This window comes from Stegostoma tigrinum, chromosome 15 (genome assembly GCF_030684315.1).
Source record: "Stegostoma tigrinum isolate sSteTig4 chromosome 15, sSteTig4.hap1, whole genome shotgun sequence".
In the NCBI taxonomy this organism is placed as follows: Eukaryota; Metazoa; Chordata; class Chondrichthyes; order Orectolobiformes; family Stegostomatidae; genus Stegostoma; species Stegostoma tigrinum.
Window position 1 is genome coordinate 44,555,236 of NC_081368.1, and position 72,089 is coordinate 44,627,324.

At 41.3% G+C, this 72,089-nt stretch overlaps 1 long non-coding RNA gene across 1 annotated transcript; it reads right to left on the reverse strand.

Annotated features, from left to right (window-relative positions):
- Positions 1-1,506: 1,506 nt before the first annotated feature.
- LOC132210562 (uncharacterized) lies at positions 1,507-46,501 on the reverse strand. Its single transcript, XR_009446696.1, has 3 exons — positions 46,197-46,501; positions 23,629-23,794; positions 1,507-2,121 (listed from the first exon to the last, which is right to left on the reverse strand). It is a non-coding gene; the product is annotated as an uncharacterized LOC132210562 (long non-coding RNA).
- Between the last annotated feature and the right edge of the window lie 25,588 nt (positions 46,502-72,089).

Genomic DNA, 72,089 nt, shown 5'->3' on the forward strand with positions numbered 1-72,089 from the left:
GTAGCCTTGTTTGCCTTGATCTGTCTAAGCAAATGATCAACCTGTAATGGCCTAAAAACGAAACTTTTCACTGTACTTAGGTACATTTAAGTACAACAAATTAAATCAAATAAAATCAGATCAAAAGAAAGAGAAACCAGTTCTCAGAACAGTCAGACCACGAAGGAAAATAATCAAGTAGGTACACCACAGCATAGTAGCAGTGTAAAATGGTTCGGTTGACCGGTTGTTCAAATTTTTGAGGCACTTTCACTTTGCAGGGTAAGCACAGGTGGACCATGCGGCCAACCAGCTATGCCCAAAATTGACATCCTAAATTGATCTACAGCTGGAGAAATTGGGCCCAACAGAAAATTGACCAAACTCAATTAAACAGCTACCATTCTAGTATCCAATGGAATTTAAGAGTAGGCGGTGGCTTGATAGATATATTTAAACAAAAGCTAGTTAAATGCAAGTGGGAGAAAAAAAATATACAGGAAATGCATGGTAGGTAGAATGAGAATATGGAGCATAAACATTGGAGTAGGTCCATTGAGACAATTGTCTTATTTCTGTGCTGTAAATTTCTACACTATTTCATGCATACTTTTGGAAAAATGAGGAAATTGGCAAGTTGAACTATTTCTATATCGCACAGCATTGCCAGATGCCAGGCTGGTACCACAGGATGCCAGGGCAGGGGAATTTTACATTTAAGAGATTATTATAAATTTCTGAAGTTAATGGCTAAATCTTCCACTTCATTTTAATGAGGGGAGGGGGTGAGGAGTTGGTGGATCATGGGTGGGAGGGTAATTAAAGTGTCCACAAATAAATATACCATTTGAGCAGCTGAGACTACGTCAGATAATTTGCCTTTAATCTGGCGACCTGGAATCAAATACAGCTAGAATTAGATGAACATTTTTTTCCTCTGTCTCTCTCAGATCATATACAAAGGAGCGCAGTTGCTGGAACATGATCCTTTATAACCTGGAATTAAATTTAGCCTATCAGCATGCCTTTGTGTTATAATTGCTTTGGACAAAGTTGTATCCTTGTTATCAAGCTTTTTTTTGGCCACTTGTGAACTGTCATCTCTTGTAGCCTAAACAGAAGGGGATGATAGTTTCCCCTCTTTTGTTCTGACCTTTGACAGTGGTTAACAGACATACGTGAATGGAAACTGGTAACCTGATCTGTACAACCTGTGATTCACTGGTCCACACACATTCATCACTCTTAAAACAAAATAAAATCCTGAAACTCTGGACTGTTGTCAATTCTGTCCAGCACAGAGGAATAATTGCTGGAATGTGAAAAGCCCCTAGAATATGCTGCGAGAATACCTAACAATTGATGAAGGAAAGTTAAAAAGAAAGAAAAAAAATTCAGGATATATGCAATCAGGCACCGAGGCTTTCATTCGTTTTCGTAAATAATTATATTCTTACTTTATTTTCACAGGATTTGGGAGCCTCCCATTCAATGACAATATATTAGCAGCACAACCCCTTAATATAATAAAGTGAAGCATTTTATTTTAACAATTATTTCTAAGCTTTTTTTTTACAATAATTAGGATTAATTAGCACACAATTTTTATAAGAATAGACAGAACAGCTTATACCACAAGCTACAGAAATGTACTGCTCCAGAGAGCTAAGCATAAATTTATAATTTAGTAACAAAAATTAAAGTATTTACAGAATATCTTATGAAGAATTAGAATCTTCCTTGGCCCTACAGAACAATTTGTTTTCCCAAATTTAATACATAGCTATCAGCACAACTTTTTTTGCATGTTTATTTTTCATTAAACACCCTGAGATAGATGTGCTCTCCCAAAGGAGACAGCTGTGTTGTGTTAAGATAAAAATTGCTGTGGACAGGCCCCCAAATCACATGCTGCACTGTGCAGGGAGAGTCTGACAAGGTCACAGGTCAGCTAAGCAAACAAGGTCCTGTTCCTTTTCACTTCTGGGATACATCTGTCTTCATTGTAGACATTAAAGACGCTTGCAAATGGAGACATTGCTATGGTGAGGCTTGGGTGCTCTGTTTCTCGGGGCAGTCTGGGTGATCTTGAGGTTTCAAAGGTAGATATGAACTTGGAAGGAAAGAGAATTTCAGAGATACCTGAAAAACAAAATCACAAGACAAATTTGCATGAATTAAGTTATAGGGGGTGGTTTCAAAGTTTATATTCAATTTCATTCTTTGGGTCTGGGTTTGCTGTGTCTCACTGCATTTCCTGCTTGGCAAGATGGTCAGAGTTTCTTTCAACATGTTTTCCAAACATCTGACCTCTACCACCTACAAAAGGATTAAAAAGCAGCTGATGTGTGGGAACCATTCACTATTCTTTGGCTGATGAAAGCAAAATCCAGGAACTCCGTCCCCAACACTTTGGGTGTAGACACACCAGATGAACTGCTGTAGTTCATGAAGAGGGCTCACTACCATATTCCCAAAAGACACTTAGGAGATGGTTAAAGTCTCACCTTGCTAGCAAACGAACTCCAATTTTAAAAAAAATGTTGTCCCCAGGCGTCTGGCAATGCTGCGCAATAGAGAAATAGTTCAGCTTGCCAAGTTCCTCATTTTTCCTAAAGGATGCATGAAATAGTGTAGAACTTTACAGCGCAGAAATAAGACAATTGACTCAAATCGACCTACTCCAATGTTTATGCTCCACATTCTCATTTGGATACATCCAACCTACCATGCATTTCCTGTATGTTTTCCTCCCACTTGCATTCAACTAGCTTTCGTTTAAATATACCTATGTATTTGCTTCAACTAGAAAACTTCCACAATCGAACTATTCTGTAAGTAAAGTTTATCCACCACAACTTGAAAACCAGGAACATAAGCTTGCATGCAGCCTGTTGCCTAGCTTCCAAGCTGCTCCTCTCCTCCCACGTCCGCCCATCTTTGAAATCTGCTGCTCTTTTATTTTAGCTAGTTGACTCTCCGGACTGGTTTCCCCTATCTCCCTGCATGCAAACATCTGACCCTGGCTGAGATAGAGAATGCATTCGTTATTTAACTATGCCACATAGCCTGAAATCAGCTTTTGAGTGGCACTGTCCTTTCAATTAGCAATGTTTGGAGTCTTGGATCTGCCTAAGGGTAATTATTATTATAATAATACTTCCCATTGACTCTATTCAATAAGACTGCAAAAACCTTTTCTTTAAGGCTAAGTAGGTATAACAGTCAGTGGTCCTTATTTCCATTTATATGGGGTTGATGCATTTTAACAGAAAAAAGGTCAAACAAGACAGAAAGCATCAAGGCTCGAGATACAATTACATTTTCTTATTTAAAAAGAAATAGTGGTGAACATTTTCAGTACTGGGATTGAATTTTATCTTCATTGCTTAGCAGTGAATCTTCCTTATTTTTTAAAAACAGATGCCACCTTGATCTTTAAACCCACCCTTACAATATATAAAAAAAGTAAGTGATCTGCCAAATTACCATCCCATTATGGAAGATGAAGATCTACCATGAAGTGCCCACCATATTGAGGCACAAAATTGAAGTAAAAGCATGGAGATGCTATTAAAAATGCAGATTCTGGTGGCGTGACTTTTTATTGTAAATATTTCCAAACATTGATTTTAGATCTGATTTTTCAATGCAGAGATAAACACAGTTGATTAGCCTGTATGAATTTCATGGCTACTCGATGAAAGACACTCCAAAAATTCCAAAGTAATGACATACCAGAAATTTTGAAAGCTGTGGAGCATTTTCTGAAAACCAAGGGTTAACGTGAATATAACAAAATAGCAAGCAGCATAGGACTGACTCAAAGTATGTCACCAGTTCCTCCGCAAACCAAGATCAATTTTTGCTCTGGCAAAGCAAGCAGTCAAGTGCTTGACTCTAATCCAAAATGGTCTTGAGTTGAAGATAGGGTTGCCGGTGTTAACTTTGATTGATTCAACCACTCACATTTCACCATTTCCAAACCTGCTTGAGGGAAAACACTCTTGTTTAGCAAGGTGCTCAATCATGATATCAAAGTCAGCAAAAATTAAATTAGTCTGGCACACACCACCTGTATCAGCTTTCCCACCTACTAATCAAAGAACAGCATTCAGTTTGGTCATGGGAACAAGTTATTGTCTCAGCTGAGAGGAGAGATCATGCCAAGAGAAAAATAGAAGACAAAAAAATATATAGAACGAAGAAGAGGGAGGAAAAAAAGAGAAATAATATTTGGCCTTCAATCAGGATGACGAAATAGAAATGCAAATTTATCCTCAAAACATTGTTATCTTATTAGAATAGTCTACAGCTGGCTGCTGTGATGTAGTCTTCTAGTCTGTCTGGCATATAATACCGATTATTAAAACAATGTGCAACCAAGTCTATAGTTCAATGTATTCATAAATCTGTATTTATTCACAAATTCAAATACATTCATTCTTCTCACTTTCTCCCTCAAATGTTTAAATTTAATTTTAATGGCATTTAATTTATGCTTTGAAGTTGATAATTAAATAAGAAAAACTATATTCAGAATTTGTTCCTTAGGGCAGCGGAGTAGATACTGAGAAGTCACAATGCATTAGAAGGCTTGGTCCTGTAACCTCCCTCCAATGTCTCCCAGTACAACACTGCACCATAATCTAATAGGAGATTCTTTTTCTTTAAATTAACCACCTGTTTTAAAATCAACCTACTCAGATGTTATTACACATCTCCAGAGTGGGTAGGACATGAACCCAGGCCCCTTGGTCAAGATGTAGGGACAGTAGCACTGCACAAGAGTCCATCCCTAAGAGATTATCAGGAGGAAGTGTCATTGCTTTCACCTGGGCTGGATTTATAAAAGATAATAGAATAATAATCTGAAACATGCACTTTCCAGGTATGCATATATAATTTCATTAATTACAAACACAGGTGTTTTTCCCCACCAAAGCAGTCAGTCAGTCAGTCATTTAGTTGCAGGTGATAGATTTTTCCTTATTTGGAAAATTACAAACTCATGATGGTTCCCATTCCTGTAAACAGAAAATAATTTCTTCATTTCTGACTGAATTTGTACCTATGCACTTTAAGTGGAAAGGCAGTGTTCCATCTTCGGTCCGCCTCCCCCTCTCTCCCTATTTATTCCAGTTCCCTTTCCCCATCCCCCTCTCTGATGAAGGGTCTAGGCCCGAAACGTCAGCTTTTGTGCTCCTGAGATGCTGCTTGGCCTGCTGTGTTCATCCAGCCTCACATTTTGTTGTCTTGGAATTCTCCAGCGTCTGCAGTTCCCGTTATCTCTGATATTATCAGTGTTTATAATGTAGCTTGTCATTGGCTTTCCAGTTTTCATGCTTTGGCCAATATAAATTTTTAACTCTGAAAATTGAAGTGTATTTAATCAGTCTGGGCCAACTAACAACAAGTTCCCAAATTGCAATTTTTTGAACAGTTCAAATACTCAGGGTTCATTTAAGGAATTTAGCTAGATTTTTTTTGTAAAAAAGGGCCAGCCCATTTGGTATGGACGCCAAATTGGCAGCTGGCAGCTGCTGAGCTTCAATTTGGCCAGTTTGTTTTGTCTTAGACATGTTGTTGTGATAGCTGGTATTGTTACCCTGTAGTTTGGGCACTTTCCAAAGCCATGTGGGAAGACAGCACTTGTGCACGGAGAGTAAAACCAGCAGCGCTAGCAACAGCTCCAACTCAAACAACAGCAAGCTATTAAAGTTCAAACTCCTGTTTGCTAATCAGATAGATTCTAGGTATTCTAAGTAGGGAACATAGAGAGACACGCAGGGCTAAAGTTAACAGGCAATTTAATCGAAGGAAGGAAGGAAAATTAAACAAACTATAGCTGATCGTAAAACAGGGCAAAATTAACATTTGTAGGTAACAAATAAGCGGGGGGGGGGGGGGGGGTGTGGTTGAGGGTTAAACGTTGAGTAAAAATTTGGTCCGAGCTATACACATGCTAACATTGTTTCAATACAAAAGAAAAGTGATAAAACTGCTTGCCTCTAAAGGGTTGAGTGTTTTTTTGTTTGCAAGTTAATGGTAGCACGTTGGGATCTATTTATGACATTAAAACAGCTGTTATTACAACAGTGCATACAATTTAAACAAATTAACAGAAAATTGTCTGGTGTTTTGAAATTATGATATTGATCAGGTTTCAGTGCACTGTAAAACTAATGTGTTCTATCAATAAGTTTTGTTATCTTAGGTATTGAAATATTTGTGAATGGAACTTTGAGATTTCCTGCAAGCATGTGTTTAGAGAAACAGCCTACCAACACTGAACAAAATAGTGTCAATTAGTCAAAGCTAGATTCCCAGTCACTCTGTCACGTAGGGCCATGTTGGTGGTATCACGTGACTGACAGTGCTATGGATTGCTTGACATGCACTTGAGAGCAAGAAAAATAAACATAAATAAAACTATGAATATTGAATATCTTCTTGTAACAATATATTTAATGCTATTAAAAATTTAGCAAGGATTGTTAAAGTTTCATGACCAGCCTTCAGCAAAATTCACTATTTCTCCTTTATAATTTGGTTTTCTGACTTGTTACATTTCGGGCCTATTTTCCCGACAAATGTTGCTGTGTAACACTGATTTTCTCCCCTTTTCTTGAAAGTACTCTTAATAGGTAAATGGCTTCTTTAGGTGCTGTTAGCCCTCCACTCCGTACTTAAATGCATATTATTTACAGATGTTTTCTAATCAACCTGTTCAGGGATGTTACTACACACATCTGTAGCAGGTGGAACTTGAAACTAGACCTCTTAGTGCTCCTATCCCCAGACTACCACATGCCACAAGAGCATCCTTTACACAGAGAGGGAGAGGAGGGAGAGGAGGGAGAGGAGGGAGAGGAGGGAGAGGAGGGAGAGGAGGGAGAGGAGGGAGAGGAGGGAGAGGAGGGAGAGGAGGGAGAGGAGGGAGAGGAGGGAGAGGAGGGAGAGGAGGGAGAGGAGGGAGAGGAGGGAGAGGAGGGAGAGTTACCTAATATTGATAAGTATTATCATTGAGACTTCAGCTCAAATCTCAAATCTGCTCCCTTTCCAGCAATTAGAAAAACAATTAGAAAAATGAGAAAGATAGGTATTTTCTTTCTCTCCTTCCTTAGCCTAGGAGGTGCTGAAGCTAATTGCAATGACCCATTTGTTTCCTCAACTGGGAATCGCTCAATCAGCAGTATGTAACACCTTTTGGGATTGACTATCAGGGTAGCTGAAAGAATTAAATAAAATCGGATGTTACAAAGACAAATTTAGTCTATAAAGTCATATTAATGACTAGAACCCCATTAGGGCTCCAACAGGTGTCTGTGTCCAAGAACAACGTAAGATGAAAGTGCTTTATATTTTCGCTTACACACGTTTGTGTTAATGCAGGGCACTTTGGGCTTTTCAGAATGCCTTTATAGAAAGCAGAGAATGATGGACAGCACAGCTGAACGTGAATCATTCTGTTAACAAGTTGCCAGTGTTGGAGACGTGTTGTTTGAAACATATCCCTGCTAGCCAGAGATCTGGAAACATTTATTTTCCATAAAGTGGAATGCATGTCATTTTGATTTGAGTTCAATGCACATTATCCCCTGAAGAACTAGAGTCTTGGCATACAAGTGAAAGTCACTTTAGTTCAATTTCCTTCATATTTTATAATTAAATCATATAAAAATGATCAAACTTTACTGTGTTCAATGGATTCGTGAGGAACAGTTTTCACAGCAGCTAAGCAAGCTGGATAAGGGCCAAAACTACAGTTAGATCAACTGCTTACTTGCAGACCTAATAATAGGCAATTACCTGTCACACGATGGAGTGTTAGAAGAGCTCCCTCTGCATGAATTTGTTATGGGTTTAGGTATAATAGTTCTTTTGATAAGTCTATGTTTCCAAATGACTGCATTTGAAAAACAACAGCATTTCACTTGGACTGCACCCAATATCAGAATACTCTGACATTCAGGTTCTACTGTTATTTGGAGTGGTCTGTCATTTTGAAGTTCATCTATGTGCACAAGCTGCTGTCATCAGTCTCAATCCTGCCAGTCAATCCCACCAGTTCTGTCAGCAAACTCACATTAAAAAAGTGCACATCTCCAATGCATTTCTCTACTTGTTCTTTACATTTTATCTATTGAACATTCTTGAATTCCATTCTCAGAAGGTATAAGTTGATGAAATATTAGGAGGGAAGTTGAAAGATAATTAATGCCACATAGGACTAGTCAGTAGTATAGAGCAAAACCAGAAATATTAAAGCCTGGTTAGTTTTGTTCTAGTCTTCTTTCCCCTTTTCAAAAGAAAAACCCAAAACACTATATAATGCAAATATAAAATCAGAATTATCAAAATTTTCAGGCAATTCCAACATTCAAGGGTTTTTAACATGACTCTCAAGTATTTACATTTTAACGTTAGAGAGCAAGGCTGTTTCAAAATGAGATGACTGCCTAGAGGCTGGTATCCTGTCGCCAATTCACCCTTCATTTACATGTGCATGGTATCTGACCAGTCAGCTCAGAGCCAATCCCTAAAATCTGGAAACTCTGAATCTAACATTTATATCTGTTGTGAGCCAGAGCTCCCTGATTAGTCCAGGCTAACAACTTCAATCAAGGGTTTCCAGTCAATGAGAGCCACCTCACCCTGGCTCCAATCACTACAAAAGAAAGAAAGAGGGAGTTGATTGGCAGGAACTAGTGACTTGACAGTTCACATTCCACACTCAAGGAAAACAGATTAAATAGTCACTTTATTCCATTGCAGCTCATGGGGTTTGAATAGCTAGTGTGTTTTTCCTACAACACCCATTACAGATTCTTGATGATCACCCCTGAAAATTTAAAAGTAGATAGACCAATGAAAGGAGTTTCAAGTGTGAAATAGATGGAGAAGACAGGACCTCACAGTGAAGTGGAGAAATCGGAGTTCTGAGGAAAGGTCACCAGATCTGAAACGTTAACTGTTTTGTCCTCCACAGATGCTGTCAGACCTGCTGAGCTTTTCAAGCAACTTTGTTTTTGTTCTGGATTTACAGCATCCACAGTTCTTTTGGTTCTTACCCTATACAAAAAACCCTGGAGGCATTGGACAGTAGCAAAGAAAAGCGTTAAACCGTGATAATACCAGGACACAACCTTATAATGATGACCTTGCAGTGCAGCTAAAAAGGATTTCTATAGTTCAATAATTGCACATCCTTGGGCACAGCTCTTTTCCTCTAGTGGAGGCAGGGATGTTCAGGTATATGCTGCAGAAGAACTCAGTGTCCTGTGTTTGAGGAGTTCAGGTGAGATTTGCCCAAGAGAAGTCCATTGACCTGTTTTCAGAACGGATGATAGCTAGGAAAATGTCGGGTTATATGCAGAAGTTAGGGTAGTCAATAACTTTGCTAAGCTCTCCACCATGGGTTCAAAAGCCAGCTCTTTCATAAAAGGAGGGCTTAAAATGGTGTCTAATACTTCCTCAGTGACTTTATTCTAGACAGAATACTCTCTAGATGGGCAGAGAGATGGATGGAACACTGATTATTGCAGTAAGTGAAGACCTTCTTTGCCTTTTTTATTTTTAAAACAATTATTTTCTCTCCTAATGGATGAAGGGCATCTTTGATCCTTTCCTATACGCCCCCATGAGAATCACAATGGTTATGGTGCAGAAGCAGACCATTTGGTCCATCATGCGTGCACTGGTTCTATTATCCTGTGCCAATCTTCAATGCCCTCTAATGCTTCAATCAAGTATTGTGCATTTCATATTGGTGGAAGCCTAGATACTATTGTAGAATTGTAGTGTTTGGTGCATTACTTAACAGTCTTTTGGACTTCATGCAGCTCTTTGTGCTCACAATATCCTCTCACTTGGATTTCTCTTGGAATTAGTGAGAGCAAGCTGCCTAGTTGCAATGACAGATTCCATCACAATGATCAGAGATAATGGGAACTGCAGGTGCTGGAAAATCCGAGATAAGTGTGAAGCTGGATGAACACAGCAGGTCAAGCAGCATCTTAGGAGCACAAAAGCTGATGTTTCAGGCCTAGACCCTTCATCAGAAAGGGTCTAGGCCTGAAACATCAGCTTTTGTGCTCCCAAGATGCTGCTTGGCCTGCTGTGTTCTTCCATCACAATGAGGTTTGCTTTGAACTACTCAGCACATTATACTTCTCCTTTCTATGCAGAAATGGGAGGTATTGTGGGCAGTATATTCCGTTTTGTTTTTGCTTTGGGTATAGCATTGGAAATTAGTGCACTCATGAGATTAACTGTCCCTGTCTGAGTTGAGAGATGGATTGAGAACACATGCTGAGCCATTCCCTGGAGGTTTATGGCTGAGAGCACAGGAGCACCTATAAGCAAATCCTTGCTTTCTGCTGAACTCTTCATTTGTCAGATGAAGATGTAACAATTGTAGTCTGCTTTTAGTGAGCCAGGTCCCTCACCGGGAAGCCATAACAATATTTGGCCTGTCAAGTTTCATGTCAATCATGACTATTTTGCACAAAAGAAAATTGACTAGCTGAAAGTGGTCTGTCAATCCTATTCACATGGTGCTGACATCTTGCCAAAAGAATTCTATACAAGCATACAAATGAAGTAGGAGCACAAGTAGACTATTTGGCCTTTCAAGCCAGCTCTGCCATTCAATAAAGGTCATGACTGATCAGTTTTGAATTCCACATTCCCATCTAAAGAGTCACACAGAGTCATACAGCATGGAAACAGACTAGTCCCACTAGTTTGCACCAACTAGACACCCCAATCTGACCTAGACCCATTTGCCAGCATTTGGCCCATAAGCCTCCAAACCCTTCCTGTTTATGTACCTACCCAGGTACCTTTTAAAATCCTGTAAATTGTACCTACCTCCAATTCCTTTGACAGTTTGCTCCATATGTACCACCTTCTGCTTGAGATAAAAATAGTTACCCCTCAGGTCCCTTTTAAAATCTTTACCCCCTCACTGTAAACCTATGACCTCTTGTTTTGGACTTGCCTACCCTAGGAAGAGACTTTGGCTATTTATCCTATTCATGCCCCTTATGATTTAAGCCTCCATGAAGGTCAACACTCAGTCTCTGACACGCCAGAGAAAAAAGCCCAGCCTATTCAGTTTCTCCATATAACTCAAACCCTCCAGTCCCAGCAACGTCCTTGTAGGTCTTTTCTGCACCCTCTCAAGTTTAATAACTAATTGATTTCCTGGTCTAAACAAGACTGTATCAACTGGTGTATAAAATTATTCAATCATCCTACCTCTACTGCCTTTTGAGATAGACTGGTTCAAAGATACACCATCCGTTAGAGGAAAAAACTCCACTCATTGGTCCGGAAAAAGATGCCCCTTAACCTTAAAAAGGAGAAATTTTCCTTTTCACAGATACTTGAAGGTCATTCAGAATCTTTATACAATTCAAATCGTTCCTCCATCTTCCAAACTCTGGTGCTAGAAGCCCAGCTTGTTCAACCTTTCCTCTTAAGACAATCCTCTCATTTCAGGCATCAATATAGTAAACCTCCTCTAAGCTGCCTCCAATGGACTTTCAGAAAGCCTTTGATAAAGCCCCACATAGGAGATTGGTGAACAAAATTAGGGCGCATGGTATTAGGGGCAAAATACTGGAGTTGGATTGAAAATTGGCTGGCTGACAGGAAGCAAAAAGAGTAGAGATAAACAGGTCCCTTTCAGAATGGCAGGCAGTGACCAGTGGGGTACCACAAGGTTCGGTGTTGGGACCGCCGCTATATACAATATATATTAATGATATAGACGAAGGCATTAAAAGTAATATTAGCAAATTTGCTGATGACAAAGTTGGTTGGCAGTGTGAAATGTGAGGAGGATGTTATGAGAATACAGGATGACTTGGACGGGCTAGGTGAGTGAACAAATGCATGGCAGATGCAGTTTAATGTGGATAAATGTGTGGTTATACACTTTGGTGGCAAGAACAGGAAGACAGATTACTATCTCAATGGAGTCGTTAGGTAAAAGGGCAAGTACAACGAGATCTAGGTGTTCTTGTACGTCAGTCAATGAAAGCAAGCATGCAGGTACAGCAGGCAGCGAAGAAAGCTAATAGCATGCTGGCCTTCATAACAAGAGGAATTGAATACAGGAGCAAAGAGGTCCTTCTGCAGCTGGTGAGACCGCACCTGGAGTATTGTGTGCAGTTTTGGTCTCCAGATTTGAGGAAGGACATTCTTGCTATTGAGGGAGTGCAACGTAGGTTCACAGGGTCAATTTCTGGAATGGCGGGACTATCATATGTTGAAAGATTGGAGCGACTGGGCTTGTATACACTGGAGATTAGAAGGATGAGAGGCGATCTGATTGAGGCATATAAGATTAAGGGATTGGACACACTGGAGGCAGGAAGCATGTTTCCGCTGATGGGCGAGTCCAGAACCAGAGGACACAGTTTAAAAATAAGGGATAGGCCATTTAGAACAGAGTTGAGGAAAAACCTACTTCACCCAGAGAGTGGTGGATACATTGAATGCTCTGCCCCAGAAGGCAGTAGAGGCCAACTCTCTGGATACTTCCAAGAAAGAGATAGAGCTCTTACAGATAGCGGAATCAAGGGTTATGGGGATAAGGCAGGAACAGGATACTGATTGTGGATGATCAGCCATGATCATAATGAATGGTGATGCTGGCTCGAAGGGCCAAATGGCCTGCTCCAGCACCTATTGTCTGTAATTTTTAAAGAAGGATGTAAGTTATGTAACCAGAATGGCGCACACAGTATTTGAAATGTGGTCTTACCACTGAATTACTGAGGCAGAACACTCTTTGCTTTAAAAATGTTCAATTCCTCCCATGATAAAAAAGGTTATCATCCGTTACCCTTCTGGATTGTGCTATATCTGCAGAGTAATGCTTCGTGACTCATGCACGAGAACACCAAAATCCATCTCAAAATTCTACAATCACGCTAAGTAACATGCTGCTTTTTCACTCTTCCTATCAAAGTAGACCACTGCATTTTCTGATATTATACTCCATTTCCCATTCTTTTTGTCCACTCAAATCAATCCATCTGTCTGCAACATTGTGTTATCTTCATCATGTACTTGCCTAGCTATCTTTTTTCTGAAAATTTAGCTACCATGTATTTGATCACTCAAGTTATTGATGAAAATGGTAAGAGGTTTAGGCCCCACCACCGACGCCTGCAGCTCTCCACTGATCACATCTGCCAAAGATCCATTTATGTATATTGTTTTTTGCCAGTCAATTTACTATTCATGCCAATACATTACCCACTACAGCAGGAGCTTTTATTTGCCATAATAACTTTGATGTGACAGCTTATCAAATGCTTTCTGCAAATCCAAGTATCACAAAACTGCAAACTCCCCTTTATCTGTAGTACGCAATGTTCCTTACTTTAACGCGGACTAATCAATTTGCTTACTTTGTATCTGAATTCATCACGCATTCAGATATACAGCCTCTAGATTTATCTTTTTGCTACCTTTCCAATATCTACTGTTGACTGTTAGTGTACTCCTATGCTTCCCCCTTCCCAGGTCCTCAATTCCCATATTATTATTTTCCTCTCTCACCTCGTTTATGCCCTTTGATATTACATCTTTCCACATTTGGAAAATGGCCTGACAATTTAGTTTAAGAGCCCTCTCCACTTCCCTATTTATGCAGTTTACAAGAACACTAGCCTCAACATGGTTTAGGTGCAGGTCACCCCAGTGGTACAGCCCCATTTTCCCCTAATACTGGTGACAGTGACCATGAGCAACACTTCCTACATCAGTCTTCGATCCACATTTTCAGGTTTCTAATTTTTGTGCGCCTTATGCCAATTTGGACATGGCTCATTTAATGATCCAGAGATTATTCTCTTTCATGTTTGGCTTCTTAATTGTGGGTCTGGTTTAACGTTCTCTTTAAACAGAACCTTTGGTTCCTGTATGGACCATGATCATTGGATCCTCCCTTTCCTACTGCAAGTTCCTTTCCATCCCTGAACAAATGTCTGCTCAGAGCCTAGGTTTGGGACAACACAGCTGTTTAGACTCTTAAGTTTTGCCGAGAATGGTGCAGTTTCACCTCATTAATGGTATCAGCAGCTACTACTAAACTACAATCCTTGTCACATTCCACCACTTGAATGCTTCACAGTACACGAAGCCAATGATCAGTTTACACATCCACCCTACAGCTTCTACACTTACTCAAACAAAACAAGAGGATCTCAAACCCAAATCGGGCAATTGCAGAGCTAACACTATTGCCCACTAGGTCCCTCTACCTGCATCGTGCACAGTCACACCCTCCTATACTTGCCCAACCAAACCAAAATGATGTGACATACAAAACAAACCAGGTCGTGCTTCCTTCTCTTTAATACATTGCAGTGTCTGTAGTTTAGCCTCCTTCTTGTGACCTCTGAACTGATGCTGCTTAAACTTCAAACACTTGCCACAGACATGCCTGTCCTGATCACAATGGTATCCGTGAGTTCCCACAAGCTGCAGCTTTGGCAGCTTCACATCACCTGAAGTACTAATATTTAATTATTGACTCACTGCTTTTTCCTCATTTTATTCACCTTACTACCAATTTGTGTACCATGTTAAATTTTAAGAGGAAAGACCCTGACCACTTATCAGTAACTTCTAAAACAACTAGTTCCTTTGTCCATAGTGGAGCATGAACCAGTTCCAAATCAGCTCCAATGAATGTAGCTCTATTAGTCTGTCTTCCAGAGAGTATTTTTCTCCCCTGCTCCTCTCAGTCATCCTCACCGTCTGTCTTCACTCGCCCACTTCTCTGGAATCTTTTAAATTTGCTTTGTTTTGTTTCACTGGTGCAGTTGATTCCATTCATTTGCTGAGCAGCTACTCTGAGCACACAGTGAAGCACCTTACTTGGAGGCCACTCAATTTGCAGTTGGGCAATGGGACATGACAATTCCGCTGATACTCCGAGTCAGCCCATGGCACCTGTTCTCTACACCAGTTGACTTGGGTTTAAATCATTGGTAACTGCAGTCTTCTGTTTAGTATTGATGCTCTGTAAATGAGATTGGACCATCCTGACCAGACTGCAAGCCCAGAAACCATTTAAGCAGGCTTAAAAAGTAGAGACAAGGTCACACAAAATCAAGTTAACCGTGAATGGTGGAGCAGGCTTGACGGCCTGCATAGCCTATTCCTGCATCATAAACATGATTTTTATGAAGCCTTTTTGGGAAAGGGGAGGGAAAACTTCTGCTTCTACTGGCTCCCTGGAAGTGCTGGAAAAGCCACTTATTTTGTGAAGCTAACAGCTTTTGCTTCTTTCATTACCCAGGCCCTGCCCCCCAGGAATGAATGTAGGACAATGGAAGCATATACAACAGGTTGGAGTCACATATCACATTTGTCAGTTTAACCACCCCTGTTAACCCCAAATTCACCTTTCAGAGGGTGTTTATATATAGCCAAATGGCTTTTTTGCAATGGGAGACAATTAAAACGAAACTAGAGTGTCAATCAAACATTTCAGTCCCTAAAATGAATCCAAAGCATCTGAAAAAGAATACATTACCCAAAACATTATATTTGATCATATCTGTTCAGAAGAAAGTAACTACTATATGCTATGAAGGACACTGGCTGTCAGATGTAGATTAAAACATTTTTGTTCCAAAGCCAGTATGTTGCCAAGTAAACTAATAAATGCAAATTGATGTTGAAACTTGTAATGGAGCTAGATGAATCAAAAAAATTCCAAACATCTAAAACTACTGACAATAGACAATACAGAAATAAAACATTATCTAAAACAAGCATCCATTAGAGATCATATTCTCAGAATCGGTGTAAATTTCCTTTTGGATATCCACCAATTGTCATATTGGGAGGGTTGGTAAGTGGCCAAGCCGAAAGTTCAGGGCAAAGCCAATCCTGTAAAGAGTGTGAAATAACCTTTACTTTCTAGTCTCTCCAGTAAATGGTGTCAACCTTGCTTTTAAACAGCCTTAGGTTGTTGAGGGGCTTCAAATATTTGGCGATGTAGGGAAGGATAAAATCAATTCTGGAACCTAGGAAGAAATATATTTTAAACAATTGATCTTTTCCATAGTGTTCCCATTTGACCCACTATTTTGGGCAGTCTCAAGTAAATTAATTAAAATTCAATGTACCATTCAGAGTCTTTGGAAATGTGCATAGTAATTAAAAAAAAAGAGGTCCATGTATTTATGTAGCATTCTTGTAACACTGAAGCATTTGGAAGCACTTCATACTATGTACTAACTTGCAGTGAATGAATTGGACTGAAGTTTCCATGCTGTACATTTCTATGGCTAATGGATTGTGCATTTGCGTCTCATAGCAGTAGGGACAAAAAAGGTAAACTGTTAAATTTACCATACCATGGTAAATTTATGAAATCAGCAAAAAAAAAAAGTGGATCATGTGAAAATTTAAACAAGACATGTTTCTTAGTCTACCTGTTGTAAATATGCCACTAAACTAGTTACTTAATGCCAGAGTTGATTGAATTTAGATCAAATATCTATACAGATTAATCTGAGCCAATTAGCATTATACATTTGTGTATTTGCAAGCTTAAATATTGCATATTATTGGCACAGATTATCAGAGTTAGTGGAATTTGTTGAGGCATTAGGCTGGAGAGTTGAGAGAGACCTCTGCTGCCTCTCCCAGGAAAAACACAGAACCACAATCCTGTTGTGTATGGAGGGAGAGAGAAATGGTGACTCTGGGCTAAGTCATAGCCAGCAATTCTGGCTGGATATCTTGAGCATCAAGGAGGCAGCCAGGAACGCTGAAGAAAGTACACCCACCCCTCCCCAATCCTTTCAGCCACAGAACTGTGCAGGACCCAAGACTAGGTATGTCAATCGGGGAATGGGGGTTAGTGGTGAGTTAAAATTTTCAGTGGGGAGCAGGACAGGGAGAGACTCAAGTCAGCACCACCCTGCCCAATGTTCACTCACTTGATCAGGCATGAATCATTAAGGGAGATCCAGTACCAACCGCACCCCCACTCCCCCAACCCCCGTAATGCTGCACACCCAAAATGCCTGCCTAAGACCCCTAAGAGGTTTTTAACTTGCCACTTAAAAATCTCAATTAATCATGGCTTCGGGAGTTTGACTGAGTTTTCCTGTTCAGATGGTGATAGGTGGGTTTGGAAATGCCACCTGCCCCTAATTTTTGGCTCTTCCCAAACTCCAAGACCTCCCGCTTTAGGGGTACAGCATTGTGCTTGATGTATTGGGTCTGCAACAGTTTCAAGATAATGTAAATCAGAAACAGTTACCAAAACATTATATTGAACACCTGGATTAGTTTGGATTCATCACTTATCCTAAAGTTACCTGGTGTTTAAAATTTGCCAAGTTAAAAACTGACACAATAGGAATTAGGTTAGTCTCATCTTAAAGATTTTGAGGCTAAAATATAAAATGTAAAGCCTGTTAACTAGGAAAAAAAAATTCAAATCCAAGTATAAAAAGTAAAAAAGAAATACAAAACAAAAATCACACAATTAGAGCTTCATACTAAATTCTGAATTCTCCTTTGCAGTAGTATTTACCTTAAGCAACGCGATCTGCAAATTGCACAATGGAATAGACTTTCATCTCAAGTATAAAACCATCATAAAACTCTGGGACTCTTATACAGTTACAAACACTGCTGAATGACAGGAATCTCTTCACACAAAGTTTCACCATTTCTTCACACGGCAATGTGCTTTTTTAGATGGGTCCGTGGAGGGGAAAAGAACCAATAAAAGAACAATTAGATACCATACAGGAACAGGGAGGCAGACGTGTGTGTGCAGGTAACCCAAAATTCTCTGGATCAGTGCGTAGCTTTTGAACAGGATTCGCATTTGTACATGCTGATTTTACATATGGTTAGTGAGAGAGAAAAAACATCTAGGATAACTTGTACATGAAGCTTACATCCTTTCTCCCAAAGGGTTGAGTTTTACTCTTTCCCAGGGGCTGGTTGGCAGGCAAGCAAGCGTAAGGCCATGGGCCCCAACTCCTAGAACCCCACCTCTCAGCCACAACTGACGCGTGCCAGAGAGTTTTCAGGCAGCCCAACCTCCTGATCAATTCAGGTCCATATGTGATAAAAAAAAGTCGTTTATTATGATCCCAGACCAGATTGCCAAATTTAAGTTAGATCTGCCCAGGGACCAGCAACTCTTTTAAAAGAAGTTGGCAGAAGTGTGAGGTCCAAGTACTTACCAAGAGAATAAAGCCACAAGATTCCAAGCTTCTGAACAAGCAACAAACCTTACCATACAAAAGGTAAAGCAGTAATAACTGCTATGTACACCATATTTCCAACATCCAGAATTAATTGGAGGTAAAGATAGGTAACAGACGATCTGTCGTTCAACAAACTGCGTGACATATCAAATAGCCAATGCAGACAAAATTGATCCTTCAGATTGTTCAGCAATGGCTCAGATGTTGGTGATACCTGGGTCAAATCTTACAAGAGATTGCAATTTCTTCTCTTTCAAAAGGCCTTATTTTGGAACTCCCTCAAAAGCAGATCCATCATGGAGCCCTTCAATGGCAGCTCTCATTCTGGAGTTCACCCTCTAGAGAGCTGCACTCCCCTGGGATTCTGGAAATTACACTCCAGCATCTACTCTGGCACAAATTTCAGCTTTTCACCGAGTGCCTCTGCATTTCGCCAAGGATCTAATTTGGCTCTGGCTTGCAAAGTACATGCTGTTTGTGTACTTCCTTCACCCTTACAGGCAGCTAGTCACAGAGAGATAGTAGGAACTGCCGATGCTGGAGAATCTGTGATAACAGTGTGAAGCTGGTTGAACACAGTGGGCCAAGCAGCATCAGAGGAGCAGGAAAGCTAGGCGTTTCAGGTCATTAAGCCGAAACATCAAGCTTTCATAGAACATAACAGCACAGTACAGGCCCTTCGGCCCTCAATGTTGTGCTGACCTGTCATACCAATCTGAAGCCCATCTAACCTACACTATTCCATGTACATCCATATGCTTGTCCAACGATGGCTTAAATGTACTTAAAGTTGGAAAAGTTCCTGCTCCTCTGATGCTGCTTGGCCCACTGTGTTCATCCAGCTTCACACCATGTTATCTATAATGAACTAGTAATGGCAGATTGTTTCCTGAGCCTCCATTGTTCCAAAGGATTCTCCTAAACTCTAACCCCAACACTTGTCTCCTCAGATTTACCCCGACTCCTCATGCATGGAACTGCAGCTGTACCTTTTTGGGTAGAAGTTTCCTTTCCCTACATCCAAGTACCTGCTAGACTAGGAGCCCAAAGTCATCAAACTTCTCCTCAGCCGACATTCAATTACCTTAAAAAAAATTTGACCTAAGGGAAAAAAAAAGTGATAAAAAAAAAAGGCTCAGCAGGTATGACAACATCTGTGAAAACAGAAACAAAGTTAAATGCGGGAATCTGATGACACTGCTTTGGAGTTAATGTAACTAATATTTGGACCAGTCAAAACATAGCAAATCTTTGGAACTGTTTCCTGAAAGCTATACTTGTTCATAACTACTGGTTTGCAAAGTTATCACTAATCAAGCGGCAAGAAGGCAGTAAAGACAAGCTCTGGAAACAGTCAATAGGCAGTTCCAAGGTGAAATGACCAGGAGGTAGAAAAAGGTGATTTTCAGGCACTAAGTTTTTCCTCAACATATTTAAAAAGAAGAAAAACAAAACAATATTTTTCAAAGTTACAAATACAAAAAAAAACAGATACACTTCATTCAGACCACTGAGCATTTTTTGGTATTTGTTACAGACAAAACAGTGTTGCATTTATTTTAAATTGATGTTGTAATGTTTAATCCTCTCATGTTATTCTTTTGAATTTTTTGGCACTCCAGGATACTACAGGTAGTAAGTGCTATAAACTATGTTACATATGGAAAAAAACAATATTACATATCAAAATTGCTTATTCTGGATTACTTCAGCTTGTTTTTACTTTTGATTATGGTTTTTTTTCCTGGAACAATATGTTGCTCTTATCCTCAGCTTATATATTTTACTGTTTTGCATTATCATTTTATTCCCTCCTTATAAAATTCTACTTACATGTCTTTCAAAAGAGACAGGTTTGCTATTGCCACTTCCCCAACTAAAAAGATAGATGTGATCTCTGTCTTGAACGCATTACTATTTTCAGCAGATTGGCTAACAACTATAAAATCTGTTTAGTGGAGTAAGAGAATTTGAATGATGGGTCCTTTCATTCCAAGAGTTAGTATCTTGTGTTACTGGTGCTCCCCACGATATGTCATTTGTGAAAATGAAAATAGAATATAATGCAACAAAAGTAATTAGATGTTCAGTGACAAAAGAAATTTTTGGATAGAGTCATGAGTTATTATAGGTTAAATTTATATTTCATACAAATAAAGCATTACTCCATCTTTTTAGTCTTTGAGGTCACTGAGCATGAAGGGAAGTTTAATTATTTGACGTGGTTTTAAATTTTTAATATTCTAAAATTAAATTTGAAATACATTTCAAAGAAAGAGAGATCCCCATGGTTTCTAGATTAATTCTGAAGACATTGATATGTGGGGGGAGAAGATTAGGAAGTGATATATTTGGTTATCACTACAGAATGAGTGATTCACCATATCCATCTTCTTTGGATTGGAAAGCCAAGTTCACTAATCAGTCAGTCAATACACAGCACTGGTTTAAAGAAAAAAGTATTAAAGTTTAGGATGACCAGTTTAGGCATATGTTCTACATAGAGAAAACAAAAAAAAAACTTAAATTTTTGCTTTTCACTGATGTCTTAAAAAAAGGTCCTATCTACCTCTGCTTGACAGTCTGCTCGCATTAATAACAGTGATAACAGCTGTAATACATTACATTAATGGATTGAATCTGGCAGTAACACTCCCTTGCATAAGAAAATGAATTGGAATGAACATTTAAAAACCTACTTAAGGAACTTCAAAAATTTTCCCAAGTCTTTTAAACAACAACAAGCTGCAGGAATGAGTCTTATTCCTGCATGCCAACGTGTTAGATTTCATACCCTTATAACACAAATCTCAGAAGACTTGGGTTTGCAAATAAAGTGAACAGGTTAGACATAGGCAGTAGTCAATTTGAAGTCATGGCATCACTCAGCTATGCAGGCAAGTCTCAAAAGACCAAACTCCTCTAGTGACTTTATGGAAAACGCATTGCTAAAAGGTGCCACATAGCAATGGCTTCAAGGATTCAATCCTCAAATCTATTGAGCTAATTGAGGAAGCATCCAGACTTTCTGGATTCAAAGGTAAAATGACCCATTCAAGTCCTTACTTCCAATCACTTAGTGCAAAGTTTGAATGTGTACATATCATGTAGAAAGGTGAATAATCTATCATGTCCCATAGTCACACATGAATGACTACTGGTTCAATAGATCATTACTAGCACAAAATATGACCATATCCCAGTAGAAATCAATGGCTACAGCAGAAGAGGGAAAGAGATTAGAGATTCCCAAAAGCCAGCTGCACTCGGATTGAATTAGACCTGGCACAAGAAAAGGAATGGGTTACCACAGCTCCCTGGGCATGATCTGATGATTGGCAAAGTTGGCCCAATCTGTATCTCAATTGCCTTTTCATCATATCCTTTAATTCCTTTATCTAATAAAAACCTGAACATCACACGATGGGGCACTTCAGCCCACAATATTGTGCCAAACATGATGTCAAATTAAACTAAATTACTTCTGCCTGCCTTTGGTCTATATTCCTCCGTTCCTTACATATTTATGTGTGTATCTAGAAGTCCCTTAAACACCCCGATCGTATCTGCCTCCATCACCACCACTGGCAGAAAATTCCAGACTCCTACCACTCAAAGAAAAAAAAAGTTGCTCCTCACATCTCCTTTTGAGCTTTCCCTATCTCACTTTATTACATGCCCTGAGTATGAGGGATTTCAACTCTTGGGGAAAAACAAACATTCTGACCATCAATCTTCTCTATGCATCTCAATTTTATTGACTTTTGTCAAGTCTCTCCCCAGCCTCCACTGCTCCAGAGAAAACAGCCTTTCTAGCCTCTCCTGATAGCTCATATCCCAATCCAGGGAGCATCTGGTAAACTTCTTCTGGACACACTCAAAAGCTACCATAACCTTCCTGTAATGTGACAACCAGAATTGAATCAGGAGTGAGAGAATAGGTATGACCTTGATTGGAGATCAGATTAACCCAAAGCTCATGTTCTTTTTTCCTCTCTTCGCACTAGTCAAGAATTAGTATGTCCTGCCATTCACTGTTTTTTGGAGAAGGTAATTCTCTCAAGTGCAGAGAAAAACAAGGATGATGCATGTCCATATTCACTCCTCAGTGACTTCACCATGATTGTCACCTTCTGGATTTGCTTGCTAGATGACAGAGTTTCTCTGCAGCTCTGTTGAATACATTGATATTGTTAAACACTTCAATTAGGGCCTATCAAACCTCTAACTTCATGGGAACGCCAGCAGACTTCTTGCTTTCTCTCCAAATCCTGGTATAATGCAAGCGAATCTACACTCTAACCTTCCAAAACTAAACACATTTTTGCTTGAGGGATGGTGCTCAAAACACTTGAAGTCAGACTAGAGCTCTATACAACTGAAGCACAACTTCATTCCTCGACTCAGTGCCCACAGTATTGTTGTTGTGTGCGCATGGGCTTCATTTAACACAAATAAATACTTTTTCTACTGAATAGGTTTCTCTCCCAAGAAAGAAAGATTGGGAGTTATGGCAAAACATTTTGAATGGCAATCTTTCAAGATCAATGTAAGGAATGCCAGACAATGTGGCTTAAATCTATCATACCATTAAATGAGTGGTAGAACATGTTAATTCTTGACTGGTGGGAAGAGAAAAACAACTTTGGAGATCAGATTAACCTAATCAAGGACATAGCTACTCTCACACTTCTCATTCAGAAATCAAGTTAATTATAATGATTTTTGACATTATGACAATCATTTCAAAAAGTAATATTTTTAGTTGGAAGAGAATTAGTTTTGGCCAATTATATTTTTTTTAAAACCTTACTAAATCATTTTTATGCTATGTCGAGCACGCAACAGAAGAGTAGCTCCTGACATTTTCATTCTACGTTTTGTGCTATTAAGGGTAGTTATTGTGGGGTTCATATCACAGTGGCAGAAACAAATGTTTGCGAGACAGCCAATGTATTTCACATAGTGTTTAGGGCATTTGTATTGTTTTAGATCATTGTGTGTAACTACAAAGCATTACATGACCACATTTGTTACACAACGTTTCAGAACGCAAGGGTCCCGAACCGAAACGTCTGCTTTCCTGCTCCTGATGCTGCCTAGCCTGCCGTGTTCCTCCAACTCCACACTGTAATCTGAGAACCTATTCCTGTTCTGCTGAGACACTAAGTGAGGGCACTGTGTAAATTCTCCAGGGACCAACCATAAAGCAACATCTGCAAACAGGATTGCATTTCAGCTACCGCTATATAGTTATCCCATGTAAGCATCCTTAAATCGAAAACTTGCGGCATTATGAGCAAATAGGCAATTCTCACATCAGTTAATACATGAAAGCCCATGTAAAACGGTGTGTTCAAACCACCTCTTTCTTTACCTGACTCAGAAAGGCATGGGTCCTTTGTGAGAGAGTCGGGGTCTCAGCCTCCTGTATTTCTTCATTGGTACTTGTCTTTGGCTGGGACGTCTGCCTAATTTTCGGACATAAGTCCTGATGCTTCCCTCATCCAATGCTGATCCCTCGGAAAGGATGGCAACCGGCCCTGGGAATATCGTAAACAGGGTTACTTACAGATCAAATGAAGATTCAGTAAATCGAGAGAGATTGTGAATGTTTGAGTGTTGATACAAACTAATAAAAACAGCCAGATATAATTTTCTAGAATTCTGTCAACTAAAACAGATTCACGGTACTTTGAACGGAAAAAAAAATTTAACTTGCAAATCTTAAATTGCCAATTGTGCAGGACACTTCAACTCTATGTTCATGGTGTGAAAAAAGTGATTCAAGCAAAGCAGCGGAAAGCAGCACCAGAAAAATCAACAATGTTTCCTCTCAGAGATAGTAGGAACTGCAGATGTTGGAGAATCTGAGATAACAAGGTGTGGAGCTGGATGAACACAGCGGGCCAAGCGGAGGGGCAGGAAAGCCGACGTTTCGGGCCTAGACCCTTCAGAAATATTTCCTCTCATGCCTGTTTCCTCCAGATAAATCGTTCACTAAGTAAGTACTTTGAAAGATCGGATTCTGGTTATTTTTTGGAAGGAGGAGATTAATGTCTCTCCATATTCCCACTACCTATTCATCAGTAGATCGCTTTTTGATATTTCCCCCTTTTCTGATAAAAAAAAGTTTAGAGTGGTAATCTCTCCTGCTCTGTTTCCGTGCTCTGACTTTGCAAGAGCCACAAATCCCGGTGGTAAAGTTAAACCAGAAGTAGAGTTTACTTCACACATGCTTTGACACAGTAATGAGGGAAGGAATCTCAACCCACAACTGAAGCACACTTAAAGAAGGAAATATAGCATCAGGATTGATAATTATTAATTGAATACTTTAATTACTTAAGTTCAAAGGAAAAAAAACAGGATACCACGTTATCAGTATTCTTGCTGTAAAGTCCTAAGCACACTTTTCAAGGCACTGTTTATGAAATATGACTTCTCCAGTGTTCTGACAAACGTTTTCTCCCCCCCAAAATCAAAAACATTGTTAGGTGACGCAGTGACCTTGCATACACAAACCCAGGCTTTCAGTGCCATGTCACCACAAAACAATGAAATGGGTGCTGCCAGGATCAAAGATAGTCACACTGCAGGCAGGTACTGTTTGGAATCAACACTTGAGCAATCAGAGAAAGCTTAGAGTCCAGCCTGCAGATCACAACAGGGACACGAAAACCAGTCATGCAACTGTAATCCTGGAGGATTGTCAACTTGTCAAAGTTGGCTTGTTTGTTTGCTATTATTTTGATCGTGCCTGTGGCTAGGTAGGTAGAATTCACTCTCATTGAAGAGTCATTCTTGCAAACAAATGTGGACCTGTAAGCGTCAACTTGCCTGCTCCATGGACATTGTCTGACCCGCCATGCTTTTGCACCTCCACACTTACTGGTTCCAGCTTTCAGCATCTGCAGCCCTTACTGTCTCCAAATCTGCTGTTTAAATTGGAAGTATGCACAATGCTGTGCATGCAATCTTTGTAACCCTGCATACCTGTGATGTGCATAGGCACATTCTAACTATCAGCAGTAGTACCGTGCCATTTGCACATGTTTTGGTGGCCTTTTTGGCCTTCAGAATAATTGCTTTGTTTCACAAAGGGTAACTTTTTACAAGCACAGCGTAAAAGGTTGATGCCTTCACTCTACAGGAGAAACACATTACCTTTGTGGCCTTGAGTTTATGGCATTTGATTGGCAGATATCTCACATACAGACAATGTTGACCCCTTAACTCTGCCATTTCAGGCAGCTGGCTTCAGTACTCTGGGAACCATGTGGCCAAGCCACCTTGATAGCAACACCAAAACAGTTACCATTGAGCCAAATGCTTGTGAGGGTGATAAACAACTGACTATCACCCAGTCCATAAATTAAGTTCATAGTCACCAAAATCTTCTAAATAGAGCTGCAACTTGCTTTTCTTTTTTATAACGGTTTTCCTTGGAGACAATAATCTCTTAAGTAGCTTATAGGCAGTTTTTAATTTTGAAATAGAAAATTACAAACTAAGTGCAAAGAAAATTAGCAGGTCTGGCAGCCTCTGCTGAGAGAAAAGAGAATTAACATTTTAATTCCAATATGAATCTTCCATAGAACTGAAGGTTCTGGAAAAAAGTGATAGTTTAAAAATGGTGGCTGTTTAAAAGAGGAGCAGCAAATGAAACTTGATAAAAAAAGATGCCCAGAGAGAAAAGATTAGAGATTGCTAATGGTAGTAGAGGAGAGGTATAGATGAAAGATAGATGTTAATAGTGGAAAATAGGTCAGCTCTGCTGCGGTGAACAAATCCATGCAAACCAGATAAGACAGTTCATGGTTCAATCTCTTCAGGGGAGGTACACGAGACATTAAATGTCAGGTCAGACAGACAGTTACTTTTGGTAAAAAGGTTCCAGAAGATTACTGCCAAGTCTAATCATATGATTAAACTTCTCCTCAAAAAAGGTGGCTGTTAATGTTTGCAAAATAAATCTTTATATAAAATAACTTTTAACACTTGTTTAAAAAAAAACCACTATTGCTTGCTAAATGTTCTTCATAACAGCTGTCTACGTACTCCTTGCCTATTTATAAAACAGCATTAAATTGAAACAAATTACTACTTCACATTTTTGGCAAAAAATCCAAAAAAATGAACACTTTTCAGTAATACCAAAAGATGTTGCAAACATGAGCATTCATTTATTCTATAGACTTAATTTTATGTCATGACAACTCATGCAACATTAATACACTTGATGCCATGTACAGTTTTGATCCTAGTGTATAAAAAACCTTTAAAAAAATACGTCTATGCAGAAGGGTCACCAAACCCAAAACATAAACTCAGCAGGTCTGGCAGTATCTGCGGAGGGGAAGCAGAGTTATTGATTCTGTTTTCCAGCATTCAAAAGTTCTGTTTTTTAAGCCTAAATAAAATTGTATGATGTCTTAAAGGCAGTGTACTTTTAGAAGAGATATGCTTACAACAATCACTAGTCCAAATGTATAAACTGGATGATTAAAAAACCCTCAACCCCATCTTAAAATTTGATCATTTGAAGCACAGAATAGTAAGTGTATGCTCAATCATGATTAATAGTTGAATCTTAGCAAAGAGACTGAGGTGCTTGTGAATGTAATTTGTATAGTAGCTAGTTGTAATAAATATTTGTTGGATTCTTCAATACCTTCACACCTAGTTTCCAACGCTCAGGAATAACATAAGCTTTAATGCACAAGACAAAAACGTCACAGTTTCATAGCCAGCATTGTGAAGGAGGAGCTACTGTTACAGGGTGACCTGGAACTACAGTTGTAATTACAGCAGATGTTGGCCCGGTTGGGGGGGGGGGGGGGGGGGGGGGGGGGGAGGAAAGAGGTTTCAAGTTGTTCAATCACCCCTTCCCTAGCCCCTCAAAACAGCAGGAGGCCATGGTGCCCCAACAAGACAGGAAAGCATTCCAATCAGCTTCTGATCATTGGCCTGAAGAGATCTTTAGTTGCGTTGAGGAGACAGTCACTGCTTCTGAGCAAGACAGTCAAACCTCTTGATTTTCCTCCTTGGGCAAACTGTAAGGACTGGCTAACCGGAAGCCAGCTGGTGACAAAAATTGGGCCTACGTTTACATTATCCAGAACTTAAAAAAAAGAGCAGCAGCTGAGTAAGGTTCAGATTACTGTTTTGATGAGTCAATCAATTCCAAATTCTGTGAATCAGATTGTTCCGATGTCCTCAACTTTGTTGGAGGGAATTACAAATGCAGTAGGCTAAACTGTTAAATTAAGCACTTTTATGTGCACATCTTACAGAATGATTCAACAGCAAAAATATAAATGCCATCTTATGACATCCGAGTCAAGATCTGTCACTGGTTTCTGTGTCAAGGAAATAAGATATATTCCCAGTGGTTTTCTGAGGCGAGAGAGCGCGGTCTTGTTAGAATTCATTCCCCCACGGCCTGGACAAAATTAGGAACTCACTTTGGCACATATTATTTCACATTGCCCCACATTTGGGACAGCATCTTGATGTGGCAAAACTACCCTGTTTGACCACAAAGTCAGGAAACCTGTTTAAACTTTCATTATAGATAATGGGAACTGCAGATGCTGGAGAATCCAAGATAACAAAGTATGGAGCTGGATGAACACAGCAGGCCAAGCAGCATCTCAGGAGCACAAAAGCTGACGTTTCGGGCCTAGACCCTTCAGAGAGAGGGGGATAGAGGGGGGGGGGGTACCGAAGATGGAGAGAAAAGTATAGGTGGGGAGGTAGGAGGGGATAGGTCAGTCCGGGGAAGACTGACAGGTCAAGGAGGTGGGATGAGGTTAGTAGGTAGGAAGTGGAGGTGCGGCTTGGGGAGGTGGGAGGAAGGGATGGGTGAGGGGAAGAACAGGTTAGGGAGGCAGAGACAGGCTGGGCTGGTGCCTGTCTCTGCCTCTCTCCCATCCCTTCCTCCCACCTCCAAGCCGCACCTCCATTTCCTACCTACTAACCTCACCCCACCTCCTTGACCTGTCCATCTTCCCTGGACTGACCTATCCCCTCCCTACCTCCCCCCTATACTCTCCTCTCCACCTTCAGTCTGCCTCCCCCGCCCCCTCCCTATTTATTCCAGAACCCTCTCCCCATCCCCCCTCTCTGATAAAGGGTCTAGGCCCGAAACGTCAGCTTTTATGCTCCTGAGATGCTGCTTGGCCTGTGTTCATCCAGCTCCACACTTTGTTAACTTTGATTATAGCTTCTTTCTCTGAGGAGACAGACATCAAAGTATCTTTACTTCATCCAAGAACCATGGTTCAGTGTGACCAGTAATATCTGTATTCAAATGATACCACATTAAAATGGCAGTACTAATGCTAGCAGTATTGATGTGATGATACTAGGTGCCTTGACAAGCTTAGAGTTTGTAGGTTTTGCAATAATCAGAATGCAAGTCTGTCAATATGTTGGACTAGGCAGTTTTGGTCTTTACACAAACTCTGACTAGTTGTTCCCCTATCTCAATACTTTTCTAGAAGCAAGGAACCAGGTTCACCAAGGTTAACTTGATGCAGTCGCAGACTCAAGTTGTGCAGTCCATGAACAGCCAGTAAAAACAAAATCATGAGTATGTCAAATTTCAATATTAACAGATTTGTCTGAACTGGACCTAAAAATCAAATCACAAGTTTTGTTTCCTTCTGCATACTGGTCAGTCATAACCTCTATTTATTGATCCATTTGTTGTTGTAACTAGCCCTCATCATATCGTGTATTTATCCATGAATAGCGATGTGATACACCCACTTTGCCTTACAGCAATGTTTATTTTTTATATTTGAATATTTCACAACATTTCTGCATTTAATTTAGGTCAGATCTCTTATCTCAAAATGAACTTTGCCCCTTTTTCAGTCCACACTCTTATCATTCACTAGTCAAGTAGAATAGTATCGGGATGTGAGCAACGTGGGTTATGGTGAGTAGAGTCAGATAAGAAGTCCATCAAGGCCCATCTTGATGCCAGGAGCATCTTACTTTACAGCCTGTGAAAATCATAAAGCATGAAGTGAGTCTCTTGTTAAAGCAACGTTGTTTGGTAAACCTTTGATGATGGTTAAACTCACATCATTCTTTTCAGCTTCCTATCTTTCAAATGCACCGAAGACATTAAAATGTCAAGAAAACTCAACATGAAACTAGAGCATGTCCTTGGCAGATTCAGCTTGCTGCCAGCAATGCTTCATGAACACAGCATCAAGCTCTGTGAACGCTGGCATCTGATATGTACCAGCTTCCAGAACCCTCATGGCACACCCCAGTCCTCTTACAGGAGGTTTCTACACAATGCTGCACTTCAGTCTGTAATAGCAACAATCATTTTAATGTTGCTGCAAGGACATTGTGTGCTCAGTGATCAGGCGGCATCTCAAAGCTGTTCATTTGCTGTCATAGCACTCACTCACTGGAGATGACCTAGATGATGATCACAGCATCACTGCCCTGCATTGTATTGTATTGTGTTGCCTTTTAGTGCTTCCCCCCTGCCTGTTGTTTTGTCTTGCTTTGCCATTTAATGCAAACAAAAAAAAAAGAAGTTTGTCATGGTTATTAGCAGGCCTCAGACAAGCAAAGAGGGAATAGCTTTCACTCAGGGTCCTGGCACAGTAAAAGCCACAGCAGCCTCTGACAGTGGCAGTGGGGTATCAGGGGCTGCCATAGCTTTTACTGTGCCAGGACCCTATGAGTGAAAGCTGTTCTCCCCACCATGGCAACACCTCCAGTATCCACTTGCCAATCAATTAGCACTTTCCTCTCTTGCAGTATGAATGTTGATTTTCCCCCCCTCCGAACGTATTCTTGTTAAGTGCCCTGTTGATGGGGAGATGAAAAAACATTTAAGAAGAAAGAAGTTTTTTAAAATAGTAACACACTATAATGTTGTAACTCGGAATGTTCAGATTTAACTGATAGAAATCCCCAAAGTTTGTGTTGTGTTATTAGCTAGTAACTTTTATCCCTCTGAATATATTATTGGGCTGGATATTATGTCAACAGCAACAAATAATGCTCGTCACTGTTACACATTAGGGTCCTTTAGCAGGCCTGACTACATGTGGTATTTGCTTAAGAAATTTAGACTCTTCACAACAGGATCACACTGCTGCAGGAGGATATCACTGGATTAATTACATGGGCAGAGGGCTGACAAATTGAACTCAACCTGGAAGAGAAGTGTGAAGCAATTCACCTCAAGGGGAGGGCTAACAGGACATGGGATTACACCATGAATCATAAAGATCCTGGAAAGTACTGAAGATCAAAACAACTTGACTGTCTGCGTTCACGTATCCTGAGATAGCAGGTGGATAAGGTTTTAAGATGGCATTAACTTGCCTTTTATTAGCGGAGACAATACATAACAAAGGGGACTATACGGAACTGTATGCAATGCTGGTTAGGCAGTTCTGGTCACCACATTATAAAAAGGATTTAACTAAACTAGTCAAGGTGTAGAAGAGATTCACTAGGATGCTAGCCAGGCTGGAGTCTAAACTAGGAGAAAATATTGGACAGGCTGCGGTTGTTGTTTTCCTTGAAGCAGCAAATATTAAGAAGGGGCCTAGATGTGTTTAAGATCAAGGAGGTGGATAAAGAGGCAGTTTTTCCATAAGTAAAGTGGTCAATAACTAAGTGGTATAGATTTAAAAAAGGTAAGGAGAATGCCAAGAGGACAGTCAAGGAGAATCCCCCCACCCGACTGAGTGGTAGGAGTCTAGAACTCACTACCCAAAAAGGGTGACCGCATTAGAAGTGCTTATAACAGTTAAGTAATATTTACAAAGATAGTAGATTCTCCAGCATCTGCAGTTCCTAAGATAACAAGGTGTTCATCCAGCTCTACACAGGGGGCCTAGCAGCAGAAAGGCTGACATTTCGGGTCTGGACCCTTCTTCAGAAATGGGCGAGGGGAAACAAGAGCGCGAGAGATGGATAAGAGGAAAAGATAGTTGAAGAGGACACAAAACAGGTCAAAGAGGTGGGAATGGAGCCAGAAAAAGAGAGAGAGTGTAGGTGGAGTTAGGATGGGATTATCTGTCCTCCCCGACTGACAAAAATCAAGGAAGTGGGATGAGGCTGGTACGTAGCAGGTGGGGGTGGGGCTGGGGATGGGGATAGGTGGGAGGATGGACGGACAGGTTAGGGGGGTGAGATGAGCTGGGCGGTTTTGGGATGCGGTTTGGGGTAGGGGTGTGAATTTTGAAGCTTGTGAAATCCACATTAATACCATTGGGCTACAGGGATCCCAAGTGAAATAGGAGCTGCTGTTTCTGTAACCTTCAGGTGGCTTCATTGTGACACTGCAGGAGGCCCAGGATGGACATGTTGTCTGAGGAGTGGGAGGGGGAGCTGAAGTGGTTCACGACTGGGAGATGCAGTTGTTTGTCATGGACCGAGCATGGGTGTTCTGCAAAGCAGTCCCAAGCCTCCGCTTAGTTCCCTGATGTAAAGGTGGCCATAACAGAACCAGCAGATACAGACCTCCTGCAATGCCACAATGATGCCACCCGAAGGTTGCAGGAACAGCACCTCATTTCACTTGGGAACCCTGCAGCCCAAGTGGTATCAATGTGGACTTCACAAGCTTCAAAATCTCCCCTCCCTTTACTGCATCCCAAAACCAGCCCAACTCGTCCTACCTCAAGCCCCACCCTAATCTCCTACTTACCAACCATATTCTGCCTCCTCGACCTGTCCATCCTCCCCAGACGGACCTAACCCCACACCTACACACCTTTACTGGCTCCATCCCCATTTCTGTGACCCGTCTGTCTCCTCTCCACCTATCTTCTCCTTTATCCATTTTTCATCTGCCTCCCCCTCCCTCCCTATTTATTGCAGAATCCCCTTCCCCTCCCCCATTTTCGAAGCAGTATTTACATGTTGTTTTTGCATTGCCGTAGCCATCACCACTAGAAGTCAAAAGCTGGAAAATGGGGGTTAACTTCTTTCATAAGTCAGTGATTAGAAATGCAGACCACTCCACCAATCCTACTCAACACATGACCCAGCTGCCTGACCTGACTAGCCAACCCCACACTGCTATTAACTCAAGAAAACTCTCAACACTTACGCGATCCCAGCAGCCCAGTGTTCTGAAAGGGGATATAGCCTCTCATTTGCCTCTGTCATCACTTTTTACAGATGGCTGCACTAGAAGGTTGCTGCTACAGCTGGGTTACGAGTGCTGATGGCAAATTTGGATAAAAGGCTGGCCATCACGTTTGAGATCAATGCAGATCACTCCAGTATTGCCACTAAAAAGAAAGATCTGGCCAAACGAGTGAATCCTTGTGAACATGTGATACATTATTCACATTTGTACCAATCAATTCTGATCCCATAATTTGTTTGGGACATCATGTCCCCCCCCACCCCCCATATCTGTTTTGATTTTTGTTTTTAAAGCCAAACAATACTTTCTCAACTACAGAAGCATTAAAATATTTTCTCTCCCCTCACTCATCTCAAATGTTGAATGCTTTGAGTTTAAGTCATTCCCCGATGTTACACTCTCTCTCTCTTTAAAGGATACTGGTGCCATTCTACTTTAGGCAATGAGCTCATCTTGGTAAAAATCTTTCAAAATCTCTCCAATACTTTGAGAATAGAAACATTTCCATCATGTAGCAGCTTCATAGCCAGATGTTGACTGACCCAATCTTTCTCTCCTAAACTTTTCCAATATGGGGAAAGTGAAGCTATTTTGTCAGCACAGTCTTTGCAGTCTTAAATTCTATCCATGATTACAAACCTTGGTCAATCTAGGTCATCCTAGAGAATACTCCGTTATTCCCTGATATTGTTCACCCCACCAGTTTAAACATAATATGGTAGAGGATTTATAGCCACGCTTACAATAAATGAGAGAAATTTTGTTTTTTTCTTTTGCAAGCCTCACAATCACCCAGTTCCATTTTATTATCTACACACTGCTCACACATTTTGTTCATCTTGTCTCAGTACAACAGCAGTGTTCAGGATATTATGCTTCAAGTGTTTAATAACTCATGTACTATTTAGACACATCCAGTAATTCCAAGTTCTCTTCAGTTTGTAGCCTATTTCATCGCCCCGCCCGAGAAAAGTTCTTGCTTTTTAGCGTAATCTTCTGTCTTGAGCTGTACGGTATCTTGGATGACATCTGGAAGTTACAATCCAGTTTAAAACTCCACTGTCAGGGAGTCTGACCAGGTCTTCAAGAAAAAAGAACCTTAAGCGAAAGTGTCCCTGACACTTTAGCAAGCATGCTGTGCCAGGATACACCAAGACAAAAAAAAAAACCCACCAGGATCAGCAAATTTGTCACAAAACTAAGCTGCTGCACAATTGCAGACTTCAAAATCCCACCCTCATGGTACTGAGTCAATCCACAGCAGCTGGGTTGCAGCAGTTCAAGAAGTCAATTCAGCCAATAAGTGGTGACCAGCCAGCAACACCCTTAACCCAGAAAAGTGAATTCAAAGTGTTCAGTTAAACAGATTTATGAATAAAAGAAGTGTTCTGTCCATAATTCAGGCAATGTATATGCTGCAAAGATGAAGTCGCATCCCATTGCAAAGAAAGATTTCTCCTCTGATGTTGCTTGGCCTGCTGTGTTCATCCAGCTCTACACCTTGTTACAACAATGACTACTTGGTTAAGAAAATACTTCAAGTAAGTGGATAATCTTCAGAAGACTGAACATTTTTGCAATGTGAGATTATAAATTAATAATTACTTATAGTCATTTCAATTCTTCCAATTTGTCTGTGCTTCAGCATATTAATAAATAAAACATTACACAATCATTTATTTAACCATAGACCAGTTTTAACAAAAACAAAAAGCAGTCCTCAAGAGTGGTAATACTCACCTTTCATTCTTTTAAGAGACAGGTGCATTCTTTGCTTCTTTTCACATTGTAAAAGTAGCAAGATAGGCTAAGTCAAAACAGTATCCATTATCCCTGTACCAAACTCTTCAGTGGGTCATGGGGGAAACTGTAACAAGAGAAAAAAATCTCTCCCCCAAAAGTTCCGGAACGTTGTTCTGGCTTTCCTCACCAGGTGAAAAGGAAGCTTCAAGATCCAGGAGGAAGAAAAACAACTGGCGAGTTTATTTCACTTTGCTTCCAGGGCTTAGCAATCAAGACTTCGCGCCTGTGCCAAATAAAAAGGTTTAGACCACCCTTGCCCAGGCTCCCCACTTTTCCAGTGGTGTGATGTTTGTGCAGCCTTCTTGTCCTGGCTCAGCAGAGTATTGGTGATCATGTGTTTGGTCCAGGCAGCTGCTTCCTGGCATCCAGAAATTATTTCCAGTCCACTGTCAAGCTGTGATTTTTTAACCAAGGGGCCACCAGCTGAGATTTGCTGACGAGCAGTAGGGTTTAATTTTATCCAGAAATTAAGTTGCTAAGCTCAGACAATTATATCAGTCAACATAAGCCTCCACACAGCCAACTACTGCACTGAGTTGAGTTATCACTATTTAGAAGCGTAGAAAGTGGGAGCAAATGTAAGCCAATCGGTCCTTAAAGCCTATTCTACTGCCATTCAATAGGCTCTTCGATCATTGTCAAACTCAACACCCTGTTCTGGATTTCTCCCCATACATTTTGGCCCTTTTTTTAGGCCCAAGAGCAAACTTCTTTAAACATTCAATATGTTGGCCTCAGCCACTGTGTCCACAAATTCCACAAGCTCACTATACTCTCGGTGAAGAAATGGTACGAAAAATGATTTATCCTGTATCTCTAAACTGTGATTCCCTATTCTGGACTTTCCTGATCATAGGGAACATCTTTCTTGCATTTAAAATTCTAATGGTGTTCATTAAAATTAAGTTTGAGATCCCACACCTCCACCCCAAACCAAATTCTCCTAAACTCCAGGTGAATATAGTCCAAAGCAATCTAGTCTCTCTTCATATATCTGCCCTGCCATACCAGGATTCAGCCCAGTAGACCTTTGTTTCCAGAGCATCCTCCCTCAGGTAAAAGGGACTAAAACAAAAGCTGCACATAACATTCCAGGTGCATCTCACCATGGCCCTACATAGTTGCATCCCTGCTCTTGTACTGGAATTCTTTGGCCATTGAAGGCCAAAATACCATTTCCCTTATTCACTGCTTGCCACACCTGAATGCTTACTTTCAGTTACTGGTATACAAGGACACCCAGGTCTCCATGCACATACTCCCTGTCTCAATCTATTGCCAGTCAAATAACAACCTGTCTTCTGGTCTTTTTTTTAAAAAAAACTGAAGTGGATAACCTTGCATCTATCCATATTACAGTTCATCTACCCATTCACTCACCTTGTCCAAAAATCACACTGAAGCATCTCTGCATCCTCCTCACAGTTCAATCTTCTACCTATTTGTGTCACATGGAAACTTTGAGATACTACCTTGAGTTCCCTCAAAGTCTTTAAACACATTTTGTGACTACATGGGATCTAACTTTGGGGAAACCATAAAGAATCACTGCCTGTCACTCAGTAGAAGGCTTGCTTATTCCTACTTTGTTTCCTGTCTGTCAACCAGTTCTTTATGCATGTCAGTACACTGCCTTAATCCAAATGCTTTATTTTTACATACTAATCTCTTAACTGGGCCCTTACCAAAAGGTGTCTTCTGGAAGTCCGAGTAAACCTAACCTTATCAGTTATCCACTTATCAACTCTGTTAGTTACATTTGAAAAGTGTCCAGTAGATTTGTCAAACAGGATTTCCCTTCCATAAATCCATGCTGACTGTTTGATTCCACCACTGTTTTCCAAGTGTTCTAGCAATTTCCCCAGTACAACTGACAGATTAGAATCTTAGTATCCCTACAACATGGGTTCAGGTCATTCATTCATTGTGAACTCAATGTCCCTCCAAACAGCATCCTGCCCAGATCGCAATGCCTACCTTTTATCTGTAATCCTGCATTTCCCAATGGTTAATCTCCCTAACCTGAACATCTTTGGACTGCAGGAGGAAGCCAGAGCACCCAGAGGAAACCCCACGCAGACACGAGGAGAATGTCTGTGTGGAGTCTGTAGTCAGCTAAGGGTGGAATCAAACCAGCGTGCCTGGCACCGAGGGACAACACAGTGCTAATGAGCCATCCTGATGTCAGGAGACCAGCCTATAATTCTTTATTTTAATCTCCATTTTCTAAAAAAAAAATTAGTGGAGTTATATTTACCCTCCAATCCATGGAAACTGTTCCAGAGTTTATAAATCTTGAAAGATGACCATCAGTACAACCACTATTTTTAAAAACCATTCCTCAAGTACTCTAGAATGCAGTTAATTAGGCACTGGGGATTTAGCAGCCTTTAACTATCAATTTCCCCAATAGCATTTCCTTCAGTTCTTCCATCTCACTAGACTGTGTTCCCCAACATTTGTTCCAAGCTCACCCCTTCCTGTAATAGTAGTGCATTATTTCACTGTAATTAACTTTCACTATTAGCATACTAACAGGATATAGGGGACACAGATGTTGACAATAATCTTTTTAGATGTTTTGCTGTTAAAACTTCCTTTGGAGGACTATTAATTGTGTTGGTAGTTCTGTGAGCATTTGAAACTGATTATCTGGAATTAAAATACTGGCTGTCGCAAAGATTTGTAATTGTGGAAGATTTTCCCAACAGGTTTGGATACATTTCAGTCCATTAACCTCTGACTATAGCCAAACAGCTTGCACAGAACAGAATCATATTAGCTGAACCTAATCTCATCCTCACACCATTACCTCAGTCTTTCAGGTTTAGCACCCACTTTTCTAGTTAGTGTTACTTAACAAGACCACCACCTGAGGACTATTACAGTTTTATTACTGATTGATCAGCATTCTAGGCTGGCCACAGATCTGGTTCAAATGCTTGCTACTAAAATTTCCATAAATAACACTTGATAATTCAAACAAATTCTAGTCAGATTGATTTGGGTGATATCTAGGGTGACGGTCTCTACATGGAAGTGATCTTCCAGGTTACATTTTTCTTGTAGGTAAATTGGTCACTATTGACTACATGCATTCCTGGTTTAAGAGAATGACTTCCTCCCCGCTGTTAAGATTTATATACCTCTCATAAGAGAGTTGATCTGTCTCTGCACGTACTCTGTAGCTTTAACACTTTCTGCATGTTGTTCCATCACTCTGATGTGCTTTTGTAGGTATCATTTGTCTGGTTAGCTCACAAAATAACATTTTTCACTATATATCTCAAAACATGTGACAATAATAAATCAAAATATTGTGTGAAAAAAAATGACGACTCGTCCTCATTCCACATTTCTGATACCAAATCAAACCATTGCATCTTGTTTAGATCTAATGAAGTGCTCCATATAATTAGTCATCAGTTGTAAAAGGGATATGAATCACATTGTGTGCACTTAGCACCATCCTCTGAGGAGATTGCAGGTGAATGTACCTACATATTGAAAGATAAATCAAAAATATTATATTATTCTACTGAACAGTACATAAATTGATTTAGTAGCTAATCAGCAACATTTCAAAAAATGTCATCTGTTAATATAAAGAATGGGGTGTGACTTAAACTCCACAAAACAGCCCACATCACCTGCTTGATTCCACATGCCTAGTTGGTAGTGATAAGTAAAGCATACATTCATAGAGAGACAACTTGTGTCTAATTTGTGACTGAAAGTGGATGAGGGGAGGTGGTGGAAAGGTGACTTATAAACCAAGTACATAAAATCTCCAATTATCTGGGATAGTAGGTAAGCATCTTAAAGTTGTTTAAATTGTAGAGAAGCACCAGGTATTCTATAAAATGCCTCTAAATCTTCTAATTTTTGGAATTGATAGGAAAATATCTCTGACAATCAGCCACTCAAGTTAAATTATTAATTGGGTTCATTAGGGAAGTTAAGTGTTGCACTTTTGGTCTGCCAGTATTTCAAGTTATGAAGCTATTCTGTGAAATGTTATGCAATTTAGAATGGAGATTTTTAAAGCTACATTCAGCAGTATTCTTTTGACTTGTGCAACTTACGGACTCCAAGCACTATAGCATGAGCTGTCCTTCTGCGACAGTTTAGCTATGTGCAGCAAAACAGTTAAGAAGCGGTCACATTTACTTGTCGGTTCAAATAGTTTCTAGTTATCAAAATGTCAAACAAACAGAACAAAAAAGTAAATCAGTTTAATTATGACAGAAACTGGGTGGAATGAAAATGCAAAGTCACACGGAACATTGTGCCATTCTTTTCATGCTACAAATAGTAGCCTGTCCCCATAAAGATATTGTGCATCTTATTCATATACAATCCAGAAGTAATTCCAAAACAACCTACTCTGCAGGGAAGGGAGCAGGGGCAAATTGGCCATGAAAACCCACTGGAGCAAAAGCAACAAATCCTAAAAAAGGAAAAAAAAAAAGAAGGGGGGTACAAAAATCTACTACTGCACACTGTCTAGCCAAGGTAAAAACAAGCCTTCAGCAATGCAGGAGCACCTTATCTCAGTTTGCAACTTTGGTTAGAAGTTATTTGCAGGTTGCTAAGAACTGGCAGGTGATCTGTGGGCCACTTGGTCACATGGGATGGCAACTTTTTTAAAAAAAAGTCAGCTGCCCAGTTATTTTAGAGGCAGCCTCTGGCTGGCAAATGGTTAAATGAGACCCAGCCATTAGAATTGACTGGATCGGCTGGAACATTGCCCAGGTAAGAGGAACAGTGCCTCTCAGCCTTCTGGACGCAAGTTTGAATCTCAAAACGCATATGGCCTCTCTCATGATAACACATTAATTCATCAACTAATGGACCAAATCCAGCCTTCAATAGCATGACAACAGGATTTGGGTCTCTGGGCTTTGAAAGAAAACAAAAACTTTCAGCTTAACAATAAGCAGTTGACAAAAAAAAAGTTACTCATCAATAGTTTATGAAAGTAAGGAATAAACATGACTTATTTCAAAACAACATAAAAAGTGACATTAAAAGGATAGACTGTGCCAATACAAAAATGAACCAGAAATTAATTCACCTTGTGACAACATTGACATAATTAAAGACTCAAAAAATAGATTTTGCTCTAATGTGATAGAATGTTTAAAAGAAACCATTGACTCCACAATAGTTCAGTTGTTCACAATGTGGTGTAGTAATGAGCAATACAAAAAAAACGCAAACACTTTCAAATAATGCTGAAACAATTCGAATTGAGTTAGAGCTGCATTTGATTGGTGAACCTCAGGTTTGATTTATGGAAGCACAAGTTTCCTATTTCTGATTACTCGATAGTGGCTTCTCCAGCCAAGTATATATGAGTGAATGTTAATTGTGAACAGTGTTGGGTTCCACTGTAATGACTCAATGCGTGAATGGTCTGCTGAAACAATGTTTGGTCTGACACGTGAAAAAAAAATCACCATTTTGTGAGGTTGTGGAGAGATTGTGAGCATCACATCTCAACAAGAGTTAGTACAGGTGGAGGAGAGAAATAGAAGTAGAGACTGTTAAAATGTCTTTTTTTTGCACACTTTAACTGCAAAGCATCTGAGTTCACTTTTTGCTAATCTTATCCTTAGACAAGTTGCACACGCTCTGAGGAACTAGAGGGTTCATTCACTATTGCTTTAGAGAGAGTGACTGAAAAAAGTAGCTGTGAATGCTTTAATTTAGTGCTCTGATGCAGCAGTTTCTCTCATATGATACAACTTGGCCTACTGCACTGATAGAAACAAGGAATGCCAGTTCAATTACAAAAAAGGATCTCGTCACCCAATTGTTAAGAGGTAGTAGGAACTGCAGATGCTGGAGAATCTGAGATAACAAGGCGTAGAGCTGGATGAACACAGCAGGCCAAGCAGCATTTGATGAGCAGGCAGGCTGACGTTTCAGGCCATGACCCTTCAGAAATGGGGGAGGGGTTTCAAAATAAAGAGGGATAGGGGAGAGAGAGCGCGCGAAGGTGTGGATTTGGGAGGGGGAAGGGGACCTGTCCCTCCTCCCTGGATGGAGCTGTCAAAAAGGGATGGGATGAGGTCAGTAGGTAGGAGATGGGGGTGGGGCTTGAGGTGGGAGGAAGGACAGGTTAGGCAGGGATGAGCTGGGATGCAGGGGCTGGGGGAAAAAGAGTTGAAATGGTTCGCAACTGGGAGGTGCAGTTGTTTAGTGCAAACTGAACGCAGGTGTTCTGCAAAGCAGTTGCCAAGCCTCCACTTGGTTTCCCTCGTGCAGAGGAGGCCACAACGGGAACAGCAGATACAGTACACCACATTAGCAGATTTGCAGGTCAATATCTGCTTGATGTGGAAAAAGTCTTCCTGGGGCCTGGGATGGGGGCGAGTGTAGCACTTCCTGCTGTTGCAGGGAAAAGTGCAGGGTGTGTTGGGCAGAAGGGGAGTCCCGGAGAGACCACTCTCTCCAGAAAGCGGAGATGGGTGGGGAGGGAAAGATGTCTTTGGTGGTCGTGTCGGATTGCACATGGTGCAAGTGTCAGGGGATGATGCGTTGGATACAGAAGTTGGTGAGCTGGTACACGATGTGGAGGGGAATTCTGTTTTGGTTGTTATTGCAGGGAGGGGACGTGAGGGATGATTTGCGGGAGATACGGCCAAGGGCATTCTTGACCACTGAGGATGGTGCAAATTACACTCCTTGATAAACAAAGGACATCTGAGATGTACCCAAGTGGAATGCCTCATCCCGAAAGCAGATGCGGCAGAGGCAAAGGAATTTGGAATAGCGGATAGCATTTTCATGGCAGGAATGTGGGTGGGTGGTGGTGAATTCTAGGTAGCAGCGAGTTGGTGGGCTTGAAATGGATATCGGTTTCTAGGTGGTTACCAGAGATGGAGACAGCGGTCCAGGGGGAGAGCGAGGTATCAGAGGTTGTCCAGGTGAACTTAAGGTTCGGGTGGAAGGTGTTGGTGAAGTGGATGAACTGTTCAAGCAGGAGGCTCAATGTAATGGAGGAAGAGGTGGGGTTTAGGGCCAGTGTAGCTACGGAAGAGGGATTGTTCCACGTCACCTATGAAGAGGAAGGCACAGCTTGGGCCCATGTGGGTACCCATGGCCACGTCCTTTGTAGAAAGTGGGAGGAATCGAACGAGAAGTTGTGGGGGTGAGGACAAGTTTGGCTAAGCGGATGAGGGTGTCAGTGTAGGGGGACTGGCTGGAACTGCAGGACAGGAAAATGCAGAGGGCCTTTAGGTGCAGGTGTATAGGGACTGGGCGTCCATGGTAAAGATGAGGTGTTGGGGCTGGGGTTCTGGAAGTTGTGGAGGGCATGACAGGTGTCACGCACGTAGGTAGGGACTTCCTGGACTAACTTGGGAGAAAATGGAGACGAGATGAGTTCAGTGGGGCAGGAGCAGGTGGAGACAGTGGCTCGACAGGGTAGTCAGGTTTGTGGATTTTGGTAAGGAGATAGAAGTGGGCGGTATGGGGTTGAGGAACGATGAGGTTGGAGGCCACGAGGTGGTGAGATTGTGCATGGTTTGGTTGAGGCCAGGCGCCAACTCTCCGACACCATCTCCAACCACCCCCATGATCATGACACCACCCCTGACGACCAAACCATCCACAACCTCCTGTGACCTCCAACTTCATTGTTCCGCAACCCCGCACCGCCTATTTCTAGCTCCTTCCTAAAATCCACAAACCTGACTACCCTGTTGAGCCATTGTCGCCACCTGCTTCTGCCCCACTGAACTCATCTCGACTCCATTTTCTCCCAACTTAGTCCAGGAAGTCCCTACCTACATGTGTGACACCTCTCATGCCCTCCACAACTTCCAGAACCCCAGCCCCCAACACCTCATCTTTACCATGGAACCCAGTCCCTATACACCTGCACCTAAAGGCCCTCCGCATCTTCCTGTCCTGCAGTTCCAGCCAGTCCCCCTACACTGACACCCTCATCCGCTTAGCCAAACTTGTCCTCACCCACAACAACTTCTCGTTCGATTCCTCCCACTTTCTGCAAAGGATGTGGCCATGGGTACCCACCTGGGCCCAAGCTGTGCCTTCCTCTTCGTAGGTGACGTGGAACAATCCCTCTTCCGTAGCTACACTGGCCCTAAACCCCACCTCTTCCTCATTACATTGAGCCTCCTGCTTGAACGGTTCATCCACTTCACCAACACCTTCCACCCGAACCTTAAGTTCACCTGGACAACCTCTGATACCTCGCTCTCCCCCTGGACCTCTGTATCCATCTCTGGTAACCACCTAGAAACTGATATCCATTTCAAGCCCACCAACTCTCTGCTACCTAGAATTCACCTCCACCCACCCACCTTCCTGCAATGAAAATGCTATCCGCTATTCCAAATTCCTTTGCCTCTGCCGCATCTGCTTTCGGGATGAGGCATTCCACTCCCGTACATCGCAGATGTCCTTTGTTTATCAAGGACTGTAATTTCCACCACCCTCAGGTGGCTGAGAACACCCTCAACAGTGTCTCCCACATTTCCTGCAAGTCATCCCTCACACCCCCTCTCCGCAATAACAACCAAAACAGAATCCCTCTCATCCTCACGTACCACCTCACCAACTTCCATATTCGATGCATCATCCCCCTGACACTTCCACCATGTGCAATCCGATCCCACCAAAGACATTTTTCCCTTCCCATCCTTATCTGCCTTCCGGAGGGACCACTCTCTCTAGGACTCCCTTGTCCACTCCACGCTCCCTTCCAGTTCCACCACACCCTACAACCACAGGAAGTGCTACACCTACCCCCACAACTCCCCCCCTTCACCCCCATCCCAAGCCCCAAGAAGACTTTTCACGTGTTGACCTGCACATCTGCTAATGTGGTATATTGTGTCCGCTGTTCCCGTTGTGGCCTCTTCTACATCAGGGCAACCAAGCAGAGGCTTGGGGACCACTTTGCAGAACTCCTACACTTGGTTCGCATTAAACTGCACCTCCCACTTGCAAACTATTTCAACTTCCCCTCCTATTCCTCAGACAACATGTCCATCCTGGGCCCCCTCCAGTGCCACAACTATGCTCCCAGAGGTTGCAGGAACAGCAGCTCATATTCCGCTTGGGAACTGTGCAGCCCAATGGTATCAATGTGTACTTCACAAGATTCAAAATCTCCCCTCCCCCTAACATCCCAAAACCAGCCCTGCTTGTCCCCATCTCCCCAACCTGTCCTTCCCCCCCACCTATTCCCTCCTCCCACCTCAAGCCCCACCCCTATAATCTCATCCCACCGTCTTGACAGGTCAGGGAGGACAGACAGTTCTCCTCCCTAACTCCCCGCCTACACCTCACCTTTACTGGCTTCATCCCCATCTCTGACCTGTTATCTCCTCTCCACTTATCTTCTCCTCACCTCCCCCTCTTTATTTCAGAAGCCCTGGCCCCTCTCCCATTCCTGAAGAGGAGTCTAGGCCCAACATGTCAGCGTTCCTGCTCCTCAGCCTGCTGTGTTCATCCAGCTCTATAGCTTGTTATCTCGTCACCCAATTGATTTTTTAAAAATTTCAAAATTTTTTTATAAAATTTGATTAAGTTTCCACAACTAAACTAGCTAACTAACACAATTGAGATCACTCAGGTTTACAACATTAGAATGCAAAACTGTTTCAATTACAGCAAGTTCAGGCACTCATTGGTATCAACGCCAAAAGCTTCCGAGAACAAGCAGACAGTCCAGACTTGTGAAGCATCAAATTCATGATGTGACAACATGATAAGCACTAAATTTTGTGAAACAATTCTGATTAAAAAACTTCTGCATTTGATTAAAAAACTTCTGCATTTCATTAAATTAACTTGGCTTCTCAGTTTATATTGGCACAACCCAACATTTGCATTTGGCCATAATATCTTCATAACATCAAATTTATCCTGGAAAATGTCAATGACATTGTTCATTAAGTAGAAATGGAGTACAAAAAGGTACTATTTTGAAAAAAGGTGTGATTTTTGCGAAATAATAAACTAGATAAAATAAGCTTAATTTGATAAATATTGACTTCCAACATTTTTCCCGTACTCATCATTAGTGAATGTAAATCAGACATTCCTTGAAGTTCTTGATAAAACTCAGTATAAAAGTCAGAGACCTGAATCCAACATTAAGCTAAAGTCACAAGGTGATTCATTTTTTAAAAAAGTAATATTGATTAATGCTTTTGCTTATTGGCAATATTTAACGCCTTTTAATATGAATCATAACAAGGGGTCTCCTTTGGTGTGAAGGAAATTTATTCTTTCCTTTTAGATGCCAACGAGAATGTTTCATCTAGCTGCCCTGTGTGAAATAGCTAGAACAACCAAAGAAGCTGATCAATAAACAGTCACGAAGGAGGCTGGCTGCTGGCCTGACCAGGCAAGGCCTGAGGATGCATCCATGAGGAATTTCAGATATCCCGACTTTAGACCAGTGAACAATCTTCACCCAAGATTGGCCATCACTATCCACCCTGCAGGTACCAATTAAGTGCTCATTTGTGGGCTGCCTGGGGGCATCCATCACAAGGAAAATACTGGCGGTATCATCTGCACTGACCTGCCCACCCCTACCCAAGCTAGAAGCTGCTCGAGGCAGTTTACCAGCAGCATGATCAGGGATGCTGTAATGTTTCCTGCTCTTAACTCTCTCAGAAGCATTGATCAGGAGGCTATTATTGCAGCCACCTTGCAAAATGGTTGTCCCTTTCTAGGCATGGCCTGCTGGTTGTGTCTACTGTTGCTGAAGAGTTTCAATTACAAGGTGGAAGCATCTTTCAGTTTCCCATCCTGCAGGGACAACGTTCACCTCAAGCATTGGAGCTGCTATTCTTCTGCTTCTGCAGGTGTTCTGATTGGGCCAGGGGCCTCAGGAACCTGCTCACTATCCCGAATTGGACAGCAGCTCCAGAGGCAGCCTGACAATTCCAGGGAAATCTCCCAAGGAGGCTCATTGGCAAAGGAAGTGATCAGATCTCAAATATTTTTAAAAGAGAGAGTAAACATCTGCCCTGAGTGGTAATATAGGAATTAACCTTGCTACTGGCAAATGTAATGACTTACACCATGCCACACAGCTATTGAAACTTCAGCATAGAAGGTATTTGTCTCATTTTGTCAAACAGTAGTACTAGAGTTCAGTTCTTATTCTACTTGCCTCCTCTTACCCAAATGAATAATTAACAGTCAAAAATTTTATTTTGCTATGTTCATGATGCAAAGAAAATAAATAATCAGAATTGTATGATTAGCTTTTATCAGATCCAGTATTACATTGGGAACACAGGAGACAATATTGGCATGTTCCACAAAAAGCAACATTAGTTTCATGATTGACAGGCTGGGGAATCTCAAGTAGCTGTCAATGTCAGGTGAAACCAAAAAATCCTTAGGATTTCTTTTCAAGGCTGTACATTGGGATTTCTTTTCCAAAAACAATGACTAACATTCAAACTGCAAATTAGTGGTGTTATTTATAAATAACATTTTCTTCTTATTTATAAATTATACAAAGCAGATATCATTTCTAAAATCAAAATCAGAATTGTCACTATCTCCCCACACAGCAAATTCCACAGCAAGCAGAAAGACAGCTCAATGATTTGAATGTGGCACAATTCAAACAGCATAGTAAAAAAGTACAAATATTTAAAGTAATTTTTTTAAAATCTCAAGTCCAATATTTGTTATATACAGAAAATAATTGACATTATTTATAATATAAGCTTGGAACTTGCATGCAGAGTTCCTATTCATTACAAAAAACCTGGATTTTATTGCTATGCATTCATTACTGAGTTCCATTTATACTTGATAATTCCTATTTGCAATTAACTTCCTCATTTTTCTTCTTATCCTATGCACATAATTACTAACAGGTGTTCTTCCTTAAATTGTCCTAAGTGATAAAATGTCACTAATTAACTTTCTTACTTCACTATTAACAGCAAAAGACTTAGTCCTGAAATATTCAATAAATGACTTACCTCCGGATACAAGAGTCAGAGAGACAAAGAGGACCAAAAGAACGAGTATGTGGAACTTGACGTTCATATTCTTTACGCTGTGCCTTCAGTGCGAACTTGCAGTTGCTATACAGTGATCAGTCGCTCTGAGAGGAGGCGTGTGTACGTGTGTGTATGCGCTGAATGGCTGTTCGGTTCTCAGTAGCTGAGAGTCTTTGTGAGAAGCTCTGTCTTAAATGGATAAGAGCTCAGCGGATCATGTGGCTTACGTCTAATACCTCAGCACTCCGTAGGTCGTACAGGAGGGGCTAACTTCCCCTCCACCCACATTGTGAGCTGTAACATTGTAAAACTATTAGCCTGTCCTCTATTGTAAACCAGAGGTTATTATAACAAAACAGTCAAACAAATACTTTGGGAGGGTTGGGACACTGCCAAGTTTGAGGTGGAAGTGATTAACCCTCGTAGTGCCGGATTTCCTGCATGTTTGAGGAGGGAAGTCATTAACCCTTGTACCGCTTGATTTCCTGTACAGCTGTCCTCCACCAAATTTAATCTTGGAATTTTATTTTCATTGGGAGTCTTTCTACTCGCCGTCTGGTGCAAATTAACGTGACACTCCGTTGCTTTTGTCAGCCAAAGATTAAAGGAGACCTTTAAATAATTAAAAAGAAACAGCGGTTCTATCAACCTGAAGTTCTAGTGATAAATAGTGAATGAATATTTCTGAAACTACAAGGCAGTTTCTGAGATTGTGAAGGAAGAAAAATAGGTTAATGTATCATGTGGAGACTCTTTGGTACCTGTTCTGATTAAGGTTCTGGATTCAAGATGTTAACCTGTTCTTTTCCTGTATTAATGCTGACAGAACTGCTGTGCTTTTGCAATACTTTCTGGTCAGTTTCTCCATCCTTACTTAATTTTTAGAATTATGTTTATTTCAGGGATGTAGCTAAGTCAGCAGAGCATGGATGAGAATCCAATGAATGAAACAAATTTGGAAGATGCATGGATTGTTACTGAAATTATAAAGTAAATGTATATATTATTAGTTAAAGCTCACCATCCAAATATTTAAATTAAAATTTAAAATTTAAATAAAAATCTCCAAATGCTGGAGAAACTCTGCAGGTCTAGCAACATCTGTGGAGAGAGAAGCAGAGTTAATGTTTCAAGTCCAATTTGATTAGGCTTGACAATTCCAGTTCAACCTGCTGTGTTTCTCTAGCACTTTCTGTATATATTTTCTAAAAAAAATACATTTATTTGTCCAATTGGTGCCAGATAAAATGTACATTTTGGAAAGTAGATTTCAGTGCTTTGATTCCCTTAAAGCCTGAATGTTACTTTGCAAATTCTGGTCGCTGTCATTACTGTAGACTTACTGCGTAACATGCCATTCATTTATTTTAAAACTTGTGTTTTGGTAGCAAGTAAACTGCTGCATGGTATTTTAAATGTGAAAGACAGTATTAAATGGGAACAAGCTTGAAAATTAATGTCAGGTTGAAGAATTAATGCAGTCTTTATCCTTGAACATTTATTTAAGAAGGCGTATGTGCATGTCGTGCCTTAGCTATACTGCGTAATCACAAAGTCAAAATGAATGTGTACTAAAAGTACATTAAACACATTTGAACTCATTTTTAATGAAAGTTCAATTGAGTAATCAATATTAGAGGAAACTAAATTCCAAAATTAGATACTGCATGAAATAAACATTCAAGTACCACCATAGATATGAAACTAGGTCCCTAGCAGCATCAATCATTTACAGCGTCATCCATTTGGCTTTTAATTTTTTTCTGTTTTAAAAAAAACAAGAACTTATTGCTAAAACATTAATTTAACAGCATTAAATCTATTGGGGGTGTCAAGTTATCATTTAACTGAAGTGTCTCAAACCGCAAAAGCCTTTATGTTGGATTGCAGTGTTTTTTTTTAAAACACAGGTTCTAGGTGGCTGCCACTGTCTGGGGACTTTGGGGACTGCAGCAGAATTTCTGCACAAGCACAACAATATGACAGCATTGTAAATATTTCCGTTTATAAAGGAAGAACATAAATTAAACAAATTATCCACGAATTTTCTCCACTGCCATAGTTTCTAACATGCAAACATCAGCACTCTGTAGATCTTAGAAACTGTAATGAATAGGTTAACAGTTTTAAAATCAAGAGCTAGATTTATATTAACAAACTTTTTTGATAACTTTTAATTTAGTGCTTTCAAATTTATAAACAAACAGTATGGGTTGAATCTTCCCACTACATGTGCTTCAGATAAATAGCCATGTCTCAAAGTCTAAGATGAATTCTCTTCAGTCAATTCGGCAAACTGTCATTCAGGATTAAGTTCCAATCTCCAACCAGAGACTTGGACACAGTCAGCTGCTTGGAATAGTCACAGTCAATGATTCCTTATCACTGCAGTCAGAACAGTGGGTCATGGTCAGCCCTGCAGGTCTGGTACAACTAGTCTAGGGATTAGCGTAAATCAGTCAGGGAGTTACACACTGATTAGTTGGGACTGTCCACCCAAATCAGTCAGGGAGCTTGACCAGCATCAGTCCTTGTGATCCGCTCAATGAAAGTTAAGGCAAGTGTCAGGGTGCCACTGTTGTGCTCGAGACGTTGTGGAGGTCAACTGTGGGGATTGAAGGCAGCATGTTGAGATGCAGAAGGGACAATAATTGTGAAAAGAGGCAAGTCATCAAAGGTGGGAGATGAAATGGCACTGGAGGACAATAATTATGGTTGGATTGTGGGAGTGTCATTGACAGTTACCACCATCCTTGCTTTAATGATGGGGAAGCAGAGTGCAGCACAATACTAGGTATGGCTAAGTTGTGGTGCAGGAGCTCGGGGGCGTAGTGTTGGGGGAAGAGACATAGATGAGAGAGTTGGGTTGGAGCATGTGGAAGCTCAGAGCCAATGGGGTCAACAGGCAGTGCAGGGTAGAAAGGAACACTGGTTACAATGCTGAGCCTGCAACTCACACTGTCAAACCTCCAAATTACAAACATGCAATGAAAATGGAATTGGCTGTGACCACGCCTAGAGTGGATGGAGTTTTTTTGTCTGTCTGAGTACACAGGCTGTAGTTGTGTGCAATGGGACTCCCCTCAAGGATCAATTGCATTAGTTGCATTTACACAGTACAGAGTAAAGTCATATGTAATCTTAGTGCCCTTGAGTGAAATGCATGCATGTGTCTGGGTGGGATTCAAATCCTGGCCACAAGCACTATGTTTGTTATAGATGGATCATTGTCATCCTTATGAAGCAGAAGTAAGCAACAGTGACCTTAAAAGTGACCTCCTTGTGGGTCATAAAAACAATTTAAAGGTCTCACAGGCTGCACAACGCCATGAGATGATTTTCTCCCACCTTGAACTGTAACAATTTGTCAACATGCTATAATATGTAACGTTGCCTGTCTTGGGTACAAGTGATGGAGGTGAGTGGGTGGGGGGTAACTAAAGGTTTCAGCAATCCTACCACACTTGCAAGCTCCTATTGTACGTGTGTACTGCATATATTGGAATATGGTCCATTCTGACAAAGGTCTACGTAGCTGCATCCATTGGAGTACTCCGTGTCCCACTGCATGGAGGACTTCCCTTAGAGAAAATCAGACTGAATGAAGTGTAGAAAGTTAGGAGGGACAGACGTAGTGTAAATCGGCAGAAACATTTCCCCATAATAGGGGGTCGACGCAGTGTGGACACAGTTTTCAGGTAAGCAGGACGAGGTTTAGTGAGGATCTGAGGACAGATTTTTTTTAAAACAGAGGCTTACGGGTATCTGGAATTCCTTTCCTGAAAAGGGTGACAGGGGTTGGAACTCTCAATATATTTAAGTTATGGGCCAGCCCTGGAAAATGAGATTAGAATCGATAGATTCTTGATGACCCATGTGGTCCTAACAGATTGAGATACTTATCCCACCCACTCAGGCTGTGGTGACAGCCATTTTCTTCCCCACAATATACTTTTGAATTCCAGCAAGATGGAAGGTGTCAAATGAACACTCATTGTTGTACAATCTGACCCCCACCACCCAAGACATTTTTCCATCTCCACCCTTGTCTGCTTTCTGGAGAGACTACTCTCTCCGTGACTCCCTTGTTCGCTCCACACTGCCCTCCAACCCCACCACACCCGGCACCTTCCCCTGCAACCGCAGGAAATGCTACACTTGCCCCCACACCTCCTCCCGCACCCCTATCCCAGGCCCCAAGATGACTTTCCACATTAAGCAGAGGTTCACCTGCACATCTACCAATGTGGTATACTGCATCCACAGTACCCGGTGTGGCTTCCTCTACATTGGGGAAACCAAGCGGAGGCTTGGGGACCGCTTTGCAGAACACCTCCGCTCGGTTCACAATAAACTGCACCTCCCAGTTGCAAACCATTTCCACTCCCCCTCCCATTCTTTAGATGACATGTTCATCATGGGCCTCCTGCAGTGCCACAATGATGCCACCCGAAGGTTGCAGGAACAGCAACTCATATTCTGCTTGGGAACCCTGCAGCCCAATGGTATCAATGTGGACTTCACCAGCTTCAAAATCTCCCCTTCCCCCAACGCATCCCAAAACCAGCCCAGTTCGTCCCCTCCCCCCACTGCACCACACAACCAGCCCAGCTCTTCCCCTCCACCCACTGCATCCCAAAACCAGTCCAACCTGTCTCTGCCTCCCTAACCTGTTCTTCCTCTCACCCGTCTCTTCCTCCCACCCCAAGCCGCACCTCCATCTCCTACCTACTAACCTCATCCCACCACCTTGACCTGTCCGTCTACCCTGGACTGACCTATCCCCTCCCTACCTCCCCACCTATACTATCCTCTCCACCTATCTTCTTTTCTCTCCATCTTCGGTCCGCCTCCCCCTCTCTCCCTATTTATTCCAGAACCCTCACCCCATCCCCCTCTCTGATGAAGGGTCTAGGCCCGAAACGTCAGCTTTTGTGCTCCTGAGATGCTGCTGGGCCTGCTGTGTTCATCCAGCCTCACATTTCATTATCTTGGCTTCTCCAGCATCTGCAGTTCCCATTATCACTCATTGTTCGGTGTCTTCCAGCTTCCTCCTGTACATGTCAATGAGGCCGTAACCATCCAGATTCCCCTTTCTGATAGCACTTCTTTTGAACCCCATAGGCTTTACACATCCTTAAGTCCCCAGGCAATCCACATGAGCTTTCATCTGTCCACCCCCTCCCCAGGTATTCCCCAATCCCTGACATGTGAGATAACCATGCTAGATGTGTTCATACACTGCTCCACTCCCAGCCCTGACGCAGCCTTGAAGCCAGGATGCTTCTGACCATGAGAAAACATCATTGTCATCCTCCACATCCCTTCAACCTGCAGCCCCTCGTTCTATTGTATAAGTTCCTGGATCTCCTTCCCACCGTAGCACACTCCCTTATTTTCCTCTATGCTTAGTTTCTTCTGACGGCAGACCCCAGCACTGGCAGTGGTCTACCCCCTTGAGTGACCTTACTGGACAGCTCCAGAGAAGACATGCACAGATCCTTGACTGATGTCCATACTTCTTTCTGAGTGCATTGAACCGATCCTTACTGGACACCTGACTGTAGCCAATCTCCTGGACTGGTATGGGAAACTGCCCTGCTTACCAACTCCTCGACTGACAGCTTCTTCCGTGGACTTTGGTGAGGCTTACTCCCTGAAGACCTTATGACGTGACTGCATGATTGCAGCAGATGCAGCGTGTTTGCTGTATAAGCTGCTGACACGTAATGAAGGTCTGAGATTGACACAGCACACTGCCATGCAGCAAGATGTGCTTGAGTGAGGACACCTGACCGGCAAGGCAAGCTGCCTGGCTGTGTGACTACACTAAAATGGCACGGTAAATAGCAGGGATGCTGTCAGCATGCAGTTTGGCACCAAATGAGCGATTGCCGAAAGAGCAAACGAGTAGCCCTGAGATGCACTCTGGTCTAGTCTATGAGGTGGATGTCTGTCCCTATGTGCAGAATGTCCCTGCCGTTGCCTTTTAATGCTAGTTGCCAGTGCACCTTGCGATGCAGGTTTTTGCTTCCTAAATAGCCTGTAGAGAGATCAGAGAGATGCCACGAGGACTTGTAAGAGATTGTGCCAATGACCACAGGTGAAGGGAATGCCCTGAGGCAGTAGATACCTCTGGATCATGTCATGAGATGCTGTTTGATGCTGAACAACATGGAAGTTGTTTGCAGCCAGTGGTGGGCCACTTACTATGTCCAAGTCGAGAATTTGCAATATCCAGTTTGTTCAGCGTGTTTACTAAGATAGGAAGCTGAATATAAATGAGTTGATGGTGTGGTATTGATAAGGCATATAACAAGCTATAATCCCCCTTGATAGGTAATGTCCTGCTGCCTCATGTGAAACTCATCTCATTGCTTGTCAGATTCATGAAAAGCTTTGAGTTTCTCCCGAAGTGAGATGGGCTTCAATGAACTTCTTGCATAATTCTGCCATAAATACACCAGAGCCAACGTTGTTCTGGCCCCTGTAAGATTCCGCCCATGATTTTGACTGCAATCATTTCCATTGCTGTCAAATCAACAGCTGGGAGCTATGATCGAATGGTGCACGACAGACCTCTCTCCCTCGCTGGTTTATGCTTAATGTCGAGACACCACGCTGAGACCACTCAAGCTTATTCCCTTGAGGAAATCTGATTGTAAATTCTACTCAACGCTGCAATTTGAACTTAAACTTTCCAACATTAGAAGCCCAGCTTTCTGCAGTTTCAACTGCTGAGCCAAGTCTCATTTCCGATGACAAATTTTGAGATTACATGCTTTAAAGGTCAATTTTTAAAAAAGGTTTTATTTAAATTTTTTACTCAGTTGATAACTTTCCCATCCTCCTATAGTGTCTCTCATAGCTGTTGATCTCTGCTGATTATGCTACATAACCGCAATAGGTAGCACGGCTTCACTACCCCTTTAATTTTTGCTCCCTCCCTCTGCAGGTCCAGCGAAAATTGAAATTCCCTGTTCAAGGAATACAATCTGTCAGGTAGATATAGTTAATTGTGTCAAAGCCCTGAATAGCACTACGCATTGTGTCAAACTATTTTTCTGGCACAGCTCTTTAGTAAGCCAATATGTTACATATCAATGTAACGGCATGGTGGCTCAGTGGTTAGCACTGCAGCCTCACAGCGCCAGGAACCCAGGTTCAATCCCACCCTCGGGTAACTGTCTGTGTGGAGTTTGCACATTCTCCCCATGTCTGCGTGGGTTTCCTCCCACAGTCCAAAGATGTGCAGGCTAGGTGGATTGGCCATGCTAAATTGCCTGTGGTGTTTGGGGGTGTGTGGGTGTGGGTGGGATGCTTCACAGGGCAGTGTGGACTTGTTGGGCCGAAGGGCCTGTTTCCACACTGTAGGGAATTTAATCTAATCTAATGTCTACAATAATGACATTTAAATAAAACCCAACAAATTATTTTTGTACTTTAGAGGTATTATTTTCCTTTGAATCATTTACCCATTAAGAACATGAACATTGAACTGTCTGTTGTGAGGATGAATGATCTTGTAACAGTTTCTTAACTTTCTGTATTTAGTATGAACAGAGTAATTCCAAAAAAGTGGAGTATCCAATTATTTTGTGCCTTTGTTGTAGAACAAATCCTCCTCCTCTCTTCAGTTATTTAATTTGACATTCATTAATGAGAAACAATTTGAGTGCCACAGCAACAATTCTTCACTAGATTTTAAAAAAATCATAAGTCAAGAGCGAGCTTGTCGTAGGAAACATTGGAATTTTAATGGATTTCAGCACAATCTGGACAGACACAGTTGTCACACCCTATCGCTTCAAATGTTATGTTCCTGGGCTTCACTAAACTGTCAGAAAGGGTGAGCATTAAAAGCAAAAGAAAAGCCCATTCCACCGAAATAGACAGAAACACAAAAGGTTGGTCACATGACACATCTCTCAGCAAAAAGAACACACATTTATCTTTTGCTTCGTGATCACAAGATATTTCAAGCTGCAGAACAGCTAATGAAATATTGTGGATATGCAGTCACTATTGAAATGTAAGAAACACAGCAGTCAAAACACAGCTCACCAAAAGTGAGCTCCAACAAATTGAATTAGAATGATCAGCCCTGCCACTTCGTTTTGTAATATTGCTTGAGAGAAAATGCTTGTCAAGTCATTGGAAGAGCAACCCTGTTGTTCTTTAAAGAATTGCACCTATGAGGGCTGATGACTTACTATGTTACTAATCTCTCACCTGAAAAAAAAGTACCTTTGACAGTGCAGCACTCCATCAGTAATACAACAAATTGCCAGCTAGGTCATGTGCTCACACCTCTGGTGTGGAAGTTAACCGCCAGACCAAGAGGCTGCAGTTGAGTCAAAATCAATAGTAGTTAAACAAAATATATTCATGAAACAAAATAAGCAAATACAAATGATGCATGTGCTATGATTCGATCTTTTTGAACTGCAGGTGTAGCTGGGTAAAATCTTAAAATTAACACATTACATTTGGGCAGGGAAGGCAACGACTGCAGGTGTATGATCTGTATGACTAAGATTTGAGGAGAATAATCAGAGGAGCAGGGCTGCACTTGAAAGAGCTTATGGACAGTAGTGGGGTTTAGAAACAGGTGCAGGTTGAGAATATTCTAAATATTTAGTTCCTGCAATTAATGTTGAGAAGTGATGATTGGATTGGGATAGTGGCAGGTTTTGTGGAAGTGGGTGTTGTGCAATACAAGAGACAAGCTAGATGATGAGTTGCAGCTCTCAAAACCCCTTTACTTCTTGTCAATTGCTATTTTTTTTACACAATATCACAATCTGTCATCGAACATTCCTTTTCCTGTCTCACAGAATTACCACGTCTGTCTATGGCTTTGGAAAGTAATCATCTGCTGCTTTGGGCAATCAACCTAATAATTAGTGCTCGCCTAAAGTTTGCTTTTTTTATTTGCTATAAGAACAACAGTGATATTCAAAATGCTTATCAGCTTTAACAAATAGCTTTTCTGAGCATTTGTATCGTCATCTAGAATACTAGAAAAATTACAGAAATTGCATTTTAATTAATTAAACTGTTTTGTTCATGATTGCAAATAGTTACTCACTAAGCTCTTGGTGTCTGCTTTTTATGTAGCTTATTTATTGATAAATTTGCAACATGTTTATTCTTACTGGACACAACATGCCTTAGTTTGTAAACGATGATTTATTGTTGCTTGTAGATTTATTTACATGAACAATCAGAGAATATGTTTATATTATGGTTTCATACACTTACATTAAATCAAAGTGATTGTATTAAATGTGGCCAGGAAAGACAGAGAACATAATTGAAACTTACGAAAAGGGCTGTTAGAGCAAAGTTCTGGTTAAAGAAAAACATCTTTATAGAAAAAAAAATAAGAATCTAAAACAAAACAAGAAAACCAGGTCAAAAACTCTGGACCTCTTCAAAATACAATGAAATTCTCTGATGGAAAAGTTAACGTATGAGAACCATGAATTCTAAAGGTCTGAATGACCTCTTCTTATCCACAATTTTTTTTGTGTTTAACAGTAGGCTTTGCAAGAAACAGACTAAGAAAACTTTACTGAGAAACAACGGCCAGACTATACTAGGCTTGACATTCATTTACACGCTCATCACTATCCCTCACTTGGCTAAATCTCAAACTCAAATTATATACAACTACTGCAACACTATATTATGGTAATCAAAGCTGCTCTCAATACAAACCATTTAAACAGAAAAGTTTGGTGTTCTTTTTGACAAAGCTGGAAATCAGCATCGCACTCACATTTGGCATTATTCTTTGTCAGAAAAGCCTTTCCTGTTGTCTGTCAATATTAGATACAGTCATATAAGCCAAAAGTATTCAAGACATGGCCTGTGGGCCAGCTTCGCCCACAATCTCCTTTGATCTGGCCTGAAAAGCTCCTATTAATTCCATGTACAATGCAGTTTTCAGCTTTCATTCCTCCGTTCTGGAGAACTGGAAAAAGCTGCTCGCTGTTAGGTGGATATTGATGAGTCCGAGAACAGCCTTTAGAACACGGCACGTTTAGGAATTTTAAAGAGCCACACTTATCGAGTTTCAGTGGTTCAGGAAGGGGGAAAAGAATAATATGGAAGCTTCACTTCGGTGGATAGACAGACTTTACCCCTTTTGTGCACAGGGTTTGCCATTGGTACTGGGCTTTCATTACTGCAGGTACATCTGAAACTGAAATTGGGTGCACCTGTTTTGGGTACTGAAAGTGACCTGAGACTCCGAAAGTGTGGCTCTGACACAGCCACACTTTTGGAGTGAGTAGTATTCAATGTCATATTCATGAGAGTGGTAGCACATTGGTGGTAGTTGTTACATGGTATAGATGGTGTGTTATTATCCAACAGTGTCCCTTTAAGAAGTGAGTCACATGATCCTTGAGAGTGTTCAATCAGTGTTCATGGGCTTGCTCGGACTTGTTTGAACTTTTACAGTGTGCGCAGCATCAGAGTGAAAACTCCTTTTTGGGTCGCAGCAATGATGAGTTCGTATATTTTTAGTTTTGACTGGAGCCTGGTAGCTGCCCAGTGTAAAATAGAATCCCAGAGCAGGTAAATCAGAATTGTTAAACAGTATCTAATAGCCTCAACAATGTGACATTGAATAATACTGATTTGACACGCTTCTTTCTGGAGAAGGGTCCCGACCGAAATGTCAACTTTCCTGCTCCTGTGATGCTGCCCGGCCTGCTGTGTTCCTCCAGCTCCGCACTGTGTTGTCTCTGACTCCAGCATCTTCAGTTCTTGCTATCGCTGTTGTCACCAGTGTTACTGTTTTAAACTGAATGCTTAGGTTTTTTTCTTAACCCCACACAGTTGAATATGCACTCCACAGAAGGAAGGCTATCCAACAATGTATACCTGCTGATTGACTTCTTCCAGCTGTTGATTTGGTAAGAGATGGAAGTGAGGAGGTTATCACAGGAGTCCTTTTCCAACAAGGTGTTCTGGAATCCAATTTTTCTACACGAGCCTCAGCAAGGACAGCATGAAGACATTTGTGCTTCAGCAAGAATGTCATACCATCAAAGCAATGAGACTGGTTAGCGCTGTTGCGGCAAGTTTAATAAGCATGGGAAGGAGCACGGACCCAGAAGCAGATTCAGAAGGGATAGAAGCAAAGCCGGAAATGGAAGAAAAAAATGCACAAATATAAATGCTAGAGGAAACAGTCACTATAAAATAGATAGTGAAGAAATTGTTTGGTGATCAATTATATGTTTTTCAATATAAAAAAGTCCAGTGGGTAGTAGTGGAATTGCCGATAATAAAATGTGAGGCTGGATGAACACAGCAGGCCCAGCAACATCTCAGGAGCACAAAAGCTGACGTTTCGGGCCTAGACCCTTCATCTGATGAAGGGCCTAGGCCCGAAACGTCAGCTTTTGTGCTCCTGAGATGTTGCTGGGCCTGCTGTGTTCATCCAGCCTCACATTTTATTATCTTGGATTCTCCAGCATCTGCAGTTCCCATTATCACTCAGTAGTGGAATTGCCGTCACCTTTCCCAAAACCAGATCATTTGATCGAGCACTAAGTATTTTTGTATAAGGGAGCTGCAATTCCTCTCAAACTCAGCAAACCGCAAGGAACCCCACACACAGCTTTCCTTGTCATGCATTGTGCCCAGTATTGGATTAGTAACAGCAGCGGCCGGAGAAGCCTCTTAAATAATTTCTCACTAAGTGCTTCGAATTGCAGCAGGATGAGAAAACCATTCACTTCCTAATCAGGGTGGAAGTAGGATCATGATGGGATCCTCATCAGGTACCTCTCCACCTGATTAATAGTATTTCCACCAAAAGTGTTGCAGGGGAGGAAAGGAAACCTGCTAGATTCCCATCTGCCACCCTTTTTATGCGCATTCTATCATTTTGTCAACACTTGTTTGAAGAATTGTTTTGTCCTGAAAATTGTTTGCTCTATCTTCTAATTTAATATAGTATCTAATTTTGGATATGAATCTCTCTAGCCCACCGTTCAAATTATCGATCTGCTAGTACATGTATATAACATATTATTTTCTCCTGATAATTGCACCATTACAGTGTACTCTTTGTGACTTACAGAAACAAATGCCAGGGAGCCAGGTTCAATTCTACCCTCGGGCAACTGTCTATGTGGAATTTACACATTCTCCCTGTGTCTGTGTGGGCTTCCTCCGGGTGCTCTGGTTTCCTCACAAGTCCTAAGATGTGCGGTTTAGGGGGATTGGCCTTGCTAATTTTCCCATAGCATCCAGGGATAGGAAATGTGGGGTTAACGGGATAGGGTAAGGAGTGAATTTGGGTGGGATGCTGGGTTGTTGAGTTGTTGGGTCAAATGGCCTGTTTCCACACTAAAGGGAATCTATGAAATATTAAGTTGTTATCAAACCACTATAAAGTCTAAAAAGAATGAAAACAGATGGATTACTGGGTGTTGATCTAGACACCAGAAATGACAGCAGCAAAGACATCCCTGTTAACTTAGCAAAGTTCTCCTTACTAACATAAGGGGATAAGTGCCAAAACTAGGAGAGCTGGCCCACAGAAAAGTCAAGCAATAGTCTGATTGCCATATGCCTGGATTTGTGCCTTACAGACAATTTCCCAGACATCTCCATCTCCGTCCTGACTCTGTCCTGTCCCACTAGGGGCAGGTCAGACCAACAGGATTGGCTGCACAGTGGAATCAAATATCACCTGCTTAAGAAGAACCTGCTCATTGATTTTTACTTTGCAAAAATATGTTTGGTTATTTAATTCATAAAATATCTTTAAGTACATTACATAAGGTTAAAATTGGACATTAGAGAAAATGTAATTACATATCACATTCTCACTTGACCATTTACAGTATTAGGTGTCACAATTCCAGTTCACATCTGCAACAACTAAATATGACCAGACGTATACATTCCAATTGAAGCTATGAGAGGTGGGTTATCTTGCTTTGTAGTGGCAGGAGAACCTTACCAGGTGCATATTGGCAGCAATGGCCCCAAGTGTTAGTGTATCTCTCAGCATGTAGCCCAGAAGACCAACAAGTTTCTGGCAGACCAAGGAACATCTTTCACCGAATTGACGGTCCTCTAGGTGCAATTGATGTTTTCTCCTTGAGTGCAGCCCAGGGAATAGCCCTTAGAACAAACAGTCCCACATCAGGAAGGATATTCAGGAAGAACCTTAATAAAAATTACTGCATCTATCTCCAGACCTTGCTTGCAAAGATACATTCCAGAAGGAGATGAGCGATAGTCACTTCACTACCACGGCCATTACAAGGGAAGAGAGCAGAGTTGCAGAGAATCTGTGATGAACAACCTGACAGGGTTCTCATCACTAGCCAAGTTAAACCTTGGTGCTTGTTAGAAAGTTTTAGCAATGAGACATTCTTGCAAATGTTTTGACAGTTTGTTTAGGGAAATATCCAACAGGACCAACCACCTCCTTTCCCCACAAAACATTGAGCTGACCACTTCTAGATGATGATGTGTTCAAAAACATTTTCTTGTACATGTATTCCACAAGGGACAAGTGACATGTTATGGTTCCACTACTTGGACATGCCAAAGCAACACAACTAGGCCTATTCTCTGCAACATCTCAGCATGAAGTGACACTTAGTGTTTGTGTACTGAAGACCTACACACAATTTGACACTAGTGGCCATCAGGGCAGGTACAATGTTACGTATGCTAATTGTTCCCCATCCCCTGTATCCAGAGTATTGTTCATGATATCCCTGTGGACATGGTCTGTCTTTGACCTACAGACGAAGTAGAAGATGGCGGTAACTGCTGCAGTCGGGTTTTAGGGAAGGGCTTAAACCTGAGCCACATACAGCAGCACCAAAAGTTCTTCACATCTGGTGACTATGTTTTACATGCAATGGAGGGGGAACGGTGCTCCCAAATACCCAGTTTCTGCCTCACCTCATAGATACGCTGCTCTGAATTTATGTTGCATGCTTAACTTCCAAATCTGACCTGACAGTGGAGGGGATAATGGATCAATTGGCCTAGGTCCAATAGCACATGGCCTCACACTTGTCTCAGTTTATGTTGGTTCCTGAGGCCAGATTAAACTGGTCACAGATGCTTATGAGTCGGTGTACTCCAATACACAGGAGCAAGGATGTCTTGCTGCAATTGTACAGGGCATTAGTGAGACCACATCTGCATAAGGTATGAAGTTTTGGTCTCCTTATCTGAGGAAGAATGTTCTGGCTATGGAGGAAGTGCACTGAAGGTTTACCAGACTGATTCCTGGGATAGCAGGAATGACATATGAAGAGAGACTGGTTTAGTTAGGACTACATTAACTAGAGGTCAGAAGAATGAGGGGGAATCTCATAGAAACCTATTAAATTGAAACAGGACTAGACAGAGTAAACACAGAAAGGACATCCCTGATCGAGCAGGGTGTCCAGAATTGAGCTCACAGTCTACGGATATGGGAAAGGTCATTTAGAACTGAGAGAGGAGAAATTTCTTCACAAAAGACAATGGGTGAGCCTGTGGAATTATCTGCCATGGAAAGCAGTTAGGGCCAAAACATTGAATGTTTTCACCATGGAATTAGACTTAGTTCTTAGGCGTAGTGGGGAGAACGCAGAAACTGGATGCTGAGTTGGCTGATCAGCCATGATCATATTGAATGGCAAATCAGGCTTAAAGGGCTGAAGAGCCTACTGATGCCCCAGTTTTACTATGTATCTCTTCACCAATAGCAGATCTCAGCACAAGACAGAGACATATTCAATGTACAGAGAGGATTTGATGTGCAGGCCTCTCGTGTCTAGGATCATCACAAACAAGGCAAGAGAGAGAAGGCAGTTCTGCCTGACTCAGATTTAATCAGAAAGCTTTCCAAATCCCATCCATCGATTGACACTGTGCTACAGATGTTGGTGTAGGGCATTCAGATATACTTGCAGAATCCCTTTCCAAAGCCAGTTTTGAAGAGCATGACCATCATGATATTTGTCAAAGACCTTCGCTTGGTCTCAGCTGATGAAGCAGATGTTCTGTAGCTTTTGTGCGGTCAGAAGAATTATGCATGGCTCTCTCTCTCTCTCTGTCTCTCTCTCACACACACACACCTTCTGAGCAGCACTGGAGATGTAAATCTCATGTTGTTCAATCTGTTGCTTCTAACCACTACATTGGAGGCTCAATGAGGGCTTTCATGGTTCTCCAACCTTTGTAATCCCTTTCAAGTTCCTTGGAATTTTCTGGCAAAACAGTGTCACACTCAACTTTCACATTCCCCTGCTACCCTTCTGCTCTGTGTTATAGGTGACAGTCACCCAGTAGGAGGCAGTAGTCAGAGAAGAACATGGGTTTGAAGTTTGTGGTTCTGTCCATGAATGCTCAGGATACTAACGGGAATTTGATCCTGGAACGGACAGATCCATCTAGCCAAGACCAGGTGCCTCTACATTACTGTCTCTAAGGTTATACAGCTCGATGTCTTTTGATATTTTGAGCAAGCGTCTAGACACAGTGTCCAGTTTGCTGTCAGCCCCTCAGAATCATTGATGATGCAGTTCCTATCTGGGAACTGACACTAGCCATCTGGATGTCACCAGCAGCAATAGAAATTTCTGAAAAATGACCAGTCACTCACTCTTCATAACCAGGGCATACACATTCAGTAATCTTACACAAGCAGTTTTGTATATACTTTCTGCTACGAGGAAGCACCCACCCACCAAATACAACAAGACCTGGATAATATCTAGGCTTTGATTGACAATGGAAAGTAACATTTATGCCACAAAAGTGTCAGCCAATGACATTCCCAAATAAGACAATATCTAACCACATCCCTTTATGTTCAATGGCACTTTCATCACTGAGATCCCACAAACATCCAGGAAGTCGTTCTTGACCAGAAACTGAGCTGTACTAGCCATATCAATACTATGGCTACAAGAGTAGCTCAGATGCTAGAAATCCTAAAGCTAGTAACTCACATTCTGGCTCCTCAAATCCAGTCCGTCATCTACAAGACACAAGTCAGAAATGAGGAAAACTCTGCAATTACCTGGATGAGTGCAGCCTTAATAATGCATAAAAAGCTTGACATCATCTAGGACAATGCAGCTCGCTTGATTGACACCATATCCACAAACATCTGCTGTTTCACCTCTGATGCACAGTAGAAGCACTGTATGCCATTTACAACATGCAGTACAGAAATTCAACAGACCTCTACCAACAACAACTCCCAAACCCTTAACCACTACCAGCTATAAGGACACATGCCACAGATACATGGAAACACCTGCAAATTCCTCTCTCCAACCCTTCACCATCTTCACTTAGAAATATATCTTAGTCCCTTTGCAATCACTGGGCAAAAATCCTGGAACTCCCTCCCTAATAGCATTGTGGACCTACTTCAGCAAATGGACTGCAGGGATTCAAGAAGACAACTCAACACCAAGACTAATTGGCAATGCAAAATAAATGTTGGCCCACCTAGTAAACACCACTTCCCCTGAATGAAAAACAAAAATGTAATTTTGTCAGTGTGAGAGCTGTCATTTCGATTTTCTCTTATCGTTTGCATTTGAACATGCCAAAAATCAAGACTGTTGAATGATAACAACCAAATTGGAAAAAACATCATGGACGAACCTTGTATTTAAAATGCAGGTTCCTTTACTGTAGAGCCACGAGTTCCCACCATCCCATTCTGGTAATGAAGGCTTTGATTTTTCAGGAATTGAAGATGGCCGAAGATTGGTGGATGTGTTCTCCAGCAGATTTTAACTAGCCACCTGATAATTCCTCAAGCAGTATTTTCAGAGTGAAAGGAACTATTCTCGGAGAGAGGGTGTATACCATTAGCCAGTAAAGTGGATCTCAGAGACAGTATGGTAGCAGACAAAGAGGAAGTCAAACTGGTTTCAGTGTCTGAAATATTAGTCACTGAGGGCAAAGTGAAATGACTCAGGTTGTGAAGCAGAAGATTCAGGTGAAAGTGGACATGTCTCAAATATCGAAAAGGGGAAACAGATCTGGTGTAGACAAATATAGATGGATTTGTTTGAGTTGCCGGCAGCCTATGAATTAAAAGAGCAGTTTAAGTTAACTGAAAAATGGATCAATATCAGCAGTTACACAGAGGAATGTCAACTCAGGTGGGAGGGGACAATTGAGTATTAGAAATGCAACATGAGGTGCCATTTTTTTTTCCAATTAGAGTTGGTTGTTTCTGTAATATAAATGAAAAACATTGTTACCTTTAATGTGTTTTTACGCTGTGGCACTGAGCTTAGCAAAACAACATAATCATTAACTCTGACATTATAGAGTTAGAATGCATAATTACAAGCTTGGAGTCAATTAGTCCGTAAGCCTTTCATCTCCTCTTGTTAGTATCTGTTAAATAAGCAGCATGGACCAGTGGGTGGATTGTAAGAAATTAGATTCAGCTACTGTGAAATGGATTTGCCACTGATAAAATGTACATATTTAGTAAAAATAGTACCAATGGAAGTAGCTCCTAGTAAAATGCTACATGCTCAACAATAATTTCCATATTGCTCATTGTTTCACTATAACCTTGTTTTGTTCCCAGATCAAGTGCACAGAGCCATGATAAATCTTGGCTCTGCAGGGCAAACTTTTAAAAATGGCCACTACATTTTAGCCTCAGGGGAGAGCAGGTCAGATTGGGAGTTAATCAGTGCAACCTGGGAAAAGCCTTCATGGCCGGTGTGTTCCCAAAATGGACTGGATGGAAAGTCTACCTTGGGACTCCAGCATTCTGTTCAAGGTTTTTTAAAAAATTAAAACATAAAACATCCAGATGTCACTTCCTTACTCCACCCATCGGTGCCAAACTATGCACTATACCAATCTACAATGGCCCTTCGTATATATCCTATTCCACCCTATGCCCATCTATGCATTGTCTAGCACCCAGTACTCCCATGTCAACCTAGGAATTTCCCCATTTCTATACCCCAAATGAGACCCGTGGTCATTCATTGACTCAATGTCAATTCAGTGCCCATTCATCCCCCACAATTATCCTTCCCTCTCCATGCCAAATCAGCCTGTGTCCAGCACAGACATAACTTTTACACACACTTTTCTTCACCGTTAACAGTACCAAAGGGCATCTGATCCCACCATAGGACCCCTGATTCCCCATTCCTAAAGGATACGGTGCAGTTGCAGCCCCAGTGTGTCATGGATGAATATATGCAGCTCTCTAGAGAAGTACCTTACTTATTCTAAAGAAAGGAATGGAGAGCAGACATGCTCTTCTTTTCTAATCCTTCAAACAGTTTATTCCAGAATGCATTTGGCAAACATGCCTGGTCTAATCTCGCATTTCAAATTCCAGACATCTGGGACTTGCACACAGAATTTCAGCGGAGGCACTTTGTCAGTTAAATGGGCAGCTACCTTTCTAAACTGTAGATGTGCAAATTATGGTTCATCCCCAATCTATTCCTACGAAAATGAAAAGGTTCAGGGTCAGGGGTGAGATTAGACATTTTGATATTTTGGCAAAAGAAACAGAAACTCTTCATCATGTTGAAAATCAGGGCCACTGTATTTATTGCCTCTAAATTTACTGCAGGAGTGAATTTTGTGCTAAAATTGGTTTTAGTACCATAGTGATAGATTATGCAAAAGAAGGACAGTACAGTTGTACTTTACCTCATTTGTACTGCAGGTGCATCTGTCCATAATGAGATCAGTAAGACCAACCACTGCAAGGTTCTTGTGGAGACAATGTCCCCTCTTCACACTGAAAATGTCTAACACTACACTGTGTGGCACTACCAGTGAGGGTCATGTTGTACACCCTCGTTTGTCCCTTGAGACTTCTTTAACTTCAGTGAGTAACTTTGTTTCTCCATCTCTAAATGTGAAAGTCTGGTGCGTAAACTCCCTAACAGTACAACCAGAGAGTAAGGGGTTCAACTTGGGAGTCATCTGACCCTCCTTCTGTCTCATCCTCACTATCCTTTCTACCCTCCACTGTCCTTACTACCTGACACACCTGTACTTGGTCATTCGCCTCCCAGTGATGCTGTACTATATTGCTGTGAAACAGTTTGATTCTTTTTCTTGGGGTGATTTACGTGGAAAATAATTTGACTACGTGATGTGAACCATTGAACCATACCATCACTTGTTCGTCTTGTAGAGGAGGTAAATTAACCCCGATCCCTGGCTGAAATGTTCACAAATCTATGTGCTTGTCAAGCTCCTGTGAGCTGCTCATTAAACACAAATACATAGTGTAACATGTTTTTCTGTTCTAATAATTTTGATTTGTTTCAGAGGTCTTCTTTACCTCAGGGCCATACTACATAGTGCAAAGGATGAAAATCAGCAAACTCATTAGATGAATCCCTTGTGGTAAACAGAAAAAATTCCAGTTCCTTCTTGTAATCATGAGGCATTTCATGAAGGCCAGCCCTGTTAATCATTTTTGAATGTTTAATGATACCTTTCTTAAGCTCTTCTTGTCTGTGAGCAGCCTGTTGAAGATTTTAATTGTGTTTCACCCGGGCTACTGTTAACCCCTCGCAAAGTTTCAGAAATGAAATCGGAACCTTGATCTGAATGGACCTTCGTTAGCAATCCATGATCAAACGAAGAACTGAGGTAATTTCTCTACCACAATCTAAGCAGAGATTGTTCTGAAGGATTTGGCCTCTCAGAATCAAACAGTTATATCCAGGATCATAAGGCCATACTAGTGTCCAATTTTTGTCCTTGGTAAAAGTGCCATACAACCCACCAAAACCCAAATAAATGAGGTCTCAAAAACTGGCGTGGTCTGATTGCACATTTGGTTTTTCCACAAGCTGGCATGTTTTACAAAACTGTACATTATCCTTATGAAAATGTAGCCATTAAAATTTTGATATATAAATGCTTAGGTGTTCCAGACTTTGACATGTCCTAATGTAGGATTTTACTTGGTAATCCTTAAGTTTTAATGTTATTTGGGTGGTACCACTATCTGGTGAAACACTGTCCACTTCTTTGTGGGCTGTGAAGAGGTCTTCACCTCCACTTCAGAATTCCATTTTTTCATTTAATAGTTTTTCAGAACTCAGTTGGTTACAACTTCAGTTTGAGGGAATGGGCTGCTTTACTTAATTTTGGTCAACTTACCGAGCCTCGATTAAAGGAGATTTATTAAACATTTCCTTTGGATTATCCAACTACCAGAATAAAGTATCAGATCACCAAATATCTTTCTATGGTTCGAATTCAGCTAAAACATTGGATTTTGTGATTGTCCAGGTCACTACACAAGGAAGAGCTTCTGGAAATGTTTCTTGTATCCGTTCTGTTCACTTGCCCCTTTTATTGGAAAGGCTACAGCCCTCAATCCTGTCAAATCATTCACTTGGAGTCAGTCACCTACTGCAGATAAACTATCATCTGTAGATAAACCACAGACAACCTCTACACTTACAGGAAAACAAAAAGTGTTGGAGATCACAGCTAATCAGGCAGCATCCATGGAAAGAAAGTAAGCTAACGTTTCATGCCTAGATGACTCTTCATCAGAGCATTCCAGCACTTGCAGTAATTTGCTATTACAGTTACATTCTTGGTGCATCCAATATAAATGTATGGGTACATACTCCCAACTTATGGCATTTATTAGTATGGTGTATTAATTTATTCTCTGATGGATAAAGTATGTCTATCCCTAGTGAATAGATATGAAGAGCCCTTGTGTATCTCTAATAATGACTGGCTTCTTTGGAGAAATGAATAGTTGCATTTTCCTCTTTCAAGATAATTCTCTGTAACTGTGAAGGATCTTATTTCCTTTCTCTGCACTCATTGCAGTTTTGGTCTCACAACTGCAGTCAGAGTTGCATCTTGACCTGCTGTATTCCCAGTCAGGGCTCTTTTCTCTGCATTGGCTTTGAGGACCCTTATTACCCTGCAAATTCTGGCAATCTGCTTTAAGGTGTCCCATCTTGTGACACTCTTCAGCATTCAGAAATAACTTCTACACTCAGAACTTTGCTTTCTGGTAGGGGAAGATTTTGGAGACACACTTCCATCTATAACTCATTGTCCCTGGCTCTTCACGTTTCTTTCCCTACCTTCTCACTTCCTATTCTTCATAGATTTGAGGCAGTGAGTGAAACAAGTTTGAATTTGTGGACCAGCTCATGAATATTAGCCGTGTCCATTGTTTGTCTTGCTGTTGAAGCATTCTGATTTTCCATTCAGCGCTTTTAGCCAGCACCACCATTCATTATGATCGTGGCTGATCATCCACAATCAGTATCCTGTTCCTGCCTTATCCCCATAACCCTTGATTCCACTATTTGTAAGAGCTCTATCCATCTCTTTCTTGAAAGTATCCAGAGACTTGGCCGCCACTGCCTTCTGGGGCAGAGCATTTCATATATCCACCACTCTCTGGGTGAAGAAATTTTTCCTCAACTCTGTTCTAAATGGCCTACCCCTTATTTTAAACTGTGTCCTCTGGTTCTGGACTCACCCATCAGCAGAAACATGCTTCCTGTCTCCACAGTGTCCAATCCCTTAATAATCTTACATGTCTCAATCAGATCCCCTCTCATCCTTCTAAACTCAAGAGTATACAAGTCCAGTTGCTCCAATCTTTCAACATATGATAGTCCTGCCATTCTGGGAATAGACCTCGTAAACCTACGCTGCACTCCCTCAATAGCAAGAATGTCCTTCCTGAAATCTGGAGACCAAAACTGCACGCAATACTCCAGGTGTGGTCTCACCAGGGCCCTGTACAGCTGCAGAAGGACCTGTTTGCTCCTATGCTCAATTCCTCTTGTTATGAAGGCCGGCATGCCATTAGCTTTCTTCACTGCCTGTTGTGTATATATATTCTCATATATATTAGATATATTGAACTCTGTCTGGGAATACAGCAGGCCAAGATGCAACTCTGACTGCAGTTGTGAGACCAAAACTGCAATGAGTGCAGAGAAAGGAAATAAGATCCTTGACAGTTACAGAGAATTATCTTGAAAGAGGAAAATGCAACTATTTATTTCTCCAAAGAAGCCAGTCATTATTAGAGATACACAAGGGCTCTTCATATCTATTTTGCATATATATTCTCATCACTGGAGAGAGAGAATTTTAAAATTCTTTTTGGAGTATTACCTCCCTAAGAATTTCATTTGTAATTTCTACTTTAAATGCCAGAGATTCTATAGTCAAAATTATTTTAGTTCACACTGCCTATCCTCACAAGGGTGCACAGGCTACTTCAGGATTTCCTGATGTGCCTACGTGTTATGCTCCGGAACCAAGTTAAATATCTTGAGAATAGCCTTCTTTGTCACTTCATAGTTGATAGAAACTTTGTCAGAAAGCAAGGCATAACTTTCATGAGGTTTTCCTGTCAGCTTCCTTTGTATGAGCAATGTCCCATTTTGTTAGGACACCTCATCAGGTTATGTATGTTTTCAAAAGAAAATAGATATGCCTCAGCATCCCTTTGGTCAAGTTTGGAGACTTGCAATAAATTTAAACTGTGGCTTACTGTGTCTTGGAATAGACTCAGACTATTGTTCATCACAAGGTTCCTTGGATTCAGAGGCTTCTTTTCTTTGTTCCAGTTTGTTTCAATGGCATTCTCTTTCTCTTTCCTTTTATCTCATCTGAAATGTTCTTTTCCCCTTTTTTCCTTTCTGCTGTTTCTTTTTCTCGTCAAGTTCAAGTATTCAGTTTCATTTTCCTTTTCTATTTGTAGCAGCTTTATATGAAATTGAATTCTCAACACTTGACTCAGCATCGAGCTTACATTACATTTCTTCAAACTTCAAATATTGTGCTTATACCTCAATTTGTCAGCCTACTTAGCCACTACTATAACGCAAACCCAAGTGTTTAGCCAATTCAAATAGCCCAACATTTGTTATATTTTGTAAATCATTCAAGGATAAATTGTCCATGTGCAGTAAAATGTTCACAATTCCCAAAGCAATTTTAATATAACAATGAATAATGGCAGTGGCTGGAATCATTATGGTGCATCCACAAAGCAGAAAATTATGCAGATAGATCATTCAGAGAGGTGGTTACACACCAAGCTAGCGGTTTGCAGGCAGATATGGGTGCGTAGCTGCCAAAGAGTCAAAGACAGACATGCAAGTACAGCAGGAATAGCCCAAGATAACAAAGTGTGAAGCTGAATGAACACAGCAGGCCAAGCAGCATCTCAGGCGCACAAAAGCTGATGTTTCAGGCCTAGACCCTTCATCAGAGAATAGCCCGAGATCCTGCTTACTAATCAGCATTCCATTCTGGATGTTAATGAAGCCAATAGTTCCTTGGAGTGAAGCAAGAGCCAAACCCACGGCGCCATTGATATTCCAGCTATATATGATGGAAGAACGATGAGTGGAAGAGCATCAGAGATAGGGGATTCATGAGATAGGGGAACAGACAGCCATTTTGGTGGAAGTAGTCATGATTCCAGGATGATATTTTGCGCCCCTGGTGCCAAGCTCAAGGATCACACAGTGTGGCCACCAGGACATCTCCATGGGGAGAGTGAACAGTTTGAGGTCATGGTCCACATTGATAACAATGACCTAAGTAGGAATGGGGATGTGGTCCTACAGTCAGATAGTTTGCAAATCATTCTATGATAAATTGACTCTGAGAAAATTAACAGCTAGTTAAAGTTAATAGAGAAATTGGAAGATTAGACAGATGAATGTTTGGCTGGAAAGATGGGGCAGGGGGGAAGGCTTTAAATTCCTGAGACATTGGGACTGTATCTGTGGGAAACGGTAGCTGTACTACCCAGTTGGGTTGCATTTGAACAGACCTGGGTCTGAGTTCTTTGTGGGGTGTTTTGCTTATCCTGTTGGGGAAACTTTAAACTAAATCAGCAGTGATATGGAACGAGGAGAGGATATTGGGAAGTAACACCAGGGTGCACAAAGAGCTGGACAACATTATATATTTATACATAGCATTACAATAGAGAATATCGAGTTAATATGTCGTTTCAAAATGAAAGACCAAAGTGGAATGAGAATGGTACCTCATGTATGTGAATGCAGGGTATAGCCAATAAGATTGGTGATTTAGAGTGCAGATTGCCAGTTATGATACGGTAGCCATACCAGGGACATAGCTCAAGGAAAGGGAGGATTAGATGTTAAGTATTCCAAGTTACAAGATGTCCTGGAAAGAGGAAAGGAGAAAAAAAAAGAAAATAGAAAAGGGCTACGGTATGTTGGTGAATTGGAGCACTATAGTGCTGTAGAAGGAGAATACCCCAGAAGGTTCAAGGACAGAATCAAAAGAAGGAAGTTATGTGTGAAGCCACAGGAAGTGGGAGAAGTCCTCAATGAGTACTTTGTATCAGTATTCACCGAGGAAAAGGATATGACTGATGTTGAGTTCAGCGATGAGTGTGTGAATATTTTAGAGAATATCAATATATTAAAGGAGTAGGTTTTTGGTATCCTAAATTGCATTGAGGTAGACAAGTCCCCAGGGCCAGATGGGATCTATCCCAGGGTGTGGTGAGAGGCAAGGGAAGAAATAGCGGGGGCATTAGCAGGTATCTTCACATCCTCTTTGACTACAGGTGAAGCTCCAGAGCACTGGAGATTAGCCAATGTTGTTCCCTTGTTTAAGAAAGGAAACAAGGATAATTCAGGAAAGTATAGGCCAGTGAGTCTGACACCTGTGGTAGGGAAGCTCTTGGAGAAGACACTGAGGGACAGCATATATGCACATTCGGAAGAAAATGGGCAAGTTAGCGACAGGCAGCATGGTTTCGTACAAGGAAGGTCGTGTTTCACCAACCTGATTGAATGCTTTGATACTGTAAATGGCAGAACCCTTAGGAACAATAACATACAGACGGCTCTGGACATACAGGTTCACAGTTCCCTAAATGTGACAACACAGGTGGCCAAAGTGATAAAGAAGGCATCAGGTATGCTTGCCTTCATTGGCCAAGGCATGGAGTACAAGAATTGGCAAAATATATTGCAACTATATCAAATCCCTGTCAGGCTGCATTTGGAGTATTGTGTGCAGTTTTGGTCATCACATTACCAGCTTTGGAGAGAGTGCAGAGAAAATTCACCAGGATGTTGCCCAGTCTCAAGGGTTCTGAGGAAGGGTCACTGGACCTGAAAAGTTAACTCTGTTTTTTCCCTTCACAGATGCTGCCAGACCTGCTGGTCTTTTGCAGCAACTTTGCTTTTGTTAAAAAAACTAGGATTGTTTTCGTAGGAAAGACAACGGCTGAGAGGAGACCTGATAGCGGTCCACATAATTCTGACAGGCATAGATAAGGTGGATACTCAGAGGCTTTTTCCCAGGTTGTAGTTTCAATTACAATGGGGCACTGTTTCAAGGTGAGAGAGCAAAGTTTAAGGGAGATGTGCAAGGAAAGTTTATCACGCAGAGCGTGGTAATGACCTGGATTGCACTGCCAGAGGAGATGGTGGAAGCAGGCACATTGATGACATTTAAGAGGCATCGGGATGGTTAAATGAATAGGGAGGGAATAGAGGGATACAGACCAAATAAGGGCAGAAAATTTGTTTTTTAATTCAGTCAGGGCATGATGATTGGCACAGGCTTGGACAGCCAAAGGGCCTGTTCCTGTGGTGTACTCTCTTTTGTTCTCTTCTCTTGAATTTGACTAGGAGTAAGGAGCAACAAGGGTGCAATTACATTGATCAGCAGAGTCTATAGACCACCAACTAGTAGAAAGAATGAACAGGAGCAAATCTGCAAGGAAATTGCAGAGAGGTGCAAACATTGTCATTATAATGTAGGACTTTAATTACTGAGCTCCTCACTGTGGATGACTGCTTC